Here is a 72,089-nt window from a genome sequence, read left to right as displayed (position 1 = left end):
AGGGGGTGTTGTTGTGATGGACTGTTGTCTGGTTGAGGGGGTGTTGTTGTGATGGACTGTTGTCTGGGTCTGGTTGAGGGGGTGTTGTTGTGCTGGGTTTGGTTGAGGGGGTGGTGTTGTGCTGGACTGTTGTCTGGGTCTGGTTGAGGGGGTGTTGTTGTGCTGGACTGTTGGCTGGGTCTGGTTGAGGGGGTGTTGTTGTGCTGGGTCTGGTTGAGGGGGTGTTGTTGTGATGGACTGTTGTCTGGGTCTGGTTGAGGGGGTGTTGTTGTGCTGGACTGTTGCCTGGTTGAGGGGGTGGTGTTGTGCTGGACTGTTGTCTGGTTGAGGGGGTGTTGTTGTGATGGACTGTTGTCTGGGTCTGGTTGTGGGGGTGTTGTTGTGCTGGACTGTTGTCTGGGTCTGGTTGAGGGGGTGTTGTTGTGATGGACTGTTGTCTGGTTGAGGGGGTGTTGTTGTGCTGGACTGTTGTCTGGTTGAGGGGGTGTTGTTGTGATGGACTGTTGTCTGGGTCTGGTTGAGGGGGTGTTGTTGTGCTGGACTGTTGTCTGGGTCTGGTTGAGGGGGTGTTGTTGTGATGGACTGTTGTCTGGTTGAGGGGGTGTTGTTGTGATGGACTGTTGTCTGGGTCTGGTTGAGGGGGTGTTGTTGTGATGGACTGTTGTCTGGGTCTGCTTGAGGGGGTGTTGTTGTGCTGGACTGTTGTCTCGGTCTGTTGACTGGAGTAAGGTGACCTGTTGTTCGAGCTCCACCTACCTTACTTCCACCTGGGTGACCCTCTGCTTGGGGTTGCTCGTCTGTGGGGCTGTTTATGGATCTGGTCTGACACCCTCTGGCTGGGGGAGTCGTCACCAGGAGAGAGCTCCTCTTTGATTCTGTGATAGTTCAGCTGAACAGTTTGGGGTTGCCCTGTACACCAATACTGTTCCAGACCATCCACTGGCATGGCGCAGTACAGGTTGACATTGGCTGTCTCAGTCCTCAGTCTCAGTTGTCTAGTATCTTGAATTTCCACCCATCGTTAACACCCCCCCTCTTAACAGAGGGGTAGTGTGTTAATATAGCACTGTGCCATGCCAGGGGATGGTCTGGTTAATATAGCACTGTGCCATGTCAGGGGATGGTCTGGTTAATATAGCACTGTGCCATGCCAGGGGATGGTCTGGTTAATATAGCACTGTACCAGGGTATGGTCTGGTTAATATAGCACTGTACCAGGGGATGATCTGGTTAATATAGCACTGTGCCAGGGGATGGTCTGGTTAATATAGAACTGTGCCATGCCAGGGGATGGTCTGGTTAATATAGCACTGTGCCAGGGGATGATCTGGTTAATATAGCACTATGCCAGGGGATGGTCTGGTTAATTTAGCACTGTGCCAGGGGATGGTCTGGTTAATATAGCACTGTGCCAGGGGATGGTCTGGTTAATATAGCACTGTGCCAGGGGATGGTCTGGTTAATCTAGCTGTTAAGTCTATAGGGGCGCTATTTCATTATTGGATTGTTGGATAAAAAAACGTGCCCGTTTTAAGCGCAATATTTTGTCACGAAAAGATGCTCGACTATGCATAGAATTGACAGCTTTGGAAAGAACACAGTCTAACGTTTCCAAAACTGCAAAGATATTATCTGTGAGTGCCACAGAACTCATTCTACAGGCGAAACCAAGATGAAACGTCAAACAGGAAATGAGCAGAATCTCTGAAGCTCTGTTTTCAAATGTCTCCTTATATGGCTGTGAATGCAGCAGGAACGACCCTGCGCTTTCTGTCGTTTCTTCAAGATGTCGGCAGCATTGTGACGTATTTGTAGGCATATCATTGGAAGATTGGCCATAAGAGACTACATTTTCCAGGGGTCCGCCCGGTGTCCTTTGCCTAAATTCGTGCGTAATCTCCAGTTGCGGTCATTTTGTCCTGGGATTCAGAACGGAACGCACACTTCCACGAAGGATATATCATCGAAGAGATATGTGAAAAACACCTTGAGGATTGGTTCTAAACAACGTTTGCCATGTTTCAGTCGATATTATGGAGTTAATTTGGAAAAAAGTTCGCCGTAATTGATGACTGGATTTTCTGTTTTTTTTGGTAGCCAAACGTGACGCACCAAACGGAGCGATTTCTCCTAAACAAATAATCTTTCAGGAAAAACTGAACATTTGCTATCTAACAGAGTCTCCTCATTGAAAACATCTGAAGTTCTTCAAAGGTAAATTATTTTATTTGAATGCTTTTCTGGTTTTTGTGAAAGTGTTGCCTGCTAAATGCTAACGATAATGCTAACGCTAAATGCTACGCTAGCTAGCTACTGTTACACAAATGATTGTTTTCCTATGGTTGAGAAGCATATTTTGAAAATCTGAGATGACCGTGTTGTTAACAAAAGGCTAAGCTTGAGAGCTAGCATATTTATTTCATTTCATTTGCAATTTTCATGAATAGTTAATGTTGCGTAATGGTAATGAGCTTGAGTCTGTATTCACGATCCCGGATCCGGGATGGGTAGATCAGAGAGGTTAAGAATAATAAACAGAAATACCTTATTTACATAAATATTCAGACACTTTGCTATGAGAATCGAAATTGAACTCAGGTGCATCCTGTTTCCATGTTTCTCCAACTTGGAGTCCACCTGTGGTAATTCAATTGATTTGATGTGATTTGGTAAGGCATATATATAAGATCCCACAGTTGAAAGTGCATAACTGAGCAAAAACCAAGCCATGAGGTTGAAGGAATTGTCCATAGAGCTCAGAGACAGCATTGTGTCGATGCACAGATCTGAGGAAGGGTACCAAAACATTTCTGCAGCATTAAAGGTCCCCAAGAACACAGTGGCCTCCACCATTCCTAAATGATAGAAGTTAGGTACCACCAAGACTCTTCCTAGAGCTGGCCGCCCTGCCAAACTGAGCAATCGGGGGAGAAGGGCCTTGGTCAGGGAGGGTGGTGACCAAGATCCCGATGGTCAATCTGACAGAGCTCCAGAGTTCCTCTGTGGAGATGGGAGAATTTTCCAGAAGGACAACCATCTCTGCACCACTCCAACAATCAGGCATTTATGGTAGAGTGGCCAGACGGAAGCGACTCCTCAGTAAAATGCACATGACAGCCTGCTTGGAGTTTGCCAAAAGGCACCTAAGGACTCTCAGACCATGAGAAACAAGATTCTCTCAAACAAGATTGAACAATTTAGCCTGAATGCCAAGCGTCACGTCTGGAGGAAACCAGGCACTATCCCTACAGTGAAGAATGGTGGTGGCAGCATCATGCTGGGAGGGATGTCTTTCAGTGGCAGGGACTGGGAGACTAGTCAGGATCGAGGGAAAGATGAACGGAACAAAGTACAGAGAGATCCTTGGTGAAAACCTGCTCCAGAGCACTCAGGACCTCAGACTGAGGCAAAGGTTCACCCTTCAACAGGACAACGACCGTAAGCACACAGCCAAGACAACGCAGGAGTAGCTTCGGGACAAGTCTCAATGTCCTTGAGTGGCCAAGCCAGAGCCCGGATTTGAACCCGATCAAACATCTCTGGAGACCTGAAAATAGCTGTGCAGCGAAGCTCTCCATCCAACAGAGAGGATCTGCAGAGAGGAAAAGGAGACACCTAAATACAGGTGTACCAAGCTTGTAGCATCATACCCAAGAAGACTTGAGGCTGTAATCACTGCCAAAGGTGCTTCAGCAAAGTAATGAGCAAAGGGTATGAATACTCATGTAAATGTGATTTTCCTTTATATATTTCCTTTATATATTTTTTTTGAAAGAAAAAGAAAAGCACATTTTTGTCCATTGAAATAACATCAAATTGATCAGAAATACAGTGTAGACATTGTTAATGTTGTAAATGACTATTGTAGCTGGAAACGGCTGATTATTTTAATGGAATATCTACAGAGGCGTACAGAGGCTCATTATCAACAACCATCACTCCTGTGTTCCAATGGCACATTGTGTTAGCTAATCCAAGTTGATCATTTTAAAAGGCTAATTGATCATTAGAAAACCCTTTTGCAATTATGTTAGCACAGCTGAAAACTGTTGGGCTAATTAAAGAAGTAATAAAACTGTCCTTCTTTAGACTAGTTGAGTATCTGGAGTATCAGCAGTTGCGGGTTCGATTACAGGCTCAAAATGGCCAGAAACAACAGATTTTCTTCTGAAACTCGTCAGTATATTCTTCTTCTGAGCAAGTAAGGCTATTCCATGTGAGAAATTGTCAAGAAACTGAAGATCTCGTACACAGCTGTGAACTACTCCTTTCACAGAACAGAGCAAACTGGCCCTAACCAGAATAGAAAGAGGAGGGGGAGGCCCCGGTGCACAACTGAGCAAGAGGAAAAGTACATTAGAGTTTCTAGCTTGAGAAACAGACGCCTCACAAGTCCTCAACTAGCAGCTTCATTAAATAGTACCCGCAAAACACCAGCCTCAAGGTCAACAGTGAAGAGACGACTCCGGGATGCTGGCCTTCTAGGCAGAGTTGCAAAGAAAAAGCCATATCTCAGACTGGCCAATAAAAATAAAATATTAAGATGGGCAAAATAACACAGACACTGGAGAGAGGAAGATTGGAAAAAAGTGTTACGGACAGACAAATCTAGGTTTGAGGTGTTTGGATCACAAAGAAGAACATTCGTGAGAAACAGAAAAAAATGAAAAGATGCTGGAGGAGTGCTTGACGCCATCTGTCAAGCATGGTGGAGGCAATGTGATGGTCTCGGGGTGCTTTGGTGGTGGTAAAGTGGGAGATTTGTACAGGGTAAAAGGGATCTTGAAGAAGGAAGGCTGTCACTCCATTTTGCAACGCCATGCCATACCCTGTGGACAACGCTTAATTGGAGCCAATTTCCTCCTACAACAGGACAATGACCCAAAGCACATCTCCAAACTCTGGAAGAACAATTTAGGGAATAATTATTGAGCTGTTGTGGCAGCAGCTTGACCAGAAGTGCCCATCAAGCGAATCCAACTTGTGGGAGGTGCTTCAGGAAGCATTTGGTGAAATCTCTTCAGATTACCTAGAATGCCAAAGGTCTGTAATTGCTACAAATGGAGGATTCTTTGACGAAAGCAAAGTTTGAAGCACACAATTATTTTTTCAATTTAAAAAAACATTACTTATAACCTTGTAAACTGTCTTGACTATAATTCCTAATCATTTTTCAACTCATTTCATGGAAAACAAGGACATTTATAAGTGACTTCAAACATTTGAACTGTAATGTATACATTTGCAAATAATGCAAATAATTCTAAAACCCCTGTTTTTGCGTTGTCATTATGGGGAAACATATGTAACAAAATGTGGAAAAAGTCAAGGGGTCTGAATAGTTTCTGAAAGCATTATGTATAGTTTTTGTGTGTGCTCTAGGGCAACGGTGTCTAAATAGAATTTGTATTAGCGGTCATGGCAACTGGACCTTTTTTGGAACACTGTCTTACTGAGATTTACTGTCAGGGCCCAGGTCTGACAGAATCTGTCCTGAATATCTAGGTGCTGCTGTAGGCCTTCCTTGGTTGGTGACAGAAGCACCAGATCATCGGCAAACAGTAGACATTTGACTTCAGATTCTAGTAGGGTGAGGCCGGGTGCTGCAGACTGTTCTAGTGCCCTCGCCAATTCGTTGATATATTTGTTGAAGAATATCCCTCTCCCTTTTTCTCTATTCCCTGTCCTCCCTCCCTCCCTCATCCTGCTAACTGTCACACACACACACACACACACACACACACACACACACACACCGTTCTATATACGTCAGTGCTGTCTTAGTGCTGTCCATTAGCACTTGGTGGCTTGATCTCTCTCTCTCTCTCTCTCTCTCTCTATCTCTACCTCTCTCTCTCTCTCTCTCTCTCTCTCTCTCTCTCTCTCTCTCTCTCTCTCTCTCTCTCTCTCTCTCTCTCTCTCTCATCAACAACAGTTCTTACCAAACTGAGTGTATTTTTTTGTGTTCCAGACCATATTGAGTGTGTTCCTTTCAATCAATGTTTTATCAACTCAGACTGTATTTCTTTATAAAGCCATAAATTCCAAAAAACAGAAAGCAACGTTTTATGACATTACAATATGGAGTCAGCATCTGTGTCTTAATCAAAACTATTTAAATTCTTCACAGAGAAGGTTCTTATAGTTTAACATTCACCCGTTATTATTATTATTATTATTATTAATCAAATAGCACTGACGTTAGCACTTTAAATAGGATGAGATCACATTTGTAGGGGATACCTTAAGGATATTAGTCTGGTTGGATGCTACATAAAAAGTTAAAACAGACAGACAGACAGACAGACAGACAGACAGACAGACAGACCGACACACAGACACACAGACAGACAGACAGAAAGACAGACAGACAGACAGACAGACAGACAGACAGACAGACAGACAGACAGACCGACACACAGACACACAGACAGACAGAAAGACAGACAGACAGACAGACAGACAGACAGACAGACAGACAGACAGAGAGACAGACCGACACACAGACGGACGTAACACTTACCCTGTTGCCTTCTTTAGCTGATGATGATGATGACGTGTCTGAAAGAAGAAGATGAAACAAGCTGTTACACTGCAGTGGAGAAGGAGACAAGGCAACAAGACAAAGGAAACAAGGAGACTAGCTAGGAGACATGATCCCAGAATTCATGTGCTCATTACAACAAAACTCAGCAAAAAAAGAAACGTCCCTTTTTCAGGACCCTGTCTTTCAAAGAAAAATCGTAACAATCCAAATAACTTCACAGATCTTCATTGTTAAAGGTTTAAAATCCAAATAACTTCACAGATCTTCATTGTAAAAGGTTTAAAATCCAAATAACTTCACAGATCTTCATTGTAAAAGGTTTAAAATCCAAATAACTTCACAGATCTTCATTGTAAAAGGTTTAAAATCCAAATAACTTCACAGATCTTCATTGTAAAAGGTTTAAAATCCAAATAACTTCACAGATCTTCATTGTAAAAGGTTTAAAATCCAAATAACTTCACAGATCTTCATTGTTAAAGGTTTAAAATCCAAAATAACTTCACAGATCTTCATTGTAAAAGGTTTAAAATCCAAATAACTTCACAGATCTTCATTGTTAAAGGTTTAAAATCCAAATAACTTCACAGATCTTCATTGTAAAAGGTTTAAAATCCAAATAACTTCACAGATCTTCATTGTAAAAGGTTTAAAATCCAAATAACTTCACAGATCTTCATTGTAAAAGGTTTAAAATCCAAATAACTTCACAGATCTTCATTGTTAAAGGTTTAAAATCCAAATAACTTCACAGATCTTCATTGTAAAAGGTTTAAAATCCAAATAACTTCACAGATCTTCATTGTTAAAGGTTTAAAATCCAAATAACTTCACAGATCTTCATTGTTAAAGGTTTAAAATCCAAAATAACTTCACAGATCTTCATTGTAAAAGGTTTAAAATCCAAATAACTTCACAGATCTTCATTGTTAAAGGTTTAAAATCCAAAATAACTTCACAGATCTTCATTGTAAAAGGTTTAAAATCCAAATAACTTCACAGATCTTCATTGTTAAAGGTTTAAAATCCAAAATAACTTCACAGATCTTCATTGTAAAAGGTTTAAAATCCAAATAACTTCACAGATCTTCATTGTTAAAGGTTTAAAATCCAAAATAACTTCACAGATCTTCATTGTAAAAGGTTTAAAATCCAAATAACTTCACAGATCTTCATTGTTAAAGGTTTAAAATCCAAATAACTTCACAGATCTTCATTGTAAAAGGTTTAAAATCCAAATAACTTCACAGATCTTCATTGTAAAAGGTTTAAACACTGTTTCCCATGGTTTTCAATGAACCATAAACAATTAATGAACATGCACCTGTGGAACGGTCGTTAAGACACTAACAGCTTACAGACGGTAGGCAATTAAGGTCACAGTTATGAAAACTTAGGACACTAAAGAGGCCTTTCTACTGACTCTGAAAAACACCAAAAGAAAGATGCCCAGGGTCACTACTCATCTGCGTGAATGTGCCTTAGGCATGCTGCAAGGAGGCATGAGGACTGCAGATGTGGCCAGGGCAATAAATTGCAATGTCCGTACTGTGAGACACCTAAGACAGCGCTACAGGGAGACAGGACGGACAGCTGATCGTCCTCGCAGTGGCAGACCACGTGTAACAACACCTGCACAGGATCGGTACATCTGAACATCCCACCTGCGGGACAGGCAACAACAACTGCCCGAGTTACACCAGGAACGCACAATCCCTCCATCAGTACCCAGACAGTCCGCAATAGGCTGAGAGAGGCTGGACTGAGGGCTTGTAGGCCTGTTGTAAGGCAGGTCCTCACCAGCCATCACCGACAACAACGTCACTTATGGGCACAAACCTACCATTGCTGGACCAGACAGGACTGGCAAAAAGTGCTCTTTACTGACGAGTTGCGGTTTTGTCTCACCAGGGGTGATGGTCGGATTCGCGTTTATCATTGAAGAAATGAGCGTTACACTGAGGCCTGTACTCTGGGGTGGGATTGATTTGGAGGTGGATGGTCTGTCATGGTCTGGGGCGGTGTGTCACAGCATCATCGGACTGAGCTTGTTGTCATTGCAGGCAATCTAAACGCTGTGCGTTACAGGGAAGACATCCTCCTCCCTCATGTGGTACCCTTCCTGCAGGCTCATCCTGACATGACCCTCCAGCATGACAATGCCATCAGCCATACTGCTCGTTCTGTGCGTGATTTTTCCTGCAAGACAGGAATGTCAGTGTTCTGCCATTGAGCACGTCTGGGACCTGTTGGAACAGAGGGTGAGGGCTAGGGCCATTCCCCTCACAAATGTCCAGGAACTTGAAGGTGTCTCGGTGGAAGAGTGGGGGTAACATCTCACAGCAAGAACTGGCAAATCTGGTGCAGTCCATGAGGAGAAGATGTACTGCAGTACTTAATGCAGCTGGTGGCCACACCAGATACTGACCCCCCCCCCCCCCCCCCCTTTGTTCAGGGACACATTATTCCATTTCTGTTAGTCACATGTCTGGCGTACCCACAACGCTGGCGAATCAAACGCCATGCTTTACCAACTGAGCTACACGGGGGGGGACCTTAATTTGAGCCAGTTTGCTACAGCAGGAAAATAGTCAGTAAATGTGAATTATTATGTGGATTAATAATAATAATAATAATTCATGGACATTTTGATACATATTTATTATATTATTGATACTATTATGACCAACAGCTTGTGAATTCACTGTCTGGTCTGATAATCAATCAATGTGATTTAGTTTCACTCAATCTCTGTCTGTATAGGCTATTTGGTTAAATGGTTTCTGGCTGGTAAAAGTGGAGGTGGTTTGGCTAATCTATTTCTTTGTTCATCTATCACTGATCAGAAACATTTAGCATGCTATACTGTAGCCTAAATCCCCGCTATAATGTAGCCTAAATCACTGATCAGAAACATGTAGCGTGCTACAATGTAGCGTAAATCACTGATCAGAAACATGTAGCATGCTATAATGTAGCCTAAATCACTGATCAGAAACATGTAGCGTGCTATAATGTAGCCTAAATCACTGATCAGAAACATGTAGCATGCTATAATGTAGCCTAAATCACTGATCAGAAACATGTAGCATGCTATAATGTTGCGTGCTTTTTTAAAATAGGGTTAATGGGTGTCATGATGAAGATAAGTATCTACGCTCCCTAACAAAGTGGAGTTGGAATGAAACATGGATCAAAAAAGCATCTGGTCTGTTTAAAAATATCACCCCCCCCCCGAATTTTGTGATATCCAATTGGTAGTTCCGATTTTTGTCTCATCGCTGCAACTCCCCAACAGACTCGGGAGAGGCAAAGGTTGAGAGCAATGTTGCAAGTTCACTAGCGCAAGCTTTGGGCTGGACCCTTTGGACTGGACCCAAGCTAATAGTTGATACAATGTTTCAAGTTCACTAGCGCAAGCTTTGGGCTGGACTCTTTGGACTGGACCCAAGCTAATAGTTGATACAATGTTTCAAGTTCACTAGCGCAAGCTTTGGGCTGGACCCTTTGGACTGGACCCAAGCTAATAGTTGATACAATGTTTCAAGTTCGTTGCAGACAGGCCATGTGTAGCCAATGTGATTTATAGGATATTTATTTTTATCAGGATATTGGAGGCTGCAATGTTTTTATTTGCTGGCTTTATATAGCCTATTTTTTTTACATAATTGGCAATAGAAGTTACTTTTTAAGTTTGCATCATTTTCATTTAGAATTGGATAGAATTTTGATTACTACAAACTACATGACAATGATTTTGAGATATGACGGCATTATTATAAATTAAATTAAACTGTTTCACGAAAATGTGCATATGAAAACCATAACTGGCATGCAGATTGGTAGAAATGGTAAGATAAACTAGCATTCGACATGAGAAAGGTTGCCGACTACTCGTGTCGCATCTTACCGGGCAACTTCAGGAGAGTAACGTCAGAATCTGTGACAGCCAGCAGGAGCGGGAGAAGTTGGGTCAGCTGAAGTTTTTTTAAATTCCGACTATCTAGATCTCTGACACCCTCTTGAGGCGTTTGACTTAAAGCATTAGACAAGCTCAATACATATACAGTAGTTGATTTTATTAAAACACATGGGGTGTGTCTATCTATGGATAAAACAAGTTTAAAAATGTAGACCCAAACGATTGGTGGAAAGAACAGATGTCTTTCGGTCGACCAAGATTTTGTTTGTTTGTCGGGGACAGCCCTACTGATCGGGTCGATGTGTCTTGTCTGTGTTTTGAACAAAAAAACTAATTCATTGTTTAATTTTCATGCCGCAGCCATGGTTACACAAACCTTTAACAATTAAACAATTAAACAATTAAACTCTATGTATGCTGTTTTTATTAGTCTGTTGTTTCTTCTTATGTATGTGTCTAAACCAATAACAATTTTATAATTATTTATTTATTTTTTATGATCTTTAAAAAAAAAAAAATTTTTACAGACAAAATACCATAAATCCTATGTGAAAGCAGCATTTGTAACATGTGAAGGGGGCTGTATTGTGTGTCTCGAAGGAAGACGGAGCTGTCGTGTGTTTGTTGTTTTAAACATTCCTTCAGAGAGCACTGGCTTTCCAAACCTAGCCCAGGGAGCTATTTTAGACTGAAGCACAGCAGTAAGTCCTCACAATGACGTCAATGCAGAAGCACGATGCTATAGGCCCAATCCCAACGTATGTGTGTGTGTGTGGGGGGGGGGACCTAAATCATAAAACAAGGAACATTCTCCCTCGAGGTGACATTTCCCAAAAGCTTTAGGGTTGTATTTACAATTAGGGTTAGTGCTATAATTAGGGTAAGGGGTTAGTGGTTAGGTTTAGGCTTTGGGTTATGGGTTAGGCTTATGGGTTAAGGTTAGGGTTACAGTTAGGTTTAGGGTTAGTGGTTATGTTTTGGGTTAAGGGTTACGGGTTAAGCTTAGGGTTAGGTTTAGGGTTAGTGGTTAGGTTTAGGGTTAGTGGTTAGTGGTTAGGTTAAGGGGTTAAGGTTAGGGTTAAGTTTAGGGCTAGGGTTAGGTTTTGGGTTAAGGGTTACGTTTAGGTTAAGGGTTACGGTTAGGTTTAGATTGGGTTAAGGGTTAGGGTTAGGGGTTAGGGTTAAGGTTAGGGTAAGGTATACTGCTATAGGCCCAACCCCAACAGCAGACCAAGACTGAATTACAACTGTAAACTTACTATATGATACCACACACATCCTGCATACTACCACACACATCCTGCATACTACCACACACATCCTGCATACTACGACACACACACATACTGCATACTACCACACGCACACACATACTGCATACTACCTCACACACACACACACACACACACACACACACACACACACACACACACACACACACACACACACACACACACACACACACACACACACACACACACATACACACACACATACCACCACACACACACATACTGCATACTACCACACACACACACATACTACCACACACATACTGCATACTACCACACACACACACACACTACCACACACACACACACACATACTACCACACACACACACACACACACATACTGCATACTACCACACACACACACACACATACTGCATACTACCACACACACACACATACTACCACACACACACACATACTACCACACACACACACACACACATACTACCACACACACACACATACTACCACACACACACACATACTACCACACACACACACACACACACATACTACCACACACACACACACACATACTGCATACTACCACACACACACACATACTGCATACTACCACACACACACACATACTACCACACACACGCACATACTACCACACACACACATACTGCATACTACCACACACACACACACATACTACCACACACACACACATACTGCATACTACCACACACACACACACACACACACACACACATACTACCACACACACACACACATACTACCACACACACACACATACTACCACACACACACACACACACATACTACCACACACACACACATACTACCACACACACACACACACATACTACCACACACACACACACACACACTACCACACACACACATACTACCACACACACACACACATATTACCACACACACATACTGCATACTACCACATACATTTTACCACACACACCCATACTGCATACTATCACACACACATACTACCACACACCCTCCCTCCTCCTATCCTCTACTACTCCATACTACCACACACCCTCCCTCCTCCTATCCTCTACTGCTCCATACTACCACACACCCTCCCTCCTCCTATCCTCTACTGCTCCATACTACCACACACCCTCCCTCCTCCTATCCTCTACTGCTCCATACTACCACACACCCTCCCTCCTCCTATCCTCTACTGCTCCATACTACCACACACCCTCCCTCCTCCTATCCTCTACTGCTCCATACTACCACACACCCTCCCTCCTCCTATCCTCTACTGCTCCATACTACCACACACCCTCCCTCCTCCTATCCTCTACTGCTCCATACTACCACACACCCTCCCTCCTCCTATCCTCTACTGCTCCATACTACCACACACCCTCCCTCCTCCTATCCTCTACTGCTCCATACTACCACACACCCTCCCTCCTCCTATCCTCTACTGCTCCATACTACCACACACCCTCCCTCCTCCTATCCTCTACTACGCCATACTACCACACACCCTCCCTCCTCCTATCCTCTACTACGCCATACTACCACACACCCTCCCTGAAGAACCTCTAATAATAACACATATTATTCATTTATTTTTCCAGAAAGAAATTCAGTTGTGCCACGTCGGATAAAAGATAAAAAATAAAGATAAATAAATATACATATAAATAAATATATAAAATTCACACATGACCAAACCAAATCAAACTCTAACACGGTGTCATAACACCTTTGTCAGCTAACAAGCCTGCGGATTAATGACTGTTGTATCGTGACACTTTAAAGGAAATAATACCACACAGTGTAAGTGTGAGTGTGAACAAGCTTCCTCATTGGTCAGTCAGCATTAACACTGTCACAGAGACATAGTCCAGTAGCCCCTCTGATAGTCACATATATTAAGAGACAGTGAGAGGCCCACAGTGCTCTGAGAGAGACAGAGAGAGAGAGAGAGAGAGAGAGAGAGGCCCACCTTGCTCTGAGAGAGACAGATAGAGAGAGAGAGAGCGAGAGAGAGAGAGAGACAGAGAGAGGCCCACGGTGCCATGAGAGAAACAAAGAGAGAAAGAGAGAGAGAGAGACAGAGAGAGAGAGACAGAGAGGGGGCCACAGTGCTCTGAGGGACAGAGAGGCCCACAGGGAGAGAGAGAGAGAGAGAGAGAGAGAGAGAGAGGCCCACGGTGCTCTGAGAGAGAGAGGCCCACATTGCTCTGAGAGAGAGAGAGAGAGAGAGAGAGAGAGAGAGAGAGAGAGAGAGAGAGAGAGAGAGAGAGAGAGAGAGAGAGAGAGAGAGAGAGAGAGAGAGAGAGAGAGAGAGAGAGAGAGAGAGAGAGAGAGAGGCCCACAATGCTTTGAGAGAGAGACAGAGGGAGGCCCACAATGCTTTGAGAGAGAAAGAGGTACACGGTGCCTTCACTATGGTGAATCACTAAAACAATACAGAAATACACTACGGAAAAGGAAGGAACAGCAGTCAGAAATCAGGTCAATGTAATTGAAGAATCCATAGACAAACACAAAGAGTTATCTATCCAAAATAGAGATGTATGGGTAAACCACTTCTCCAATCTCTTTTGGCTCTATAACAAAGAACAAACAGCAAAAACATAGACATGATCAAATACAGATCTTGTAATCAGCTATTAAAGACTACCAGAACCCACTGGATTCTCCAATTACATAGAATGAGCTACAGGACAAAATAAAAACCTTCCAACCCAAAAAGGCCTGTGGTGTTGATGGTATCCTTAATGAAATGATAAAATATACAGACAACAAATTCCAATTGGCTATACTAAAACTCTTTAACATCATCCTCAGCTCTGGCACCTTCCCCAATATTTGGAACCAAGCACTGATCACCCCAATCCACAAAAGTGGAGACAAATTTGACTCCAATAACTACTGTGGGACATGCGTCAACAGCAACCTTGGGAAAATCCTCTAAATTATCATTAACAGCAGATTTCCTCAGTGAAAACAATGTACTTTCCTCAATGAAAACAATGTACTGAGCAAATGTCAAATTGGCTTTTTACCAAATTACCGTACAACAGACCATGTATTCACCCTGCACATCCTAATTGACAACCAAACAAACCAAAACAAAGGCAAAGTCTTCTCATGCTTTGTTGATTTAAAAAAAAGAAGCTTTCGACTCAATTTGGCATGTGGGTCTGCTCTACAAATGTATAGAACGTGGTGTTGGGGGAAAAACATACAACATTATAAAATCCATGTAGACAAACAACAAGTATGTGGTTAAAATTGGCAAAGTAACACACAAATTTCTTCCCACAGGGTCGTGGGGTGAGACAGGCGTGAGACAGGGGTGCAGCTTAAGCCCCACTCTCTTCAACATATATATCAATGAATTGGCGAGGGCACTAGAAAAGTCTGCAGCACCCGGCCTCACCCTACTAGAATCTGAAGTCAAATGTCTACTGTTTGCTGATGATCTGGTGCTTCTGTCACCAACCAAGGAGGGCCTAGATCACCTAGATCTTCTGCACAGATTCTGTCAGACCTGGGCCCTGACAGACCTGGGCCCTGACAGACCTGGGCCCTGTCAGACCTGGGCCCTGACAGACCTGGGCCCTGACAGACCTGGGCCCTGACAGACCTGGGCCCTGTCAGACCTGGGCCCTTACAGACCTGGGCCCTGACAGACCTGGGCCCTGACAGACCTGGGCCCTGTCAGACCTGGGCCCTGACAGACCTGGGCCCTGACAGACCTGAGCCCTGACAGACCTGGGCCCTGACAGACCTGGGCCCTGACAGACCTGGGCCCTGACAGACCTGGGCCCTGTCAGACCTGGGCCCTGACAGACCTGGGCCCTGACAGACCTGGGCCCTTACAGACCTGGGCCCTGACAGACCTGGGCCCTGACAGACCTGGGCCCTGACAGACCTGGGCCCTGTCAGACCTGGGCCCTTACAGACCTGGGCCCTGACAGACCTGGGCCCTGACAGACCTGGGCCCTGACAGACCTGGGCCCTGTCAGACCTGGGCCCTGACAGACCTGGGCCCTGACAGACCTGGGCCCTGACAGACCTGGGCCCTGACAGACCTGAGCCCTGACAGACCTGGGCCCTGACAGACCTGGGCCCTGTCAGACCTGGGCCCTGACAGACCTGGGCCCTGACAGACCTGGCCCCTGTCAGACCTGGGCCCTGACAGACCTGGGCCCTGACAGACCTGGGCCCTGACAGACCTGGGCCCTTACAGACCTGGGCCCTGACAGACCTGGGCCCTGTCAGACCTGGGCCCTTACAGACCTGGGCCCTGACAGACCTGGGCCCTGACAGACCTGGGCCCTGACAGACCTGGGCCCTGTCAGACCTGGCCCCTGACAGACCTGGGCCCTGACAGACCTGGGCCCTGACAGACCTGGCCCCTGACAGACCTGGGCCCTGACAGACCTGGGCCCTGACAGACCTGGGCCCTTACAGACCTGGGCCCTGACAGACCTGGGCCCTGTCAGACCTGGGCCCTTACAGACCTGGGCCCTGACAGACCTGGGCCCTGACAGACCTGGGCCCTTACAGACCTGGGCCCTGACAGACCTGGGCCCTGACAGACCTGGGCCCTGACAGACCTGGGCCCTGACAGACCTGGGCCCTGACAGACCTGGGCCCTGACAGACCTGGGCCCTGACAGTAAATCTCAGTAACACAAAAATATTTGTGTTCCAAAAAAGGTCCAGTTGCCATGACCACGGATACAAATATCATCTGGAAATCGTTGTCCTAGAGCACACAAAAAACTATACATACCTCGGCCTAAACATCAGCGCCACAGGTAACTTTCACAAAGCCGTGAACGATCTGAGACGATGCCATGAAAAGGAACATAAAATTCAACATACCAATTAGGATCTGGCTAAAAATACTTGAATCAGTTATAGAACCCATTGTCCTTTATGGTCCTGAGGCTCTGTTCACAAACACAAACAGACCCCACAGAGCCCCAGGACAGCAACACAATTAGACCAAACCAAACAGCCCTAAACAGAGAGTACACAGTGGCAGAATACCTGACCACTGTGACTGACCAACAATTAAGGAAAGCTTTGACTATGTACAGACTCTGTGAGCATAGCCTTGCTAATGAGAGAGGCTGCCATAGGCAGACATGGCTCTCAAGAGAAGACAGTCTATTTGCACACTGCCCACAAAATGAGGTGGAAACTGAGCTGCACTTCCTAACCTCCTGCCTAATGTATGACCATATTAGAGACACATATGTCCCTCAGATTACACAGGCCCACAAAGAATTAGAAAAAACAAATCAAATTTTGATACAACAGTGTGTCATCACAGCAACAAGATGTGTGACCTGTTGCCACAAGAAAAGGGTAACCAGTGAAGAACAAACACCATTGTAAATACAACTCATATTTATGCTTATTTATTTTCCTTTTTGTACTTTAACTATTTGCACATCATTACAACACTGTATAAATACATAATATGACATTTTAAATGTCTCTATTCCTTTGGAACCTTTGTAAGTGTAATGTTTTCTGTTCACTAGCTTTATTGGCAATGTGAACATACTGTATGTTTCCCATGCCAATGAAGCCCATTGAATTAGGAGAGGCCCACAGTGTTTTGAGAGAGAGAGAGAGAGAGAGAGAGAGAGAGAGAGAGAGAGAGAGAGAGAGAGAGAGAGAGAGAGAGAGAGAGAGAGAGAGAGAGAGAGAGAGAGAGAGAGAGAGAGAGAGAGAGAGAGATAGGGAAAAAAGGCCCACAGTGTTTTGAGAGCGAGAGAGAGAGAGAGAGAGAGAGAGAGAGAGAGAGAGAGAGAGAGAGAGAGAGAGAGAGAGAGAGAGAGAGAGAGAGAGAGAGAGAGAGAGAGAGAGAGAGAGAGAGAGAGAGGGAAAAAAGGCCCACAGTGTTTTGAGAGCGAGAGCGAGAGAGAGAGAGAGAGAGAGAGAGAGAGAGAGAGAGAGAGAGAGAGAGATAGGGAAAAAAAGGCCCACAGTGTTTTGAGAGGGAGTGAGGCCCACAGCACTTAGAGAGAGAAACCTTAACATTAAACAAAAATATATATTAGAGAAAAACTCAGCTCCCTAAAACACCCAAATGACACGGGCGGACCTTTCAAAGAAAATACAAAACCTTAAACCTGGAAAGGCCTGTGGCATCAACATCTACAGCATCAATAATGAAATGCTTTGAAACACTGTGCTCCTGCAGGATGCCATAGTAAAACTACTCAACCTGGTTTAGGAGAACTGCTGCTTCCTGGGGCGGCAGGGTAGCCTAGTGGTTAGAGTGTAGAGGTGGCAGCGTAGCCTAGTGGTTAGAGTGTAGAGGTGGCAGCGTAGCCTAGTGGTTAGAGTGTAGAGGTGGCAGCGTAGCCTAGTGGTTAGAGTGTAGAGGTGGCAGCGTAGCCTAGTGGTTAGAGTGTAGAGGTGGCAGCGTAGCCTAGTGGTTAGAGTGTAGAGGTGGCAGCGTAGCCTAGTGGTTAGAGTGTGGAGGTGGAAGCGTAGCCTAGTGGTTAGAGTGTAGAGGTGTCAGCGTAGCCTAGTGGTTAGAGTGTAGAGGTGTCAGCGTAGCCTAGTGGTTAGAGTGTAGAGGTGTCAGCGTAGCCTAGTGGTTAGAGTGTAGAGGTGTCAGCGTAGCCTAGTGGTTAGAGTGTAGAGGTGGCAGCGTAGCCAAGTGGTTAGAGTGTAGAGGTGTCAGCGTAGCCTAGTGGTTAGAGTGTAGAGGTGTCAGCGTAGCCTAGTGGTTAGAGTGTAGAGGTGTCAGCGTAGCCTAGTGGTTAGAGTGTAGAGGTGTCAGCGTAGCCTAGTGGTTAGAGTGTAGAGGTGTCAGCGTAGCCTAGTGGTTAGAGTGTAGAGGTGTCAGCATAGCCTAGTGGTTAGAGCATTGAACTAGTAACCGAAAGGTTGCAAGTTCAAATCCCCGATCTGACAAGGTACAAAATCTGTCGTTCTGCCCCTGAACAGGCAGTTAACCCACTGTTCCCAGGCCGTCATTGAAAATAAGAATTTGTTCTTAACTGATTGGCCTAGTTAAATAAAGGTACATTTTTTTTATTTTTTTTATAAAAAATATTTGGAACCAGAGGCTCATAACCCCCATACATAAAAGGTGACAAATTAGACCCTAATAACTAATAATACGTTAGAGAAATGTGGGGAATATGTGTCACCAGTAACACAAGGAAAGGTATATGCATGTTTTGTTGATTTTAAGAATGCTTTTGATTCCACATGACATGATGGATTATATTACAAAACCCTCCAAAGCTTGTTGGGGGCATAGTATGAGACATCTTAAATTCAATTTACTCAAACAACACATGTAGTATTAAACTGAACAATAAAATACGATGTTTTCTTTTTTCTTTTTTTATTTTTTTTATTTCACCTTTATTTAACCAGGTAGGCTAGTTGAGAACAAGTTCTCATTTGCAACTGCGACCTGGCCAAGATAAAGCATAGCAGTATGACACAGACAACACAGAGTTACACATGGAGTAAACAATTAACAAGTCAATAACACAGTAGAAAACAAAGGGGGAGTCTATATACAATGTGTGCAAAAAGCATGAGGAGGTAGGTGAATAATTACAATTTTGCAGATTAACACTGGAGTGATAAATGATCAGATGGTCATGTACAGGTAGAGATATTGGTGTGCAAAAGAGCAGAAAAGTAAATAAATAAGAGCAGTATGGGGATGAGGTAGGTGAAAATGGGTGGGCTATTTACCAATAGACTATGTACAGCTGCAGCGATCGGTTAGCTGCTCAGATAGCAGATGTTTGAAATTGGTGAGGGAGATAAAAGTCTCCAACTTCAGCGATTTTTGCAATTCGTTCCAGTCACAGGCAGCAGAGTACTGGAACGAAAGGCGGCCAAATGAGGTGTTGGCTTTAGGGATGATCAGTGAGATACACCTGCTGGAGCGCGTGCTACGGATGGGTGTTGCCATCGTGACCAGTGAGCTGAGATAAGGCGGAGCTTTACCTAGCATGGACTTGTAGATGACCTGGAGCCAGTGGGTCTGGCGACGAATATGTAGCGAGGGCCAGCCGACTAGAGCATACAAGTCGCAGTGGTGGGTGGTATAAGGTGCTTTAGTGACAAAACGGATGGCACTGTGATAGACTGCATCCAGTTTGCTGAGTAGAGTGTTGGGAGCCATTTTGTAGATGACATCGCCGAAGTCGAGGATCGGTCGGATAGTCAGTTTTACTAGGGTAAGCTTGGCGGCGTGAGTGAAGGAGGCTTTGTTGCGGAATAGAAAGCCGACTCTTGATTTGATTTTCGATTGGAGATGTTTGATATGAGTCTGGAAGGAGAGTTTGCAGTCTAGCCAGACACCTAGGTACTTATAGATGTCCACATATTCTAGGTCGGAACCATCCAGGGTGGTGATGCTAGGCGGGCATGCGGGTGCAGGCAGCGATCGGTTGAAAAGCATGCATTTGGTTTTACTAGCGTTTAAGAGCAGTTGGAGGCCACGGAAGGAGTGTTGTATGGCATTGAAGCTTGTTTGGAGGTTAGATAGCACAGTGTCCAATGACGGGCCGAAAGTATATAGAATGGTGTCGTCTGCGTAGAGGTGGATAAGGGAATCGCCCGCAGCAAGAGCAACATCATTGATGTATACAGAGAAAAGAGTCGGCCCGAGAATTGAACCCTGTGGCACCCCCATTAGAGACTGCCAGAGGACCGGACAGCATGCCCTCCGATTTGACACACTGAACTCTGTCTGCAAAGTAATTGGTGAACCAGGCAAGGCAGTCATCCGAAAAACCGAGGCTACTGAGTCTGCCGATAAGAATATGGTGATTGACAGAGTCGAAAGCCTTGGCAAGGTCGATGAAGACGGCTGCACAGTACTGTCTTTTATCGATGGCGGTTATGATATCGTTTAGTACCTTGAGTGTGGCTGAGGTGCACCTGTGACCGGCTCGGAAACCAGATTGCACAGCGGAGAAGGTACAGTGGGATTCGAGATGGTCAGTGACCTGTTTGTTGACTTGGCTTTCGAAGACCTTAGATAGGCAGGGCAGGATGGATATAGGTCTGTAACAGTTTGGGTCCAGGGTGTCTCCCCCTTTGAAGAGGGGGATGACTGCGGCAGCTTTCCAATCCTTGGGGATCTCAGACGATATGAAAGAGAGGTTGAACAGGCTGGTAATAGGGGTTGCGACAATGGTGGCGGATAGTTTCAGAAATAGAGGGTCCAGATTGTCAAGCCCAGCTGATTTGTACGGGTCCAGGTTTTGCAGCTCTTTCTGAACATCTGCTATCTGGATTTGGGTAAAGGAGAACCTGGAGAGGCTTGGGCGAGGAGCAGCGGGGGGGGCGGGGCTGTTGGCCGAGGTTGAAGTAGCCAGGCGGAAGGCATGGCCAGCCGTTGAGAAATGCTTATTGAAGTTTTCGATAATCATGGATTTATCGGTGGTGACCGTGTTACCTAGCCTCAGTGCAGTGGGCAGCTGGGAGGAGGTGCTCTTGTTCTCCATTGACTTCACAGTGTCCCAGAACTTTTTGGAGTTGGAGCTACAGGATGCAAACTTCTGCCTGAAGAAGCTGGCCTTAGCTTTCCTGACTGACTGTGTGTATTGGTTCCGGACTTCCCTGAACAGTTGCATATCACGGGGACTATTCGATGCTATTGCAGTCCGCCACAGGATGTTTTTGTGCTGGTCGAGGGCAGTCAGGTCTGGGGTGAACCAAGGGCTGTATCTGTTCTTAGTTCTGCATTTTTTTTTTTTGAACGGAGCATGCTTATCTAAAATGGTGAGGAAGTTACTTTTAAAGAATGACCAGGCATCCTCAACTGACGGGATGAGGTCAATGTCCTTCCAGGATACCCGGGCCAGGTCGATTAGAAAGGCCTGCTCACAGAAGTGTTTTAGGGAGCGTTTGACAGTGATGAGGGGTGGTCGTTTGACTGCGGCTCCGTAGCGGATACAGGCAATGAGGCAGTGATCGCTGAGATCCTGGTTGAAGACAGCGGAGGTGTATTTGGAGGGCCAGTTGGTCAGGATGACGTCTATGAGGGTGCCCTTGTTTACAGAGTTAGGGTTGTACCTGGTGGGTTCCTTGATGATTTGTGTGAGATTGAGGGCATCTAGCTTAGATTGTAGGACTGCCGGGGTGTTAAGCATATCCCAGTTTAGGTCACCTAACAGAACAAACTCTGAAGCTAGATGGGGGGCGATCAATTCACAAATGGTGTCCAGGGCACAGCTGGGAGCTGAGGGGGGTTGGTAGCAGGCGGCAACAGTGAGAGACTTATTTCTGGAGAGAGTCATTTTCAAAATTAGTAGTTCGAACTGTTTGGGTATGGACCTGGAAAGTATGACATTACTTTGCAGGCTATCTCTGCAGTAGACTGCAACTCCTCCCCCTTTGGCAGTTCTATCTTGACGGAAAATGTTATAGTTGGGTATGGAAATCTCTGAATTTTTGGTGGCCTTCCTGAGCCAGGATTCAGACACAGCAAGGACATCATGGTTAGCAGAGTGTGCTAAAGCAGTGAGTAAAACAAACTTAGGGAGGAGGCTTCTGATGTTGACATGCATGAAACCAAGGCTTTTTCGATCACAGAAGTCAACAAATGAGGGTGCCTGGGGACATGCAGGGCCTGGGTTTACCTCCACATCACCCGCGGAACAGAGAAGGAGTAGTATGAGAGTGCGGCTAAAGGCTATCAAAACTGGTCGCCTAGAGCGTTGGGGACAGAGAATAAGAGGAGCAGGTTTCTGGGCATGGTAGAATATATTCAGGGCATAATGCGCAGACAGGGGTATGGTGGGGTGCGGGTACAGCGGAGGTAAGCCCAGGCACTGGGTGATGATGAGAGAGGTTGTATCTCTGGACATGCTGGTTGTAATGGGTGAGGTCACCGCATGTGTGGGAGGTGGGACAAAGGAGTTATCAGGGGTTTGAAGAGTGGAACTAGGGGCTCCATTGTGAACTAAAACAATGATAACTAACCTGAACAACAGTATACAAGGCATATTGACATTTGAGAGAGACATACAGCGAGGCATACAGTAATCACAGGTGTTGAGTTGGGAAAGCTAGCTAAAACAGTAGGTGAGAAAACAGCTAATCAGCTAGCACAACAACAGCAGGTAAAATGGCGTTGACTAAGCAACGGGGCCAACAGATAAAACAAACAAGCAGAATGGAGTACCGTGATTAATGGACAGTCCAGCGTGCATCAGCTATGTAGCCAAGAGATCAGTGTCCAGGGGGCAGCGGTGGATGGGGCAGGGAAGCTGGGCTGGCGAGTGTTATCCAGGTTAAAAAAACTAACAATGACTAAATAGCTTGTAGCTAGTTAGCTGGTTAGCTTCTGGGGGTTCTTGAGTGTGTACTAAAAATTAAAAATAATAGCGATTCCGTATCACATTGGGTGAGGCAGGTTTCCGGAAGGTATAAACAAGTTAAAAATCAAAAAGAGATAGAAAGTAAATATGGATCCAGTGAGTGTTTGGGACGCGGAGATTCAGACGGTTAGCAGGCCTGTGCTAACAAGCTAACAGTTTGTGGGCCCGGGATAAACAAGGTAGCAGTTAGCGGACCGGAGCTGGACAAGCTAGCAGTTAGCAGGCCGAATTAGCAAGCAGGGAGATAGCGAGGGCTAGAGAGTTAGCCTTTGGGGGACGTCGCGATGGGATGAGTCTGTTTATTCCTCTTCATGCGGTGACATCGATAGACCGGTCGTGGGCCCGGGTATTGTAGCCCAGGAGTATGCTACGGTGGTAGCACAGGTGCGCTGGCCGGGCTAGCTTCAAGCTAAGTGGGTGGAAACGCTAGCCAGGAGTAATCATCCGGGGTTGCGGTTTAGCTAGATAGCTAGTTGTGAAGATCCAGCTGAGAAATGTTCCGTTTGCGGTGGGAATCCGGGGATGAATCCGGGGATGAAAAATAAATAGGTCCGTTATGCTCTGGTTAGAGTCGCGTTGTTCGAACTGGCGAGAGCTTTCCGAGCTAAAGGTTAGCTGATGACCGGTTAGCTGAAGACCGCTAGCACAGCTGGTGGTTAGCTGGCTAGCTTCAGTTGAGGGGTTCCGGTTCCGAAGTAAATATAAATACTTTAGGAAAAATAGCTACATTGGGTGAGGCGGGTTGCAGGAGAGTATTGGAAGCTTAGGTTTAGCAAAATGTTTTTAAAGAGATATGCGAAGAAAAATATGTAAAAAAACGAAAAAGAAACGATATATACAAGGGACACGACACGACAGGACGACTTACTGCTACGCCATCTTGGAAAAAAAAAAAAAAAAGGCGAGGGGTGAGACAAGGGTGCCGTTTAAGTCCAACCCTGTTCAAGGTCTACATCAACAAACTAGTAGTGTTGTTGGACCGATCTGCAGGCCCTGGACTGATGAGGAGATCAGAGTCCTGCTCTACCCAGAGGACCTACTGTCCACAACAGATCAAGGTCTACCCAGATGACCTTGTCCCTACTGTCCCCAACAGATCAAGGTCTACCCAGATGACCTTGTCCCTACTGTCCCCAACAGATCTAGGTCTACCCAGATGACAGCACTTTGAGATATCAGCTGATGTACGAAGGGCTATATAAAAATAAATTTGATTTGATTTGATGACCTACTGTCCCCAACAGATCTAGGTCTACCCAGATGAGCTACTGTCCCCAACAGATCTAGGTCTACCCAGATGACCTACTGTCCCCAACAGATCTAGGTCTACCCAGATGACCTACTGTCCCCAACAGATCTAGGTCTACCCAGATGACCTACTGTCCCCAACAGATCGAGGTCTACCCAGATGACCTTGTCCCCAACAGATCTAGGTCTACCCAGATGACCTACTGTCCCCAACAGATCTAGGTCTACCCAGATGACCTACTGTCCCCAACAGATCTAGGTCTACCCAGATGACCTTGTCCCCAACAGATCTAGGTCTACCCAGTTGACCTACTGTCCCCAACAGATCTAGGTCTACCCAGAGGACCTACTGTCCCCAACAGATCAAGGCCTACCCAGATGACCTACTGTCCCCAACAGATCTAGGTCTACCCAGATGACCTACTGTCCCCAACAGATGTAGGTCTACCCAGATGACCTACTGTCCCCAACAGATCTAGGTCTACCCAGAGGACCTTGTCCCTACTGTCCCCAACAGATATAGGTCTACAGGAACAAGTTAACATTCTTTAGGAATACAGCATCAACGGGGAAATCAACCTCAACCTTCAGAAAACCAAAGTTATGATTTCCCCCCCAAAAAATAGGCCATGAATCAAAGCAACAGACAGTGGTACCTGGGATTAACAACCGGTAGATTTGATCTGGCGGTGAATGCACTAAAATAAATAGCTCACAAAAGTATTTTCATCCATAAAAAGACAAAACAAAATATTCCTATCCACATCTGGTGCAATATATTCAATAGTGTAATTTTACCAATTGCACTCTATGGAAGTGAGGTTTGGGCTCTAACCTGCAATTACGATTATAAGCATTGGGAGAAACCTAATAGACAATCTACAAACAGAAGTCTGCAGTTATATCCAAAATATCCAACAGAAAGTACGCAGAGCGGAACTCCCTTTAATTGTACATATAAAAAAAAATTCCTTACAATTCAAAGCACTGAAAACACAAGAGCTGAACCCTGAAAAGAGTCCCTTATATCAGCTGAACAACACCCTCAAACACTAAACAACACTATTATCCAAACATGCAGAGAAATCACAATCACATTTTTATTTTTTTTACAGAAATGAAAACCTCCCATTTGACAAATTGGGAAAATGAAACAAAAACACAAAATAAACTCAATAGCTATTTGGCCCTCAAAAGAGAATACAAATGAGCAGAATATCTCTACTCTGTCAGAGATACATAACAGAGACAGATCCTGACCAAATAGATGCTCAGCGACCACCAACTGGCTATAAAAAAAAAGGGAGACACAAAAAGACATGGCTACCCAAAGATCTATGTGGTCACTCTCTGGAGAGACCTGAAAATAGCTGTGCAGCGACGCTCCCCATCCAACATGACAGAGCTTGAGAGGATCTGCAGAGAAGAGTGGGAGAAACTCCCCAAATACAGGTGTGCCAAGCTTGTAGCATCATACCCAAGAAGACTCAAAGCTGTAATCACTGCCAAAGGTACTTCAACAAAGTACTGAGTAAAAGGGTCTGACTACTTATGTAAATGTATTTTTTGTTTTCATTAATTTGCTAAAATTACTAAAAAAGCTGTTTTTGCTTTGTCATTATGAGGTATGGTGTGTAGATTGATGAGGGAAAAAAACAATTTAACACATTTTAGAATAAGGTTGTAACGTAACAAAATCAAGGGGTCTGAATACTTTTTGAATGCACTGTGTTTAATGTGTGATTTCACCTTAAAATGCCTGTCTGGTAACCCCAGGCCAATCTAGCTGTACTCAATGTACTCCACACACACACACACACACACACACACACACACACACTGTGCATTCAGTGGGCCATGTGATAATGCACTGTAGTGGATGATTGGGACAAAACACTACGCAACATCAACAAAACTCTCTGTCACACACACACACAGAGAGAGCCTTTTCACAGCCAGCAAAGTGTGTGTGTGTGTTTTCACAGTGAGAAAAGCAGTCAGCTGGCCCTAAAGTGCATAATACATGCCAGGCCTCTCTATCGGCAGGGTAGCCTAGTGGTTGGAGCGTTGGACTAGGAACCGGAAGGTAGGTTGCAAGATCAAATCCCCGAGGTGACAAGGTACAAATCTGTCATTCTGCCCCTGAACAGGCAGTTAACCCACTGTTCCTAGACCGTCATTGAAAATAAGAATTTGTTCTTAACTGACTTGCCTGGTTAAATAAAGGTAAAAAAATAAATACAAAAAAAAATAAATCTAGAGAGACACCACACACTAAGCTTGGACGATATACCGTTTATACTTGGGCCATGTACCGGTTATACTTGGGCCATATGTCGGTTAAACTTGGGCCATATTGTCACGGTCATCATAAAGAGGAGACCAAGGCGCAGCGTGGTAAGCGAACATACTTATTTAATAGAAGAACGGAACACTGAACAAAACTAACAAAACGTGAAGCAATATGGCTAGTGCAGAATAACAACCCACAAAATACCCAAGGAATATGGCTACCTAAATATGGTCCCCAATCAGAGACAACGATAAACAGCTGCCTCTGATTGAGAACCAATCTAGGCAACCATAGACATATAAACACCTCGACTAGAAAAACCCCTAGACAATACAAAACTACACATACCACCCTCGTCACACCCTGACCTAACCAAAATAATAAAGAAAACAAAGATAACTAAGGTCAGGATGTGACAGATTTCATATTCCTTTGCGTGACACACCTTTTATACTAATATACAGGTTAATCTTGGGGCATATACAGGTTAATCTTGGGGCATATACAGGTTAATCTTGGGGCATATACAGGTTAATCTTGGGGCATGTACAGGTTAATCTTGGGGCATATACAGGTTAATCTTGGGGCATATACAGGTTAATCTTGGGGCATATACAGGTTAATCTTGGGGCATATACAGGTTAATCTTGGGGCATATACAGGTTAATCTTGGGTGATAAACCATTAATATATCATGGTATTTATAATAATAATATAGATGGTATGATTTTGAATACCATTTACATATAAATATTAACAAAAAAAGAAACGTCACTGTCAACTGCATTTAATTTCAGCAAACTTGACATGTGTAAATATTTGTATGAATATAACAAGATTCAACAACTGAGACAAGAACTGAACAAGTTCCACAGACATGTGACTAACAGAAATGGAATAATGTGTCCCTGAACAAAGGGGGGGGGGGTCAAAATCAAAAGTAACAGTCAGTATCTGGTGTGGCCACCAGCTGCATTAAGCACTGCAGTGCATCTCCTCATGGACTGCACCAGATTTGCCAGGTCTTGCTGTGAGATGTTACCCCCACTCTTCCACCAAGGCACCTGCAAGTTCCTGGACATTTCTGGGGGGAATGGCCCTAGCCCTCACCCTCTGATCCAACACTTTTTCCCAGTCCTTTCTGGTCCAGCAACGGTGGGTTTGTGCCCATAGGCAACGTTGTTGCCTGTGATGTCTGGTGAGGACCTGCCTTACAATAGTCCTACAAGCCCTCAGTCCAGCCTCTCTCAGCCTATTGCGGACAGGCTGAGCACTGATGGAGGGATTGTGCATTACTGGTGTAACTCGGGGAGTTGTTGTTGCCATCCTGTACCTGTCCTGCAGGTGTGATGTTCAGATGTACCGATCCTGTGCAGGTGTTGTTACACGTGGTCTGCCACTGTGAGGACGATCAGCTGTCCGTCCTGTCTCCCTGTAGCGCTGTCTTAGGCGTTTCACAGTACGGACATTGCAATTTATTGCCCTGGCCACATCTGCAGTCCTCATGCCTCCTTGCAGCATGCCTAAGGCACGTTCACACAGATGAGCAGGGACCCTGGGCATCTTTCTTTTAGTGTTTTTCAGAGTCAGTAAAAATGCCTCTTTAGTGTCCTACGTTTTCATAACTGACCTTAATAGCCTACCGTCTGTAAGCTGTTAGTGTCTTAACGACCATTCCACAGGTGCATGTTCATTAATTGTTTATGGTCCATTGATCAAGCATGGGAAACAGTGTTTAAACCCTTTACAATGAAGATCTGTGAAGTTATTTGGATTGTTACGATTTATCTTTGAAAGACAGGGTCCTGAAAAAGGGACGTTTCTTTTTTTGCTGAGTTTATAATATATCTATATATACACAGTACCTGTCAACAGTTTGGACACACCTACTCGTTAAAGGGTTTTCTTTATCTTAACTATTTTCTACATTGTAGAAAAGTAGTGAAGACATCAAAACTATGAAATAACACATGTGGAATCATGTAGTAACCAAAAAAAGTGTTAAAGAAATCAAAATATGTTTTATATTTGAGATTCTTCAGCCTTTGAAGAACAATCAACAGCCTGATAAACTCTATGTGAAGAAGATGTGTCCCACTGCATAAGGCAAATGGTGGAACCAGATACTGACTGGTTTGATCTATGCCCCTATTCTTTTTTTAGGAATCTGTTACCAACAGATGTATATCAGAGGAAAAGATCATGATCATTAGAAAGCAAATTACGGACTCCTCTTTAAATCTGCGTATTCCTCCAAAGCTCAGTTGTCCTGAGTCTGCACAACTCTGCTAGGACCTAGGATCAAGGGAGACACTCAAGTTTTTTAGTACTATATCTCTTGACACATTGATGAAAATAATCATGGGCTCTAAACCTTCAAGCTGCATACTGGACCCTATTCCAACTAAACTACTGAAAGAGCTGCTTCCTGTGCATGGCCATTCTATGTTGAACATAATAAACAGCTCTCTATCCACCGGATGTGTACCAAACTCACTAAAAGTGGCAGTAATAAAGCCTCTCTTGAAAAAGCCAAAACTTAACCCGGGAAAATATAAAAAACTACCGGTCTATATCGAATCACCCATTCCTCTCAAAAATGTTTGAAAAAGCTGTTGCACTGCAACTCACTGCCTTCCTGAAGACAAACAATGTATACGAAATGCTTCAGTCTGGTTTTAGACCCCATCATAGCACTGAGACTGCACTTGTGAAGTTGGAAAATTACCTTTTAATGGCGTCAGACCGAGGCTCTGCATCTGTCGTCATGCTCCTAGACCTTAGTGCTGCTTTTGATGCCATCGATCATTGGAAACCCAAATTGGTCTACACAGACACGTTTTGGCCTGGTTTAGATCTTATCTGTCGGAAATATATCAATTTGTCTCTGTGGATGGTTTGTCCTCTGACAAGTCAAATGTAAATTTCGGTGTTCCTCAAGGCTCCGTTTTAGGACCACTATTGTTTTCACTATATATTTTACCTCTTGGTGATGTCATTCGGAAACATAATGTTAACTTTCACTGCTATGCAGACGACACACAGTTGTACATTTCAATGAAACACGGTGAAGCCCCAAAATTGCCTGAAGGCCTGTGTTTCTTTCTATTTTTTCTTTTAAACTCAGACAAAACAGAGATGCTTATTCTAGGTCCCAAGAAACAAAGAGATCTTCTGTTGAATCTGACAATTAATCTTGATGGTTGTACAGTCATCTCAAATAAAACTGTGAAGGACCTCAGCGTTACTCTGGACCCTGATCTCTCTTTTGACGAACATATCAAGACTGTTTCAAAGGACAGCTTTTTTCCATCTACGTAACATTGCAAAAATCAGAAACTTTCTGTCCAAAAATGACGCAGAAAAATTAATCCATGCTTTTGTCACTTCTAGGTTAGACTACTGCAATGCTCTACTTTCCGGCTACCCGGATAAAGCACTAAATAAACTTCAGTTAGTATTAAACACGGCTGCTAGAATCCTGACTAGAACCAAAAATGTGATCATATTACTCCAGTGCCAGCCTCCCTACACTGGCTTCCTGTTAAGGTAAGGGCTGATTTCAAGGTTTTACTGCTAACCTACAAAGCATTCATTACATGGGCTTGCTCCTACCTATCTTTCCGATTTGGTCCTGCCGTACATACCTACATGTACGCTACGGTCACAAGACGCAGGCCTCCTTACTGTCCCTAGAATGTCTAAGCAAACAGCTGGAAGCAGGGCTTTCTCCTATAGAGCTCCATTTTTATGGAATGGTCTGCCTATCCATGTGAGAGATGCAGACTCGGTCTCAACATTTAAGTCTTTATTGAAGAATCATCTCTTCAGTAGGTCCTATGATTGAGTGTAGTCTCTGCCTGGCCGGTTCCCCTCTCTCCACTGGGATTCTTTGCCTCTAACCCTATTACAGCGGCTGGGTCACTGGTTTACTGGTGCTCTTCCATGCTGTCCCTAGGAGGGGTGCGTCACTTGAGTGGGTTGAGTCACTGACGTGATCTTCCTGTCCGGGTTGGCGCCCCCCCCCCCCCTCCCCTTGGGTTGTGCCGAGGCGGAGATGTTTGTGGGCTATACTCGGACTTGTCTCAGGATGGTAAGTTGGTGGCTGAAGATATCCCTCTAGTGGTGTGGGGGCTGTGCTGTGGCAAAGTGGGTGGGGTTATATCCTGCCTGTTTGGTCCTGTCCGGGGGTATCGTCGGACGGGGCCACAGTGTCTCCCGACCCATCCTGTCTCAGCCTCCAGTATTTATGCTGCAGTAGTTTATGTGTCGGGGGGGCTAGGGTCAGTCTGCTTTATCTGGAGTATTTCTCCTGTCTTATCCGGTGTCCTGTATGCTCTCTCTCTTTTTCTCTCTGAGGAGCTGAACCCATGGCTCAGGACTACCTGGCATGATGACTCCTTGCTCTGGGGCCTTTCAGAACAGGTGTATATATACTGAGATCATGTGACAGATCATGTGACACTTAGATTGCACACAGGTGGACTTTATTTAACTTATTATGTGACTTCTGAAGGTAATTGGTTGCACCAGATCTTATTTACGAGCTTCATAGCAAAGGGGGTGAATATATACACTTTTCAATTGTTTTATTATTATTTTATTTTTTCTAAACAAGTTATTATTATAAATAAGATATGCTAAGTTATTATATCCATTACATGAAATCCAAATAAAAATATATTTAAATTACAGGTTGTAATGCAACAAAACAGGAAAAATGCTAAGGGGGATGAATACTTTTGTAAGTCGAATGTTTACATACCAATCCTGATTTAATCTTGTCTTTACACACACACACAATATAGTGTAGACAGTTGAAGTCTGAAGTTCACATCCACCTTAACCAAATACATTTAAACTCAAGTCTTTCACAATTCCTGACATTTAATCATAGTAAAAAGTCCCTGTTTTAGGTCAGTTAGGATCACCACTTTATTTTAAGAATGTGAAATGTCAGAATAATAGTAGAGAGAACGATTTATTTAAGCTTTTATTTGGGTCAGAAGTTTACATACACTCATTTAGTATTTGATAACATTGCCTTTAAATTGTTTAACTTGGGTCAAACGTTTCAGGTAGCCTTCCACAAGCTTCCCACAATACGTTGGGAGAATTTTGGCCCATTCCTCTTGACAGAGCTGGTGTACCTGAGTCAAGTTTGTAGGCCTCCTTGCTCGCACACGCTTTTTCAGTTCTGCCCACAAGTTTTCTATAGGATTTGAGGTCAGAGTTTTGTGATGGCCACTCCAATACCTTGATTTTGTTGTCCTTAAGCCATTTGGTGTGGTCCCATGGTGTTTATACTTGCGTACTATTGTTGGTACTATTGTTGGTACAGACGAACGCGTGTACCTGTTTCCTCCAGCATCTTCACAAGGTCCTTTGCTGTTGTTCTGGGATTGATTTGCACTTTTCAAACCAAAGTACATTCATCTCGTCTACTTCCTGAGCCGTATGATGGCTGGGTGGTCCCATGGTTTTTATACTTGCATACTATTGTTTGTACAGATGAACGTGGTACCTTTAGGCGTTTGGAAATTGCTGCCACGGATAAACCAGATTTGTGGAGGTCTACAATTATTTTTCTGAGGTATTGGCTGATTTCTTTTGATTTCCTCATGATGTCAAGCAAAGAGGCACTGAGTTTGAAGGTAGTCCTTGAAATACATCCACAGGTACACCTCCAATTGACTCAAATGATGTCAATTAGCCTATCAGAAGCTTCTAAAGCCATGACATAATTTTCTGGAATTTTCCAAGCTGTTTAAAGGCACAGTCAATGTAGTGTATGTAAACTTCTGGCCCACTGGAATTGTGATACAGTGAATTATAAGTGAAATAATCTGTAAACAATTGTTGGAAAAATGACTTGTGTAATGCACCAAGTAGATGTCCTAACTGACTTGCCAAAACTATAGTTTGTTAACAAGACATTTGTGGAGTGGTTGAAAAATGAGTTTTAATGACTCCAACCTAAGTGGTTGTAAACTTCAGACTTCAACTGTATATATATATATATATATATATATATATATATATAAAGTTTTGTAAATAGTGCCCCTTGTGTGCATTTCTGGTAATACCATGTACGGTATAGAAACGGTATGAACATCTGTATACCGCCCTACCCACACACCAGATTATGTGAGCAGAGCGAGCCCAATTTGACTGGACTGTGGAGCGAGTTTCCCTGGAGCCTCGGCCTTCTCGCCAGCTCCAATTTCGCTCCGGTAGCACTGACTCCATCCGCCCGGCCCAGCGTGCATATATAGTCTACTTGTGTGCTGTTTTAGCTCCTGGCTTTAGCTACTGTCGTCAAAGTGTGCTAAATATTTTCATAAAGAAACTGATGAAACACACAGGTGCTAAATCAAGGTGACTTACAAAAAAAAATGAGGAGGACCAAAAGGAGCAAAAGAGGGAGTGATGTAGTGTCCACAACTAAAGAATCACCGACTGAACAGACACGTATCCTGAAAGCATGATGGGATACTTACTATGCGCACATGCTAACATAAATGAATGAGGTAGTAGCTAGTTTTAAGTGTGTCATTGTAGCAAAGTATTTATAAACTAAAAATCAGATCTCTTAAAAGTTTCATTCATTTTAGTTATATTATCTATACAATAGGCCATCATTGATTTGGCACAATAGGCCTGGCATATTACGTCTTTCAATGAGCTTTCCGTTTTGATAAGGTTATTTTACCTCAAATCTTGCATCCTGCCCAGCCTGACAATAGTGGCCCAAAGGGTGTTCAGCATCCCCAGTGATTCTCCACTGCTGGCCTGCTCTCCAGGCCCCATCACAGAGCCTGCTCTCCAGGCCCCATCACAGAGCCTGCTCTCCAGGCCCCATCACATGAGTCTGAAGACACAGAGCCTGCTCTCCAGGCCCCATCACAGAGCCTGCTCTCCAGGCCCCATCACAGAGCCTGCTCTCCAGGCCCCATCACATGAGTCTGAAGACACAGAGCCTGCTCCCCAGGCCCCATCACATGAGTCTGAAGAGACAGAGCCTGCTCCCCAGGCCCCATCACATGAGTCTGACTACACAGAGCCTGCTCCCCAGGCCCCATCACATGAGTCTGAAGAGACAGAGCCTGCTCCCCAGGCCCCATCACATGAGTCTGAAGACACAGAGCCTGCTCCCCAGGCCCCATCACATGAGTCTGAAGACACAGAGCCTGCTCCCCAGGCCCCATCACATGAGTCTGACTACACAGAGCCTGCTCCCCAGGCCCATCACATGAGTCTGAAGAGACAGGCCCCATCACATGAGTCTGAAGACACAGAGCCTGCTCCCCAGGCCCCATCACATGAGTCTACAGTCTCTGACAAAACTCGTGTTTCTGAACATGAATTCAAAGGCACCGTAGACTGAGCATAATAAGGCTATTACTAAATACAACTAAATGTTGTTTAAATGCTGAGCGCGTAATGTCCCTGCCAGCCTAGTGTGTCTGACTCGCTAATGCTTCACAATTGTATTTATTTTAATTTATGTATTTAATGTATATAGACTATTTTTTTCTACTGTGTTATTGACTTGTTAATTGTTTACTCCATGTGTAACTCTGTGTTGTCTGTTGACACTGCTATGCTTTATCTTGGCCAGGTCGCAGTTGCAAATGAGACCTTGTTCTAAACTAGCCTACCTGGTTAAATAAAGGTGAAATAAAAATAAATAAATAAATATTTGTAGGCTATACTCTTGAAATAATTTAAAATAATATAGCCTAAATCATTGATGTTTGTTCCTTCTTGACATACTCCTGACATATTTAGAGTGTTTATCTGCTGTTTAATACGCCTCATGTAGCCTTTCTGAAATGACGAAGCGCTTCTTACAGTCACCTTTTCCTGTTGTTTATTAAAACACTTTTCATTCAATACATACGGTTTGGTTTCAATACTTCAAAACCAAATGGTAAGTCCCGGTGGTCACAACGATAGATGGGTGTTGGTTAAATGGTAGGTCCCGGTAGTCACAACGATAGATGGGTGTTGGTTAAATGGTAGGTCCCGGTAGTCACAACGATAGATGGGTGTTGGTTAAATGGTAGGTCCCGGTGGTCACAACGATAGATGGGTGTTGGTTAAATGGTAGGTCCCGGTAGTCACAACGATAGATGGGGGTTGGTTAAATGGTAAGTCCCGGTGGTCACAACAATAGATGGGTGTTGGTTAAAAGGTAGATCCCGGTAGTCACAACAATAGATGGGTGTTGGTTAAAAGGTAGATCCCGGTAGTCACAACAATAGATGGGGGTTGGTTAAATGGTAGGTCCCGGTAGTCACAACGATAGATGGGGGTTGGTTAAATGGTAGGTCCCGGTAGTCACAACAATAGATGGGTGTTGGTTAAAAGGTAGATCCCGGTAGTCACAACAATAGATGGGGGTTGGTTAAATGGTAGGTCCCGGTAGTCACAACGATAGATGGGGGTTGGTTAAATGGTAGGTCCCGGTAGTCACAACAATAGATGGGGGTTGGTTAAAAGGTAGATCCCGGTAGTCACAACAATAGATGGGGGTTGGTTAAATGGTAGGTCCCGGTAGTCACAACAATAGATGGGGGTTGGTTAAATGGTAGGTCCCGGTAGTCACAATGATAGATGGGTGTTGGTTAAATGGTAGGTCTCGGTAGTCACAATAATAGATGGGTGTTGGTTAAATGGTAGGTCCCGGTAGTCACAACGATAGATGGGTGTTGGTTAAATGGTAGGTCCCGGTAGTCACAACAATAGATGGGGGTTGGTTAAATGGTAGGTCCCGGTAGTCACAACGATAGATGGGTGTTGGTTAAATGGTAGGTCCCGGTAGTCACAACGATAGATGGGTGTTGGTTAAATGGTAGGTCCCGTTAGTCACAACGATAGATGGGTGTTGGTTAAATGGTAGGTCCCGGTAGTCACAACGATAGATGGGTGTTGGTTAAATGGTAGGTCCCGGTAGACACAACGATAGATGGGTGTTGGTTAAAAGGTAGGTCCCGGTAGTCACAACGAAAAATGGGTGTTGGTTAAATGGTAGGTCCCGGTGGTCACAACGATAGATGGGTGTTGGTTAAATGGTAGGTCCCGGTAGTCACAACAATAGATGGGGGTTGGTTAAATGGTAGGTCCCGGTAGTCACAACAATAGATGGGGGTTGGTTAAAAGGTAGATCCCGGTAGTCACAACAATAGATGGGGGTTGGTTAAATGGTAGGTCCCGGTAGTCACAACAATAGATGGGTGTTGGTTAAATGGTAGGTCCCGGTAGTCACAACGATAGATGGGTGTTGGTTAAAAGGTAGATCCCGGTAGTCACAACAATAGATGGGTGTTGGTTAAAAGGTAGATCCCGGTAGTCACAACAATAGATGGGTGTTGGTTAAAAGGTAGATCCCGGTAGTCACAACAATAGATGGGTGTTGGTTAAATGGTAGGTCCCGGTAGTCACAATAATAGATGGGTGTTGGTTAAATGGTAGGTCCCGGTAGTCACAACAATAGATGGGTGTTGGTTAAAAGGTAGATCCCGGTAGTCACAACAATAGATGGGTGTTGGTTAAATGGTAGGTCCCGGTAGTCACAACAATAGATGGGTGTTGGTTAAATGGTAGTGCCCGGTAGTCACAACGATAGATGGGTGTTGGTTAAATGGTAGGTCCCGGTAGTCACAACAATAGATGGGTGTTGGTTAAAAGGTAGGTCCCGGTAGTCACAATAATAGATGGGTGTTGGTTAAATGGTAGGTCCCGGTAGTCACAACAATAGATGGGTGTTGGTTAAATGGTAGGTCCCGGTAGTCACAATAATAGATGGTTGTTGGTTAAATGGTAGGTCCCGGAAGTCACAATAATTAATGGGTGTTGGTTAAATGGTAGGTCCCGGTAGTCACAACAATAGTGTGTATGTGTCTCTGAGTGTGTTTGTGTCTCTGAGTGTGTATGTGTCTCTGAGTGTGTTTGTGTCTCTGAGTGTGTTTGTGTCTCTGAGTGTGTATGTGTCTCTGAGTGTGTAAGTGTCTCTGAGTGTGTTTGTGTCTCTGAGTGTGTTTGTGTCTCTGAGTGTGTATGTGTCTCCGAGTGTGTATGTGTCTCTGAGTGTGTTTGTGTCTCTGAGTGTGTAAGTGTCTCTGAGTGTGTATGTGTCTCTGAGTGTGTGTTGTGTCTCTGAGTGTGTTTGTGTCTCTGAGTGTGTTTGTGTCTCTGAGTGTGCATGTGTTTGTGTCGACCCACGTGGATGTGGTCAGCCTGACTCCTGAATCCTTTCTGATGGAGGCCCTGCAGTAGAAAATACAGGGCCCTTATGACAGCACAGTAGGGGATTCTGTTCTGCTTCACAAGCACATCATTGTCTGTCTGTCTGTCTGTGCGTGCTGCTGGCATCCACATAGAGCTGATAAACAACAACATCAGCTGCCTAGTGGTTACCAGGTCTACCAGTCTACCTAGTGGGTACCAGTCTACCAGTCTACCAGTATACCTAGTGGGTACCAGTCTACCAGTCTACCAGCATACCAATCTACCAGTCTACCAGCCTACCAGTCTACCAGTCTACCAGTTTACCAGCCTACCAGTCTGCCAGTCTACCAGTCTACAAGTCCACCAGTTTACCAGTTTACCAGTCTACCAGTCTACCAGTCTACCAGTCTACCAGTCTGCCTAGTGGGTACCAGTCTGCCAGTCTACCAGTCTACCAGTCTACCAGTCTACCAGTCTACCAGTCTACCTAGTGGGTACCAATCTACCAGTCTACCTAGTGGGTGCCAGTCTACCAGTCTACCTAGTGGGTACCAGTCTACCAGTCTACCTAGTGGGTACCAGTCTACCAGTCTACCTAGTGAGTACCAGTCTACCAGTCTACCTAGTGGGTACCAGTCTAACAGTCTACCTAGTGGGTACCAGTCTACCAGTCTACCTAGTGGGTACCAGTCTACCAGTCTACCTAGTGAGTACCAGTCTACCAGTCTACCTAGTGGGTACCAGTCTACCAGTCTACCAGTCTATCTAGTGGGTACCAGTCTACCAGTCTACCTAGTGGGTACCAGTCTACCAGTCTACCTAGTGGGTACCAGTCTACCAGTCTACCTAGTGGGTACCAGTCTACCAGTCTACCTAGTGGGTACCAGTCTACAAGTCTACCTAGTGGGTACCAGTCTACCAGTCTACCTAGTGGGTACCAGTCTACCAGTCTACCTAGTGGGTACAGGTCTACCAGTCTACCAGTCTACCTAGTGGGTACCAGTCTACCAGTCTACCTAGTGGGTACCAGTCTACCAGTCTACCTATTGGGTATCAGTCTACCAATCTACCAGTCTACCTATTGGGTATCAGTCTACCAATCTACCAGTTTACCTATTGGGTATCAGTCTACCAATCTACCAGTCTACCTAGTGGGTATCAGTCTACCAGTCTACCAGTCTACCTATTGGGTATCAGTCTACCAGTCTACCAGTCTACCAGTCTACCAGTCTACCTAGTGGGTACCAGTCTACCAGTCTACCTAGTGGGTACAGGTCTACCAGTCTACCAGTCTACCTAGTGGGTACCAGTCTACCAGTCTACCTAGTGGGTACCAGTCTACCAGTCTATCTAGTGGGTATCAGTCTACCAGTCTACCAGTCTACCTATTGGGTATCAGTCAACCAATCTACCAGTCTACCTATTGGGTATCAGTCTACCAATCTACCAGTCTACCTAGTGGGTACCAATCTACCAGTCTACCTATTGGGTATCAGTCTACCAGTCTACAAGTCTACCTAGTGGGTACCAGTCTACCAGTCTACCTAGTGGGTACCAGTCTACCAGTCTACCAGTCTACCTAGTGGGTACCAGTCTACCAGTCTACCTAGTGGGTACAAGTCTACCAGTCTACCAGTCTACCAATTGGGTATCAGTCTACCAATCTACCAGTCTACCTAGTGGGTACCAGTCTACCAATCTACCAGTCTACCTAGTGGGTACCAGTCTACTAGTCTACCTAGTGGTACCAATCTACCAGTCTACCTATTGGGTATCAGTCTACCAATCTACCAGTCTACCTAGTGGGTACCAATCTACCAGTCTACCTAGTGGGTACCAGTCTACCAGTCTACCTAGTGGGTACCAGTCTACCAATCTACCTAGTGGGTACCAGTCTACCAGTCTACAAGTCTACCAATCTACCAGTCTACCAATCTACCAGTCTACCAATCTAACTGCCTACCAGTCTACCAGTCTACCAGTCTGCCAGCCTACCAGTCTACAAGTCTACCTAGTGGGTACCAGTCTACCGGCCTACCAGTCTACCTAGTGGGTACCAGTCTACCAGTCTACCAGTTTACCAGTCAACCAGTCTACCAATCTACCAGTCTACAAGTCTACCAGTCTGCCAGTCTACCAGTCTACCAGTCAACCAGTCAACCAGTCTACCAGTCTACAAGTCTACCAGTCTACCAGTCTACCAATCTACCAGTCTACCAGTCTAACAGTCAACCAGTCTACCTAGTGGGTAACAGTCTACCAGTCTACCTAGTGGGTACCAGTCTACCAGTCAACCAGTCTACCAATCTACCAGTCTACCTAGTGGGTACCAGTCTACCAGTCTACCTAGTGGGTACCAGTCTACCAGTCTACCTAGTGGGTACCAGTCTACCAGTCTACCAGTCTACCTAGTGGGTACCAGTCTACCAGTCTACCTAGTGGGTACCAGTCTACCAGTCTCCCTAGTGGGTACCAGTATACCAGTCTACCTAGTGAGTACCAGTCTACCAGTCTACCTAGTGGGTACCAGTCTACCAGTCTACCAGTTTACCAGTCTACCAGTCTGCCTAGTGGGTACCAGTCTACAAGTCTATAAGTCTACCAATCTACCAGTCTACCAATCTAACTGCCTACCAGTCTACCAGTCTGCCAGTCTACCAGTCTACCAGTCTACCAGTCTACCTAGTGGGTACCAATCTACCAGTCTACCTAGTGGGTACCAGTCTACCAGTCTACCTAGTGGGTACCAGTCTACCAGTCTACCTAGTGGGTACCAGTCTACCAGTCTACCTAGTGAGTACCAGTCTACCAGTCTACCTAGTGGGTACCAGTCTACCAGTCTACCTAGTGGGTACCAGTCTACCAGTCTACCTAGTGGGTACCAGTCTACCAGTCTACCTAGTGAGTACAAGTCTACCAGTCTACCTAGTGGGTACCAGTCTACCAGTCTACCAGTCTATCTAGTGGGTACCAGTCTACCAGTCTACCTAGTGGGTACCAGTCTACCAGTCTACCTAGTGGGTACCAGTCTACCAGTCTACCTAGTGGGTACCAGTCTACCAGTCTACCTAGTGGGTACCAGTCTACAAGTCTACCTAGTGGGTACCAGTCTACCAGTCTACCTAGTGGGTACCAGTCTACCAGTCTACCTAGTGGGTACAGGTCTACCAGTCTACCAGTCTACCTAGTGGGTACCAGTCTACCAGTCTACCTAGTGGGTACCAGTCTACCAGTCTACCTATTGGGTATCAGTCTACCAATCTACCAGTCGACCTATTGGGTATCAGTCTACCAATCTACCAGTCTACCTATTGGGTATCAGTCTACCAATCTACCAGTCTACCTAGTGGGTATCAGTCTACCAGTCTACCAGTCTACCTATTGGGTATCAGTCTACCAGTCTACCAGTCTACCAGTCTACCAGTCTACCTAGTGGGTACCAGTCTACCAGTCTACCTAGTGGGTACAGGTCTACCAGTCTACCAGTCTACCTAGTGGGTACCAGTCTACCAGTCTACCTAGTGGGTACCAGTCTACCAGTCTACCAGTCTATCTAGTGGGTATCAGTCTACCAGTCTACCAGTCTACCTATTGGGTATCAGTCTACCAATCTACCAGTCTACCTATTGTGTATCAGTCTACCAATCTACCAGTCTACCTAGTGGGTACCAATCTACCAGTCTACCTATTGGGTATCAGTCTACCAGTCTACAAGTCTACCTAGTGGGTACCAGTCTACCAGTCTACCTAGTGGGTACCAGTCTACCAGTCTACCAGTCTACCTAGTGGGTACCAGTCTACCAGTTTACCTAGTGGGTACCAGTCTACCAGTCTACCAGTCTACCAATTGGGTATCAGTCTACCAATCTACCAGTCTACCTAGTGGGTACCAGTCTATCAATCTACCAGTCTACCTAGTGGGTACCAATCTACCAGTCTACCTATTGGGTATCAGTCTAGCAATCTACCAGTCTACCTAGTGGGTACCAATCTACCAGTCTACCTAGTGGGTACCAGTCTACCAGTCTACCTAGTGGGTACCAGTCTACCAATCTACCTAGTGGGTACCAGTCTACCAGTCTACAAGTCTACCAATCTACCAGTCTACCAATCTACCAGTCTACCAATCTAACTGCCTACCAGTCTACCAGTCTACCAGTCTGCCAGCCTACCAGTCTACAAGTCTACCTAGTGGGTACCAGTCTACCGGCCTACCAGTCTACCTAGTGGGTACCAGTCTACCAGTCTACAAGTTTACCAGCCTACCAATCTATCAGTCTACAAGTCTACAAGTCTACCAGTCTACCAGTCAACCAGTCTACCAATCTACCAGTCTACAAGTCTACCAGTCTGCCAGTCTACCAGTCTAGCAGTCAACCAGTCAACCAGTCTACCAGTCTACAAGTCTACCAGTCTACCAGTCTACCAATCTACCAGTCTACCAGTCTAACAGTCAACCAGTCTACCAGTCTACCTAGTGGGTACCAGTCTACCAGTCAACCAGTCTACCAATCTACCAGTCTACCTAGTGGGTACCAGTCTACCAGTCTACCTAGTGGGTACCAGTCTACCTAGTGGGTACCAGTCTACCAGTCTACCAGTCTACCTAATGGGTACCAGTCTACCAGTCTACCTAGTGGGTACCAGTCTACCAGTCTACCTAGTGGGTACCAGTCTACCAGTCTACCTAGTGGGTACCAGTCTAACAGACATATGCAGCAAAATATTTAGCTGTGAGACCATGAGTTTTATTTTAGGAGCACTGTGCAAATAGGGAAAACCTCTCCTCCCTCTAAGTTCTATGTGGTGCTCCTAACTTTAATGTGGTGTTCCTAAGTTTAATGTGGTGCTCCTACATTTAATGTGGTGCTCCTAGGTTTAATGTGGTGCTCTTAAGTTTAATGTGGTGCTCCTAAATTTAATGTGGTGCTCCTAAATGTAATGTGGTGCTCCTAAATGTAATGTGGTGCTCCTAACTTTAATGTGGTGCTCCTAAATGTTATGTGGTGCTCCTAACTTTAATGTGGTGCTCCCAACTTTAATGTGGTGCTTCTAAGTTTAATGTGGTGCTCCTAAATGTAATGTGGTGCTCCTAAATGTAATGTGGTGCTCCTAAATGTAATGTGGTGCTCCTAACTTTAATGTGGTGCTCCTAAATGTAATGTGGTGCTCCTAAATTGAAAAAAAATTCGGGACTACCAGTACTACCAATGAAAAATGTTATTTTAGAGCCCTGCACACAAACACACACACAAAGAGTGTGATTCATATTCCAGGCAGCCAGCTCTGTGGCCCTAAAGACCCCAGCTATAAACAGACAGAGAGAGACAGAGAGAAACAGAGAGGGACAGAGAGAGAGACAGAGAGAGAGAGAGAGAGAGACAGAACTCATCACTCCGACAAGCATAATAACCAGCCCTGGCCCTGCATCCTCTGATCAACTCCCTGTTCTACCTGACTACACTTCCCAGAATGCACCACAATAAGGAGGAGGACACAATGACCTACTTGTTTTCCTGGGGAGTGTGTGTGTGTGTGTGTGTGTGTGTGTGTGTGTGTGTGTGTGTGTGTGTGTGTGTGTGTGTGTGTATTGGCCTGGATTACAGACTTGCTGACGTCACTAACATTCTCTCAATGGAGAACAGCTGGAGGTAATCAAACCCATACTCATAGTCTCAGAGTAGAACAAATCTAATACAAAAAATGCAGTGCTGATCTAGGATCAGATTCGCCTTTTAGATCATAATGAATGAGATAATATGGACAGATCCTAGATCATAATGAATGAGATCGTATGGACAGATCCTAGATCATAATGAATGAGATAATATGGACAGATCCTAGATCATAATGAATGAGATAATATGGACAGATCCTAGATCATAATGAATGAGATCGTATGGACAGATCCTAGATCATAATGAATGAGATAATATGGACAGATCCTAGATCATAATGAATGAGATAATATGGACAGATCCTAGATCATAATGAATGAGATCGTATGGACAGATCCTAGATCATAATGAATGAGATAATATGGACAGATCCTAGATCATAATGAATGAGATCGTATGGACAGATCCTAGATCATAATGAATAAGATCGTATGGACAGATCCTAGATCATAATGAATGAGATCGTATGGACAGATCCTAGATCATAATGAATGAGATCGTATGGACAGATCCTAGATCATAATGAATGAGATCGTATGGACAGATACTAGATCATAATGAATGAGATCGTATGGACAATACAATTGGGAACTGATCCTAGATCAGCACTCCAATTATAATTGTTTATGTAAAGTGTATTGAGGTGTACATTTAAATGCACTTTAAATAGGGGTTTCCGAGCGGCACAGCTGTCTAAGGCACTGCATCTCAGTGCTAGCGGCGTCACTACAGACCCTGGTTTGATTCCAGGCTGTATCACAACCGGCCGTGATTGGGCGGCGCATATTTGGTCCAGTGTCGTTATTGTTTGGCCGGGGTAGGACGTCATTGTAAATAATAATTTGTTCTTAAATGACTTGCCTGGTTAAATAAAAGAAATACAAATAATTGTGATTGGATTTGTGGCCTTCACTCTTCAATCTTTAAATAGCATCTGATCAGCAATCTAATGATGATTTTTCCCAACCCACTTTGCCAAAGCATAGCCCCCACATCACTAGACGGATATTTCCCCCTTTCCTCATCCTCTCCTCTTTTTTCCGACGCCATTTCCGGTCACAACTTGTAGACATGTTTACGTGTTGCTGTGCGTTTTGTTGCCAACCTTACTTTCCTACCTGACAGCTTTACGGTTTTTACTTTTTAATTACCGTTTATATTTTTTGTTTTTCCCTCACTCAACTTTTTTTCATTCAACTTCTTCACTCCGGACGCTTTTTCTGGACGTGGTTCGTCAGGACCTCCAACAGCCGAAGCTAAGTAGTAACATTAACATGATGCCTTCTAATTGCAGTCGCTGTACTCATAATATACAGGAGAACGATCGCCTTACGGCGAGGATAGCTGTGCTGCAAGCCCAGCTTCAGAAGCAATCGTTAGGCAAGGGTAATTTCAGTGTAGGAAAGGATGAAACAGCGTCTGTGCCACCAGTAAGTACAGATAGTAACGTTAGTATAAATCCCCTGGCACGGTTCCCGCAGCCGGACAACTTTCTCATGGCTTCTGGAGGGAAATGCTGTAGGAATGCTCAACCGGTGTCGCTCATTCAGCCGACAGAAACTTTCAACCGGTTTTCCCCATTAAGCAGCAAGTTGGAGTCAGAGGCCGAGCCTTCTCTGGTCTCTCCTCCACCCGTTACGGGGTCTGAGATGCTGAAGCTTCTGTAATGGTTTTCCTCCTCTTCATCTGAAGAGGAGAGGCGAGAAGGATCGGAGGACCAATATACGGCGTGGTAAGTGTCCATGGTTGTTTATTAAACACATAAACTGAACACTCTATACAAAACAATAAACGTACCGTGAATACCGAAAACAGTACTGTGTGGTGTAAAACACAGACACGGAAACAATCACCCACAAACAAACAGTTAAACCCAGGCTACCTAAGTATGATTCTCAATCAGAGACAACTAACGACACCTGCCTCTGATTGAGAACCATACTAGGCCGAACACAGAAAAACAACCTAGACACACAAAACATAGAATGCCCACCCAACTCACGTCCTGACCCACTAAAACAAACAATTAACACAATAACTAGGGTCAGAACGTGACAGCTTCCCACCATTAGCTCTGACAAATTGAAAACCCTAGTCATTGGCGACTCCATTACCCGCAGTATTAGACTTAAAACGAATCATCTAGCGATCATACACTGTTTACCAGGGGGCAGGGCTACCGACGTTAAGGCTAATCTGAAGATGGTGCTGGCTAAAGCTAAAACTGGCGAGTGTAGAAAGTATAGAGATATTGTTATCCACGTCGGCACCAACAATGTTAGGATGAAACAGTCGGAGGTCACCAAGTGCAGCATAGCTTCAGCGTGTAAATCAGCTAGAAAGATGTGTCGGCATCGAGTAATTGTCTCTGGCCCAGTTAGGGGGAGTGATGAGCTCTACAGCAGAGTCTCACAACTCAATCACTGGTTGAAAACTGTTTTTTGCCCCTCCCAAAAGATAGAATTTGTAGATAATTGGCCCTCTTTCTGGGACTCACCCACAAAAATGACCAAGTCTGAACTAAACTTCTTTGAGGAAAAGATCATGATTATTAGAAAGCAAATTACGGACTCCTCTTTAAATCTGCGTATTCCTTCAAAGCTCAGTTGTCCTGAGTCTGCACAACTCTGCTAGGACCTAGGATCAAGAGAGACACTCAAGTGTTTTAGTACAATATCTCTTGACACAATGATGAAAACAACCATGGCCTCTAAACCTTCAAGCTGTATACTGGACCCTATTCCAACTAAACTACTGAAAGAGTTGCTTCCTGTGCTTGGCCCTCCAATGTTGAACATAATAAACAGCTCTCTATCCACCAGATGTGTACCAAACTCACTAAAAGTGGCAGTAATAAAGCCTCTCTTGAAAAAGCCAAACCGTGACCCAGAAAATATAAAATATACTATCGGCCTCTAGAAAAAGCTGTTGCGCAGCAACTCACTGCCTTCCTGAAGAAAAACAATGTATACGAAATGCTTCAGTCTGGTTTTAGACCCCATCATAGTACTGAGACTGCACTTGTGAAGGTGGTAAATTACCTTTTTATGGTATTAGACCGAGGCTTTGCATCTGTCCTTGTGCTCCTAGACCTTAGTGCTGCTTTTGATAGCATCGATCATCACATTCTTTTGGAGAGATTGGAAACCCAAATTGGTCTACACAGACAAGTTCTGGCCTGGTTTAGATCTTAAATTTCGGTGTTCCTCAAGGTTCCGTTTTAGGACCACTATTGTTTTCACTATATATTTTACCGCTTGGGGATGTCATTCGAAAACATAATGTTAACTTTCACTGCTATGCGGATGACACACAGCTGTACATTTCAATGAAACATGGTGAAGCCCCAAAATTGCCATCGCTAGAAGCCTGCGTTTCAGACATAAGGAAGTGGATGGCTGCAAACAGATATGCTTATTCTAGGTCCCAAGAAACAAAGAGATCTTCTGTTGAATCTGACAATTAATCTTAATGGTTGTACAGTCGTCTCTGTTACGTTCCCCAGTTTATGTGTTGTAGTTTGTGTATTTGCATGTGTTTTATTTCAGGAAATGGCTTCCTGAAATCCCTCAAGCAGCTGATTGGTCGACTCCAGGGCTAATTGGAGAGCTGACCCCGCCCCCTCGTCAAGACACAGCTGTCTCCAATTACACATTCATTCTGAAGCTATATAACAGCCAGTGTTCTGTTCAGGAGAGAGAGATTTTTGGAGGTAGGGATTGCTGAGAGAGATTTTGCTGAGCTCATTGCTGAGCGATTGTTTGTGATAGAGAGTTTTTGCTAGAGGTTGATTTTGCTGGGAGTTCATTGCTGAGAGTGGGTATGTTCTGTGAGTTTGTTGCTCAGGTAGAGCTTAGTTGATGTCCTCTGTTTCTTAGTTTGTTTGTAAAATTGTGTAATATTCTGTTTCATTTGTTCCCAGGGGGGAAGGGGAAGGCACCTTGGGAGTGCTTAGGCAAGAGGCCCGCGGGCATACATATACCCGTAGTATATTCACTGTCTAGGCACACTAGGTAAGACCTGGGCGGACCACTCCCTGTATTTTGGTTAGGGCACCAGGTGGTGCTAAATTAGGTAAGTAGTGGGTAGGCAGGTAAGATAGGAGAGGGGGGGGCTTTGAGATTTACTTTCTTTGCTTTGGTTTCGTCCAGCCCCTTTTCCCCATATTACCGTGTACAGGAATAAAGTCCTTGTAAAACGGTACCACATTCTGCCTGTTGTCATCCTTACTCGCACCTACAGTCCATACCTTTTTCACTTCACAGAGAGTTTAGTTGTAGCAGGGTGTTGCGTTCCCTCTTCATAGAGGCGTGCGTAACAGTCTCAAATAAAACTGTGAAGGACCTCGGCGTTACTCTGGAACCTGATCTCTCTTTTGACGAACATATCAAGACTGTTTCAAGCACATCTACGTAACATTCAAGCACATCTACGTACGTAGCAAAAATCAGAAACTTTCTGTCCAAAAATTATGCAGAAAAAATAATCCATGCTCTACTTTCCGGCTACCCGGATAAAGCACAAAATAAACATCAGTTAGTGCTAAATACGGCTACTAGAATCCTGACTAGAACAAAATAATTTGACCATATTACTCCAGTGCTAGCCTCCCTACACTGGCTTCCTGTTAAGGCAAGGGCTGATTTCAAGGTTTTACTGCTCACCTACAAAGCATTACATGGGCTTGCTCCTACCTATCTCTCTGATTTGGTCCTGCCTTACATACCTACACGTACGCTACGGTCACAAGACGCAGGCCTCCTAATTGTCCCTAGAATTTCTAAGCAAACAGCTGGAGGCAGGGCTTTCTCCTATAGAGCTCCATTTTTATGGAATGGTCTGCCTACCCATGTGAGAGACGCAGACTCAGTCTCAACCTTTAAGTATTTTCTGAAGACTCATCTCTTCAGTGGGTCATATGATTGAGTGTAGTCTGGTCCAGGGGTTTGAAGGTGAACGGAAAGGCACTGGAGCAACGAACCGCCCTTGCTGTCTCTGCCTGGCCGGTTCCCCTCTCTCCACTGGGATTCTCTGCCTCTAACCCTATTACAGGGGCTGTGTCACTGGCTTACTGGTGCTCTTTCATGCCGTCCCTAGGAGGCGTCACTTGAGTGGGTTGAGTCACTGATGTGATCTTCCTGTCTGGGTTGGCGCCCCCCCTTGGGTTGTGCCGTGGTGGAGATCTTTGTGGGCTCGGCCTTGTCTCAGGATGGTAAGTTGGTGGTTGAAGATATCCGTCTATTGGTGTGGGGGCTATGCTTTGGCAAAGTGGGTTGGGTTACATCCTTCCAATTAGGCCCTGTCTGGGGGTATCATCGGATGGGGCCACAGTGTCTCCTGACCCCTCTTGTCTCAGCCTCCAGTATTTATGCTGCAGTAGTTTATGCGTCGGGGGGCTAGGGTCAGTTTGTTATATCTGGAGTACTTCTCCTGTCTTATCCGGTGTCCTGTGTGAATTTAAGTATGCTCTCTCTAATTCTCTCTTTCTCTCTTTCTTTCTCTCTCCTGGAGGACCTGAGGCTTAGGACCATGCCTCAGGACTACCTGGCATGATGACTCCTTGCTGTCCCCAGTCCACCTGGCCGTGCTGCTGCTCCAGTTTCAACTGTTCTGCCTGTGGCTATGGAATCCTGACCTGTTCACCGGACGTGCTACCTGTCCCAGACCTGCTGTTTTCAATACTCTAGAGACAGCATGAGTGGTAGAGATACTCTTAATGATCGGCTATGAAAAGCCAACTGACATTTACTCCTGAGGTGCTGACTTGCTGCACCCTCGACAAATACTGTGATTATTATTATTTGACCATGCTGGTCATTTATGAACATTTGAACATATTGGCCATTTTCTGTTATAATCTCTGGCACAGCCAGAAGAGGACTGGCCACCCCTCATAGCCTGGTTCCTCTCTAGGTTTCTTCCTAGGTTTTGGCCTTTCTAGGGAGTTTTTCCTAGCCACCGTGCTTCTACACCTGCACCTGCATTGCTTGCTGTTTGGGGGTTTTAGGGGTTTCTGTACAGCACTTTGAGACATCAGCTGATGTACGAACGGCTATATATATACAGGCTATGAGGGCTGGCCAGTCCTCTTCCTGCATAGCTATATAATCTGACTGTAAAATGGTGGTTATTGAGACAACAATGATGGGTGCTGCACACTTATGCAGACCGGGATCCAATTGGTCATCCCTATGGATTTCTTGTTGTATACTGCTAGGATAGCATCCAGGACTTATTTTTCTTTAAATAGCCTAAAAGGAAAGCTTTGACTATCCTTCCTCTGATCATTCAGTAAGATCCCTCCCCTATCAGCATCCAACCCAGTATCATTATGAATAGGCTTAAAAGCTTTCAAAGAGATAGCCTGCTGAAATAAAATGGTGATTAAATGCATCAATGATAGCATTTTTCTCCTGTAATGAGGCCAGTGTCTGAATTAATTTGTTGTGGCAGAGAGGAGGAAGTAGAACCATTCAGGGATTTGACAGATTTCCATAAATGTAACAATGTTTTAATTACAATCCGGAAAGAGCAGTTACACAACAATTAGATTTAGATTATTTATTTTATTTATTATTATTTTTTATTTATTTTATTTTGATTCCTAAGTTGCTTAATAAAAACTTGCCAGTCCAAGTTTAAGCCTGTGTTCCTGGCCTTGACCCAAGCATCATCTCTTATATGAATGACTTCTGATAATTCCAGAGTGTACCAGGCATTCAATCTACCTTTTACCCTTAATTTTATAAAGGGAGCATGACTATCTACAATAGTATTGAAGACATCTGCAAAGAGGCTCAAAGCTGAATCAGGTTCAGGGAACGCTGAACTACAATCAAGATCACTAAAAATATAGATTGTGTAAACTGAAGTTTTTAAAGTTCCTCGTTGTGATGACACAAGGCTTAGATTTTTTTTTGTATTTTCACATCTCTAACACAAACAACTGGGTAACGTTCACTAATATCTTGGGCGAAGACACCAGTAGGAACATATTTCTCTGGTGTATTCGTTAGAATAAGATCAGTCAGAGTTGACTTTAAAGGATCTCTAGGGTTGGGCCGTGTAGGTTTTAGTCACCAGCTGGGTTTAGGTTTAGATCATTACACGTCTTTTAGATTGTCTGAAGCCTGCGTTTCCCCAATCATAATTGAGGTCACCCAAGATAATAACTTCTGATTTAACAAAAGAGAACAACAAACTAGTTAACTCCTAAATGCACAAAGATTAGCCGAGGGAGGACGGTAAACGACCCCCCTATAACAGTTATGGAGATATGTTTCCCCAGACAAAAGCTTAAAGATAGTAGCTTAAAATGTTAGCAAGGGAAATGGATTTCAGTAAAGATACATTCTTTTTTTTTTATAAGAATGACCCCTCCACCACCTCTGCCCTGTCTGTCAACTCTGAACACATTATAACATTCAATATTAATATCAGAGTCCACACTATCCCCAGAGATCCACGTTTCAGTCAATACCAGATCTTGATCCAGTTCAGGAAGTACCCTCCTAATGTTCGGATGCATCAAAACCCCAAAGTCCTTTACGAATTGTAAGTCACATGCGGAGTCTTCAACATCAAACAAGCTACGTTCAATAGGCGGCGCTTGATATAGTTGGTATGGCTATTGGCAGGGTAGCCTAGTGGTTAGAGTGTTGGACTAGTAACCGAAAGGTTGCCAGTTCAAATCCCCGAGCTGACAAGGTACAAATCTGTCATTCTGCCCCTGAACAGGCAGTTGTTCCTAGGCCAGTTAATCCACTGTTCCTAGGCCGTCATTGAAATTAAGAATTTGTTCTTAACTGGTTAAATAAAGGTCAAATAAATAAAAAATATTTTTAGAATTGATCTTATTTGTAACAGAGGAAGGAGTAGAAATGTGAATTACTTTTCCAAGGTTAACACCATTAGGGCCTGAGGCCGCAGCCAATGTCCAGTATGAGGAACTCTCAGAGTAACTAATGATGGAATGTTATAAACTGACTAACATGGGCTGTGGTTGTTATAGTGCAACAGCCCAAAAGCTATTAAAGAATATGGAATTCACATTTTCACTAATAGTTCTGGGTGGAGCAGACCACAGTGGGCTTCTCTTTTTGAGCTAACAAGCGCAGTTCTATTCAATCGAACGGGTACGAGATGACAACGGGCAGCTCTCCGTGGCACTATAGACAATAGTACGACGACAACGGTTCGAGAAGGATGGGAGGCATTCCCTGAGCGGGGCTTGGTAGCATGTAAATATGACCAGAGGGTTCAGGCTCCTAGATGGTTTGGGTGGAGTCCTTCATCCCTGTAGTAGAGCGTGTGATCAACATCACACTCATGGAATCAGTGAAAGGATACCTTTTGACAATAAGCAAAGCAAGCATTTCATTGTACTGAGTTAAACTTCGCTGTATCCTGTACATACAGCACAAATACACTTTGATTGGATAAATCTACCTACAAAAGCCAAACAAAGCATTTGTAATAGGAAAAACAAAACCATTTATATTAAAATATGTGATTTTTATGATTACCCTGTTACTGTAGGATGTGAATACAGAGACAAACAACCCTTTCTTTAACTAACGGGTGATATGCAGAGACAAACAACCCTGTCTCTAACTAACAGGTGATATGCAGAGACAAACAACCCTGTATCTAACTAATGGGTGACTAGTGCAGAGACAAACAACCCTGTATCTAACTAATGGGTGATATGGAGAGACAAACAACCCTGTCTCTAACTAACGGGTGACTAGTGCAGAGACAAACAACCCTGTATCTAACTAACGGGTGATTAGTGCAGAGACAAACAACCCGGTCTCTAACTAACGGGTGATTAGTGCTCTAACAGACTCTGTACAAACCAGCAATGAACTTTAGAGTCATCATGGACTGAATCCAGACGGAAGAAGAGTGACCCGTTCTGGTTTTAAATGTCTATAATACACTGAGCTAACAAAACATTAAGAACACCTTCCTAACATTGAATTGCAAGGCTCTAGTGAACAGTAGTGTACTATATAGGGCTCTGGTCAACAGTAGTGTACTATATAGGACTCTGGTCAACAGTAGTGTACTATATAGGACTCTGGTCAACAGTAGTGCACTATATAGGGCTCTGGTCAACAGTAGTGTACTCTATAGGGCTCTGGTCAACAGTAGTGTACTATATAGGACTCTGGTCAACAGTAGTGTACTATATAGGGCTCTGGTCAACAGTAGTGTACTATATAGGACTCTGGTCAACAGTAGTGCACTATATAGGGCTCTGGTCAACAGTAGTGTACTATATAGGGCTCTGGTCAACAGTAGTGTACTATATTGGGCTCTGGTCAACAGTAGTGTACTATATAGGACTCTGGTCAACAGTAGTGTACTATATTGGGCTCTGGTCAACAGTAGTGTACTATATAGGACTCTGGTCAACAGTAGTGTACTATATAGGGCTCTGGTCAACAATAGTGTACTATATAGGACTCTGGTCAACAGTAGTGCACTATATAGGGCTCTGGTCAACAGTAGTGTACTCTATAGGGCTCTGGTCAACAGTAGTGTACTATATAGGGCTCTGGTCAACAGTAGTGTATTATTTAGGGCTCTGGTCAACAGCAGTGTACTATATAGGGCTCTGGTCAACAGTAGTGTACTATATAGGACTCTGGTCAACAGTAGTGTACTATATAGGGCTCTAGTCAACAGAGAGTCTTGTCTGTGACCCAGAGTGAACACACAGTCACAGAGAGTCTTGTCTGTGACCCAGAGTGACCACACAGTCACAGAGAGTCTTGTCTGTGATCCAGAGTGACCACACAGTCACAGAGAGTCTTGTCTGTGACCCAGAGTGACCACACGGTCACAGAGAGTGTTGTCTGTGACCCAGAGTGACCACACAGTCACAGAGAGTCTTGTCTGTGACCCAGAGTGACCACACAGTCACAGAGAGTCTTGTCTGTGACCCAGAGTGTCTGTGACCCAGAGTACCATACCTTATTTTACCTTATCCTACCCTACCTCACCCTACCTCACCCTACCCCACCCTACCCTACCTTATCCTACCATACCTTATTTTACCTTATCCTACCCTACCTTACCCTACCCTACATTATTTTACTTAACCCTACCCTACCTTATCCTACCCTACCCTACCCTACCCCACCCTACCCTACCTTATCCTACCCTACCTTATCCTACCATACCTTATTTTACCTTATCCTACCATACCTTATTTTACCTTATCCTACCCTACCTTATCCTACCCTACCTTATTTTACCTTATCCTACCCTACCCTACCCTACCCCACCCTACCCTACCTTACCCTACCCTACCTTATCCTACCCTACCCTACCCTACCCCACCCTACCCTACCTTACCCTACCCTACCTTATTTTACCTTACCCTACCCTACCTTACCCTACCCTACCCTATCCTACCCTACCTTATTCTACCCTACCTTATCCTACCATACCTTATTTTACCTTATCCTACCCTACCCTACCCCACCCTACCCTACCTAACCCTAACCCACCCTACCCTACCTTATCCTACCATACCCTATCCTACCCTACCTTATCCTACCCTACCCTACCTTACCCTACCCTACCCTACCCTATTTCACCCTACTCTACCTTGTTTAACCCTACCTTATTTGACCTTATCCTACCCAACCCAATCCACCCTACCTTACCTTTTCCTACCCAACCTGGTCTTACTCTATCCAACCTTATTCTATCCAACCTTATTTTACCCTATCCTGTTCCACCCTATCCTGTCCCTACCTACCATACACTACCCTACCCCACCTTACATTATTCTACCCTACCTTATTCCACCCTATCCTGTCCCTACCTACCTACCATACACTACCCTACCCCACCTTACATTATTCTACCCTACCTTATTCCACCCTATCCTGTCCCTACCTACCTACCATACACTACCCTACCCCACCTTACATTATTCTACCCTACCTTATTCCACCCTATCCTGTTCCACCCTATCCTGTCCCTACCTACCATACACTACCCCACCCCACCTTACCCCACCCTAACCTACCCTGCTCTACCCTGCAATACTCTATCCGCATGGCTGGCAACATGACTCTGGACTGTAGCCCTCATGTAGAAAAATAGAAACCCGCTCCAAAATGCGACAAATCTACCAGCTCTCCTACCCCTTCCCTAACTCACACCCACACCCTTGGCTACCCCACTCCACACACACACACACACACACACACACACACACACACACACACACGCACACACACACACACACACACACACACACACACACACACACAGCCTGCCCCCATTCAGGCCGGCGCTGGTCCCAGGAGGTTGTTTCTGACGTCAGTAGGAGAGCTGGGCGGCGGGCCAGCCAAGCCTGTGGGCCATTGATGGATGTGCTTGGTCTGTGAGGCAAGCCGCTCTCTCTCTCTCTCTCTGTGTGTGTGTGTGTGTGTGTGTGTGTGTGTGTGTGTGTGTGTGTGTGTGTGTGTGTGTGTGTGTCGGGCAGCGTAGACTCAACTTGCCCGTTCCAAACACGTCTAATGACCCATAGAGACCCAGCAGACCCTCTCCTTCTCTCTCTCTTTTAATTAATCCTGTCGATCACACTTTCTCTCTCTCTCTTCTCTTTCTCTCTCTCTCCCTTTCTCTCTCTCGCTCCTCTTTCTCTGTCTCTCTCTTTCTCTCTCTCCTCTTTCTCTGTCTCTCCTCTTTCTCTCTATCCCTTTCTCTCTCCTCTTTCTCTTTCTCTCTCTTTCTCTCTCTCCTGTCTCTCCCTTTCTCTCTCTCCCTGTCTCTCTCCTCTTTCTCTTTCTCTCTCTTTCTCTGTCTCTCCCTTTCTCTCTCTCCTGCCTCTCCCTTTCTCTCTCCCCTGCCTCTCCCTTTCTCTCTCTCCTGTCTCTCCTGTCTCTCCCTTTCTCTCTCTCCTGTCTCTCTCTCTCCTGTCTCTCCTCTCTCCCTTTCTCTCCCTCCTGTCTCTCCCTTTCTCTCCCTCCTGTCTCTCCCTTTCTCTCCCTTTCTCTCCCTCCTGTCTCTCCCTTCTCTCCCTCCTGTCTCTCCCTTTCTCTACCTCATGTCTCTCCCTTTCTCTCCTGTCTCTCCCTTTCTCTCTCTCCTGTCTCTCCCTTTCTCTCTCTCCTGCCTCTCCCTTTCGCTCTCTCCTGTCTCTCCCTTTCTCTCTCTCCTGTCTCTCCCTTTCTTTCTCTCCTGTCTCTCCCTTTCTCTCTCTCATGTCTCTCCCTTTCTCTCTCTCCTGTCTCTCCCTTTCTCTCTCTCCTGTCTCTCTCTCCTGCCTCTCCATTTCTCTCTCTCCTGTCTCTCCCTTTCTCTCTCTCCTGTCTCTCCTTTTCTCTCTCTCCTGCCTCTCCTGTCTCTCCCTTTCTCTCTCTCCTGCCTCTCCTGTCTCTCCCATTCTCTATCTCCTGCCTCTCCCTTTCTCTCTCTCCTGTCGCTCCCTTTCTCTCTCTCCTGCCTCTCCCTTTCTCCATCTCCTGTCTCTCCCTTTCTCTCTCTCCTGTCTCTCCCTTTCTCTCCCTCCTGTCTCTCCCTTTCTCTCTCCCCTGTCTCTCCTGCCTCTCCCTTTCTCTCCCTCCTGTCTCTCCCTTTCTCTCCCTTTCTCTCTCCTGTCTCTCCCTTTCTCTCTCTCCTGTCTCTCTCTCTCCTGTCTCTCCCTTTCTCTCCCTCCTGTCTCTCCCTTTCTCTCCCATTCTCTTTCCTGTCTCTCCTCCCTTTCTCTCTCTCCTGTCTCTCTCTCTCCTGTCTCTCCCTTTCTCTCTCTCCTGTCTCTCCCTTTCTCTCTCTCCTGTCTCTCCTGTCTCTCCCTTTCTCTCTCTCCTGCCTCTCCCTTACTCTCTCTCCTGTCTCTCCTGCCTCTCCCTTTCTCTCTCTCCTGTCTCTCCCTTTCTCTCTCTCCTGTCTCTCCCTTTCTCTCTCTCCTGTCTCTCTCTCTCCTGTCTCTCCCTTTCTCTCTCTCCTGTCTCTCCCTTTCTCTCTCTCCTGTCTCTCTCTCTCCCGTCTCTCCCTTTCTCTCTCTACTCTTTCTCTGTCTTCCTTTCTTTCTGTCTACTATTCTGTCTATCACAGAAGTGATTAAAGGAGAAAACCCACGAGGCTGAATAAAATGAATGCATTGAAATGGGGGTGGAAATGTGGTTGTCTCGTCGACCTACCTTAACGTGCACTAACTGTAAGTTGCTCTGCATAAGGCAATGTGCTAAATAACGCATCCTTACAGAACAATGGATGTTTGTACCCAACGAGGTTATAGGTCCTGTGCTAACAATGGACAGCTGCAAGCTGACGGTGAGAGTATGATAGGAACGATGCTTGTTCCCTGGTCCTGTAAGGCACAGCTGGTGGAGCAGGGTGCTTGTAACACCAGGGTTTTGGGTTCAATTCCCGGGGCCACCAGTACGTAAAAAGTCGCTTTTGTATAAAAAATAAAACATAAAAATAAACTTCTGCTAAATGGCAATTCCCAAATCACTTCTAAACAACGATGGAGACGGGATGTGTGAGATTGGTGTTCACCTGCAGCTCTAATAAAGGCTTTATAGAGCATCCATTACATCTTCATTAGCACTTTATACACTCTCTGGTGCTCAATAGAGGCAGATGTAACAGGGAGTAGTGGTGTTGTGGGTTACCAGGGTATCGTGAGTAGTAGTGGTGTTGTGGGTTACCAGGGTATCGTGAGTAGTAGTGGTGTTGTGGGTTACCTGGGTATCGTGAGTAGTAGTGGTGTTGTGGGTTACCTGGGTATAGTGAGTAGTAGTGGTGTGTGTGTGTGTTACCAGGGTATCATGAGTAGTAGTGGTGTTGTGGGTTACCAGGGTATCGTGAGTAGTAGTGGTGTGTGTGTGTGTGTGTGTGTGTGTGTGTGTTACCTGGGTATCATGAGTAGTAGTGGTGTTGTGGGTTACCTGGGTATCGTGAGTAGTAGTGGTGTGTGTGTGTGTTACCAGGGTATCATGAGTAGTAGTGGTGTTGTGGGTTACCTGGGTATCGTGAGTAGTAGTGGTGTGTGTGTGTGTTGTTACCTGGGTATCATGAGTAGTAGTGGTGTTGTGGGTTACCTGGGTATCGTGAGTAGTAGTGGTGTGTGTGTGTGTTACCAGGGTATCATGAGTAGTAGTGGTGTTGTGGGTTACCTGGGTATCGTGAGTAGTAGTGGTGTGTGTGTGTGTGTGTGTTACCTGGGTATCATGAGTAGTAGTGGTGTTGTGGGTTACCTGGGTATCGTGAGTAGTGGTGTGTGTGTGTGTGTTACCAGGGTATCGTGAGTAGTGGTGTTGTGTGTGGGTGTGTTACCTGGGTATCATGAGTAGTGGTGTTGTGGGTAACCTGGGTATCATGAGTAGTGGTGTTGTGTGTGTGTGTTACCAGGGTATCGTGAGTAGTAGTGGTGTGTGTGTGTGTTACCAGGGTATCGTGAGTAGTAGTGGTGTTGTGTGTGGGTAACCTGGGTATCGTGAGTAGTGGTGTTGTGTGTGGGTAACCTGGGTATCATGAGTAGTAGTGGTGTTGTGTGTGTGTGTGTGTGTTACCTGGGTATCATGAGTAGTAGTGGTGTTGTGGGTTACCTGGGTATCGTGAGTAGTGGTGTTGTATGTGTGTGGGTGTGTTACCAGGGTATCGTGAGTAGTAGTGGTGTGTTTGTGTGTTACCAGGGTATCATGAGTAGTGGTGTGTGTGTGTGTTACCAGGGTATCATGAGTAGTGGTGTGTGTGTGTGTTACCAGGGTATCATGAGTAGTGGTGTTTGTGTGTGTTACCAGGGTATCATGAGTAGTGGTGTGTGTGTGTGTTACCAGGGTATCATGAGTAGTGGTGTGTGTGTGTGTGTTACCAGGGTATCGTGAGTAGTGGTGTTGTGTGTGGGTGTGTGTTACCAGGGTATCATGAGTAGTGGTGTTGTGTGTGTGTGTGTGTTATCAGGGTATCATGAGTAGTAGTGTGTGTGTGTGTGTTACCAGGGTATCGTGAGTAGTGGTGTGTGTGTGTGTGTGTGTGTGTGTTAACAGGGTATCATGAGTAGTGGTGTTGTATGTGTGTGTTACCAGGGTATCGTGAGTAGTGGTGTGTGTGTGTGTGTGTGTTACCAGGGTATCATGAGTAGTGGTGTTGTGTGTGTGTGTTACCAGGGTATCGTGAGTAGTGGTGTGTGTGTGTGTGTGTGTGTGTGTGTGTGTGTGTGTGTGTGTGTGTGTGTGTGTGTGTGTGTGTGTGTTACCAGGGTATCGTGAGTAGTGGTGTTGTGTGTGTGTGTGTTACCAGGGTATCGTGAGTAGTAGTGGTGTGTGTGTGTGTTACCAGGGTATCGTGAGTAGTAGTGGTGTGTGTGTGTGTTACCAGGGTATCGTGAGTAGTGGTGTTGTGTGTGTGTGTGTGTGTGTGTTACCTGGGTATCATGAGTAGTGGTGTTGTGTGTGTGTGTGTGTTACCTGGGTATCGTGAGTAGTGGTGTTGTGTGTGTGTGTGTGTGTGTGTTACCTGGGTATCATGAGTAGTGGTGTTGAGTGTGTGTGTTACCAGGGTATCGTGAGTAGTAGTGGTGTGTGTGTGTGTTACCAGGGTATTGTGAGTAGTGGTGTGTGTGTGTGTTACCAGGGTATCATGAGTAGTGGTGTGTGTGTGTGTTACCTGCAGGCAGGCTACCGCAGCTCTTCCTCTTGTGCCATCTGTCCAGCGTCTCTGAACTCACGCTCTCCGATACAAACTCATCCAGCATCTGAGGGTGAAGGGTTAAATAATCCTTCACTTGGTCATCCGTCAGACCTGCACAACAACAACAACAACAACAACAACAAAATACAGAGGAGGACATTAGCTCTTTCATTCATTCAATACATATATTATTATATCGTATATTTAATTCATTCATTACATCATTCATTCATTATACATTTCATTGGTTCATTACATCAATCATTCATTACATATGTCATTCATTATATATTTAATTCATTCATTACATCAATCATTCATTACATCAATAATTAATTGCATATTTCATTCATTATATATTTCATTCATTCATTACATCATTCATTTACTATATTATTTATTTACTCATTACATCATTAATTTGTTAAATCACTCATTCAATACCTATTTCATTTATTAATTCATTGTATATTTAAATCATCAATTCTTTTAAAAGAGAACACAAAGACAGAAAAATAGCATGATTTCAGTTGTTTGACCGAGAGGGATACAGCTTCATGTAAACACATAACACAACGTCCCAGGTGACATCACTGATTAATATCATGACGTCATGACAACCAGCTTTTGTCCGCGGGGATGGTGGTGACCAAGGCAGTGGAGGTAGCGTCTCCGGGGAGAGGAGGCCCAACAGAGGGACCTAGATGAAGGAGGGGAAGAGGACTAAAGTGTTGCTTCATGGGTAATTAGGTTGTTGAGAGCTGCTGTTTATTATGTGTGTTGTCGGGGACGACGGGGAGAACAACCATTTGCCAGGACATCACTGAACCATCACTGACTGTCTGTACTGTCCTGTGTTTTGTAAGCATTGAGACTAGCGATTCTGAGCCAAGTTTTCTGAATAACCCACCCATTTTTACACCACCCAGTTTTACACCACCCGGGTTTTACACCACCCGGTTTCACACCAAACAGTTTCACACCACCCCGTTTTACACCACCTCGTTTCACACCACCCAGTTTTTGTACAACACCCGGTTTACACCACCCGGTTTCATACCACCCAGTTTGACACCACCCGTTTTTTACACCACCCGGTTTCCCATCACCCAGTTTTTTACACCACCCAGTTTCACACCACCCAATTTTTTACACCACCCAGTTTGACACCACCCGGTTTCACCACCCGGTTTCACACCACCTGTTTTGTAGACAGAACAAATAAATGCTGACTGTGTTCTATGCCCATGCCCCACATTCGTCCATCAGCAACCGACTGTGTCATTGGAAGGGACTGGATGTGTGACATCCATAGAGATAGTTATAGGACTCACACTTGTGTCTGTGATCAATCAAAAGGGATTTTATTTGATGCTGTGTAAATGGCTTTAAGCTATATCACCGCCATCTAGTTGACACAATAAATGATTAGAGCAGGTAGCCTAGTGGTTAGAGCAGGTAGCCTAGTGTAGCCTAGTGGTTAGAGTAGGTAGCCTAGCGTAGTCTAGTGGTTAGAGCAGGTAGCCTAGTGTAGCCTAGTGGTTAGAGCAGGTAGCCTAGTGTAGCCTAGTGGTTAGAGTAGGTAGCCTAGCGTAGTCTAGTGGTTAGAGCAGGTAGCCTAGTGTAGCCTAGTGGTTAGAGCAGGTAGCCTAGTGTAGCCTAGTGGTTAGAGCAGGTAGCCTAGTGTAGCCTAGTGGTTAGAGCAGGTAGCCTAGTGTAGCCTAGTGGTTAGAGTAGGTAGCCTAGTGTAGCCTAGTGGTTAGAGTAGGTAGCCTAGCGTAGTCTAGTGGTTAGAGCAGGTAGCCTAGTGTATCCTAGTGGTTAGAGTAGGTAGCCTAGTGTAGCCTAGTGGTTAGAGTAGGTAGCCTAGCGTAGTCTAGTGGTTAGAGCAGGTAGCCTAGTGTAGCCTAGTGGTTAGAGCAGGTAGCCTAGTGTAGCCTAGTGGTTAGAGCATGTAGCCTAGTATTTAGAGCAGGTAGCTTAGTGTAGCCTAGTGGTTAGAGCCAGGTAGACTAGTGATTAGACAGACACAAGTAGCCTAGTGGTTAGAGCAGGTAGCCTAGTGTAGCCTAGTGGTTAGAGCAGGTAGCCTAGTGTAGCCTAGTGGTTAGAGTAGGTAGCCTAGCGTAGTCTAGTGGTTAGAGCAGGTAGCCTAGCGTAGCCTAGTGGTTAGAGCAGGTAGCCTAGTGTAGCCTAGTGGTTAGAGCAGGTAGCCTAGTGTAGCCTAGTGGTTAGAGTAGGTAGCCTAGCGTAGTCTAGTGGTTAGAGCAGGTAGCCTAGTGTAGCCTAGTGGTTAGAGCAGGTAGCCTAGTGTAGCCTAGTGGTTAGAGCATGTAGCCTAGTATTTAGAGCAGGTAGCTTAGTGTAGCCTAGTGGTTAGAGCCAGGTAGACTAGTGATTAGACAGACACAAGTAGCCTAGTGGTTAGAGCAGGTAGCCTAGTGTAGCCTAGTCGTTAGAGCAGGTAGCCTAGTGGTTAGAGCGGGTAGCTTAGTGTAGCCTAGTGGTTAGAGCCAGGTAGTCTAGTGGTTAGAGCAGGTAGCCTAGTGGTTAGAGACAGGTAGCCTAGTGGTTAGGGCAGGTAGCCTAGTGGTTAGAGGCAGGTAGCCTAGTGGTTAAGAGACAGGTAGCCTAGTGGTTAGAGGCAGGTAGCATAGTGGTTAGAGGCAGGTAGCCTAGTGGTTAGAGGCAGGTAGCCTAGTGGTTAGAGCAGGTAGCCTAGTGGTTAGAGCAGGTAGCCTAGTGGTTAGAGACAGGTAGCCTAGTGTAGCCTAGTGGTTAGAGACAGGTAGCCTAGTGGTTAGAGCAGGTAGCCTAGTATTTAGAGCAGGTAGCTTAGTGTAGCCTAGTGGTTAGAGCCAGGTAGACTAGTGATTAGAAGCAAGTAGCCTAGTGGTTAGAGCAGGTAGCCTAGTGTAGCCTAGTCGTTAGAGCAGGTAGCCTAGTGGTTAGAGCGGGTAGCTTAGTGTAGCCTAGTGGTTAGAGCCAGGTAGTCTAGTGGTTAGAGCAGGTAGCCTAGTGGTTAGAGACAGGTAGCCTAGTGGTTAGAGCAGGTAGCCTAGTGGTTAGAGCAGGTAGCCTAGTGGATAGAGCAGGTAGCCTAGTGGTTAGAAACAGGTAGCCTAGTGGTTAGAGGCAGGTAGCCTAGTGGTTAGAGCAGGTAGCCTAGTGGTTAGAGACAGATAACCTAGTGTAGCCTAGTGGTTAGAGCCAGGTAGTCTAGTGGTTAGAGCAGGTAGCCTAATGGTTATTATGTATACAACTTTCCCACAACTTTCTGGGAAGGGTGCAGAATATTTGCTTAGCTTCGGAAACATTCTGAGCAAATTTAACTTCTTTGGGACTGGGGGGCAGTATTGAGTAGCTTGGATGAATAAGGTGCACAGGGTAAACTGCCTGCTACTCAGGCCCAGTAGATTTGGATAGACAACTCTGAAATTTCTAAAACTGTTTGAATGATGTCTGTGAGAATAACAGAACTCATTTGGCAGGCAATAACCTGAGAAAAAAATCCAACCAGGAAGTGGGAAATCTGAGGTTTGTAGTTTTTCAACTCTTTGCCTATCGAAAACACAGTGTCTATGGGGTCATATTGCACTTCCTAAGGCTTCCACTAGATGTCAACAGTCTTTAGAACCTTGTTTGATGCTTCTACAGTAAGGTGGGGGCTCATAAGGGCTGTTTGAGTCAGGTGTCTGGCAGAGTGCCATGAGCTCGTGACACGCGTTCACGTGAGAGTTAGCTTGCTTTCCATTGCATTTCTACAGACAAAGGAATTCTCCGGTTGGAACATTATTGAAGATTTATGATAAAAACATCCTAAAGATTGATTCTATTCTTCGTTTGACATGTTTCTACGAATTGTAATATAACTTTTCGTCTGAACTTTCGAATGGACTTGCCTGCGCGTCGTGATTTTGGATTGTGTACTAAACGAGCGAACAAAAAGGAGGTATTTGGACATAAATGAGGGACTTTATCGAACAAATCAAACATTTATTGAGGAACTGGGATTCCTGGGAGTGCATTCTGATGAAGATCATCAAAGGTAAGTTAATATTTATAATGCTATTTCTGACTTCTGTTGACTGCACAACATGGCGGATATCTGTTTGGCTCTTTTGTTGTCTGAGCGCTGTACTCAGATTATTGCATGGTGTGCTTTTTCAGTTAAGCTTGAACAGAGAAAGTGAAATATTCCTCGATATTAAAAAAGACACAAACCACTAATGACAACTACAAGCCTGTAGATACACTGTCCTACTCATCCTTTACTGCTGCACGGCTTGTTGTAGCTCAGAGTGGAAATGGGAAGAACGTTTTATGTTTTATAGAAGTGCTAAAAAACAAAGAGTTGACAGTAAGAACTTAAACATGAACTCAGTCTGAAAAACAGCTGTTTTTTTGGACGTACTTGTTGACAGTCTCTCTCTAGTCGTGGTTTTAAACGTTTTGAAATCTTACCGTCTCAATTTTGCTGTAGATTTATTTTATGCCTGCTCACGTCACTGCAGACATCTGATTGGCCAGCGGTAGGTTTATAGTGCACTTGATTTGCTCCCTGGGCCCACCAGACACGTTCATCTGAGACATCCGATTGGCCAGCGGTAGGTTTACAGTGCACTTGATTTGCTCTCTGGGCCCACCAGACACGGTCATCTGAGACATCCGATTGGCCAGCGGTAGGTTTATAGTGCACTTGATTTGCTCTCCGGGCCCACCAGACACGGTCATCTGAGACATCCGATTGGCCAGCGGTAGGTTTATAGTGCACTTGATTTGCTCTCTGGGCCCACCAGACACGGTCATCTGAGACATCCGATTGGCCAGCGGTAGGTTTATAGCGCACTTGATTTGCTCTCCGGGCCCACCAGACACGGTCATCTGAGACATCCGATTGGCCAGCGGTAGGTTTATAGTGCACTTGATTTGCTCTCCGGGCCCACCAGACACGGTCATCTGAGACATCCGATTGGCCAGCGGTAGGTTTATAGTGCACTTGATTTGCTCTCTGGGCCCACCAGACACGGTCATCTGAGACATCCGATTGGCCAGCGGTTTATAGTGCACTTGATTTGCTCTCTGGGCCCACCAGACACGGTCATCTGAGACATCCGATTGGCCAGCGGTAGGTTTATAGCGCACTTGATTTGCTCTCCGGGCCTACCAGACACGGTCATCTGAGACATCCGATTGGCCAGCGGTAGGTTTATAGTGCACTTGATTTGCTCTCTGGGCCCACCGGGGAAGGCAGTTATTACCTTCAGACATAAGAAATGTTGAAAATGGCAACAGTTCTCCTAGCCAGCGCGCAGGGCAGCTGAATCAGGTGCACCAAGTACCACCGACAGCACAAGACTAAATAAATAAAAAGGAGTACAAGGCTTTATCATTGTTGTTGTTTTTTACAAACATGTTTGGCGATCGGAGATGGACCAGTCGATCGTGATCAACCGGTTCGTGACCACTGCTCTAGAAAGTTGAGTGAAGTTCAATCTCCTGCTTCTCCCTGTGGGCTGATATATCTTCTGCACGGCAGTCCCGGGGTGGGGACATTGGAGTAGAAGGAGCGAGAGTAGAGAGAGACAGACAGGGGCAGAGAGAGTAGAGAGAGACAGACAGGGGGAGAGAGAGTAGACAGAGAGAGAGTAGAGAGAGACAGACAGGGGGAGAGAGAGACAGGCAGGGGAGAGAGAGTAAAGAGAGACAGACAGGGGGAGAGAGAGTAGAGAGAGACAGACAGGGGGAGAGAGAGACAGACAGGGGGAGAGAGAGTAGAGAGAGACAAACAGGGGGGAGAGAGAGTAGAGAGAGACAGACAGGGGAGAGAGAGTAGAGAGAGAGAGTAGACAGAGACAGACAGGGGGAGAGAGAGTAGACAGAAAGAGAGAGTAGAGAGAGACAGACAGGGGGAGAGAGAGTAGAGAGAGAGAGAGAGAGAGAGAGAGAGAGAGAGAGGGGGGGGGAGTAGAGAGAGAGAGAGAGAGAGAGAGACAGACAGGGGGAGAGAGAGTAGACAGACAGACAGGGGGAGAGAGAGTAGACAGAGAGAGAGAGTAGAGAGAGAGAGAGAGAGTAGAGAGAGAGACAGACAGACAGGGTGAGAGAGAGTAGACAGAGAGTAGAGAGAGTAGAGAGAGAGAGTAGAGAGAGAGCGAGAGAGAGAGAGAGTAGAGAGAGAGAGCGAGAGAGAGTAGAGAGAGAGAGAGTAGAGAGAGAGAGCGAGAGAGAGAGAGACTAGAGAGAGAGAGAATCTTAGAATCAACTATTAAAGACTACCAGAACCCACTGGATTCTCAAATTACTTTGAACGAGTTACAGGACAAAATAAAAACCCTCCAAACCAAAAAGGCCTGTGGTGTTGATGGTATCCTTAATGAAATTATCAAATTTACAGACAACAAATTCCAATTGGCTATACTAAAACTCTTTAACATCATCCTCAGCTCTGGCATCTTCCCCAATATTTGGAACCAAGGACTGATCACCCCAATCCACAAAAGTGGAGACAAATTTGACCCCAATAACTACCGTGGAATATGTGTCAACAGTAACCTTGGGAAAATCCTCTGCATTATCTTTAACAGCAGACTCGTACATTTCCTCAATGAAAACAATGTACTGAGCAAATGTCAAATTGGCTTTTTACCAAATTACCGTACAACAGACCATGTATTCACCCTGCACACCCTAATTGACAACCAAACAAACCAAAACAAAGGCAAAGTCTTCTCATGATTTGTTGATTTCAAAAAAGCCTTCGACTCAATTTGGCATGAGGGTCTGCTATACAAAAAAGATGGAAAGTGGTGTTGGGGGTAAAACATACGACATTATAAAATCCATGTACACAAACAACAAGTGTGCAGTTAAAATTGGCAAAAAAACACACACATTTCTTCACACAGGGTCGTGGGGGTGAGACAGGGATGCAGCTTAAGCCCCACCCTCTTCAACATATATATCAACGAATTGGCGCGGGCACTAGAAAAGTCTGCAGCACCCGGCCTCACCCTACTAGAATCCGAAGTCAAATGTCTACTGTTTGCTGATCATCTGGTGCTTCTGTCACCAACCAAGGAGGGCCTACAGCAGCACCTAGATATTCTGCACAGATTCTGTCAGACCTGGGCCCTGACAGTAAATCTCAGTAAGACCACAATAATGGTGTTCCAAAAAAGGTCCTGTCGCCAGGACCACAAATACAAATTCCATCTAGACACTGTTGCCCTAGAGCACACAAAAAAACTATACATACCTCGGCCTAAATATCAGCGCCACAGGTAACTTCCACAAAGCTGTGAACGATCTGAGAGACAAGGCAAGAAGGGCATTCTATGCCATCAAAAGGAACATAAAATTCAACATACCAATTAGGATCTGGCTAAAAATACTGGGACAAACACCAAATTGAGACTCTGCATACAGAATTCTGCAAAAATATCCTCCGTGTACAACGTAGCACACCAAATGTTGCATGCAGAGCAGAATTAGGCCAATACCCACTAATTATCAAAATCCAGAAAAGAGACGTTAAATTCTACAACCACCTAAAAGGAAGCGATTCCCAAACCTTCCATAACAAAGCCATCAACTACAGAGAGATGAACCTGGAGAAGAGTCCCCTAAGCAAGCTGTTCCTGGGGCTCTGTTCACAAACACAAGTAGACCCTACAGAGCCCCAGAACAGCAGCACAATTAGACACAACCAAATCATGAGAAAACAAAAAGATAATTACTTGACACATTGGAAAGAATTCACAAAAAAACAGAGCAAACTAGAATGCCCTCGCTAGAAGCATGTGTTTCAGACATAAGGAAGTGGATGGCTGCAAACTTTCTACTTTTAAACTCGGACAAAACAGAGATGCTTGTTCTAGGTCCCAAGAAACAAAGAGATGTTCTGTTGAATCTGACAATTAATCTTAAGGGTTGTACAGTCGTCTCAAATAAAACTGTGAAGGACCTCGGCATTACTCTGGACCCTGATCTCTCTTTTGAAGAACATATCAAGACCTTTTCAAGGACAGCTTTTTTCCATCTACGTAACATTGCAAAAATCAGAAACTTTCTGTCCAAAAATGACGCAGAAAAATGAATCCATGCTTTTGTCACTTCTAGGTTAGACTACTGCAATGCTCTACTTTCCGGCTACCCGGATAAAGCACTAAATAAACTTCAGTTAGTGCTAAATACGGCTGCTAGAATCCTGACTAGAACCAAAAAATGTGATCATATTACTCCAGTGCTAGCCTCCCTACACTGGCTTCCTGTCAAGGCAAGGTGCTGATTTCAAGGTTTTACTGCTCACCTACAAAGCATTACATGGGCTTGCTCCTACCTATCTCTCTGATTTGGTCCTGCCGTACATACCTACACGTACGCTACGGTCACAAGACGCAGGCCTCCTAATTGTCCCTAGAATTTCTAAGCAAACAGCTGGAGGCAGGGCTTTCTCCTATAGAGCTCCATTTTTATGGAACGGTCTGCCTAACCATGTCAGAGACGCAAACTCGGTCTCAACCTTTAAGTCTTTACTGCAGACTCATCTCTTCAGTGGGTCATATGATTGAGTGTAGTCTGGCCCAGTGTGAAGGTGAACGGTGAAGGTGAACGGTGAACGTGTGAAGGTGTGTGAAGGTGAACGGAAAGGCTCTGGAGCAACGAACCGCCCTTGCTGTCTCTGCCTGGTCGGTTCCCCTCTTTCCACTGGGATTCTCTGCCTCTAACCCTATTACAGGGGCTGAGTCACTGGCTTACTGGGGCTCTCTCATACCGTCCCTGGGAGGGGTGCGTCACCTGAGTGGGTTGAGTCACTGATGAGATCATCCTGTCTGGGTTGCCCTCCCCCCCCCCCTTGTCTCAGGATGGTAAGTTGGTGGTTGAAGATATCCCTCTAGTGGTGTGGGGGCTGTACTTTGGCAAAGTGGGTGGGATTATATCCTTCCTGTTTGGCCCTGTCCGGGGGTGTCCTCGGATGGGGCCACAGTGTCTCCTGACCCCTCCTGTTTCAGCCTCCAGTATTTATGCTGCAGTAGTTTATGTGTCGGGGGGCTAGGGTCAGTTTGTTATATCTGGAGTACTTCTCCTGTCCTATTCGGTGTCCTGTGTGAATTTAAGTGTGCTCTCTCTAATTCTCTCTTTCTCTCTTTCTTTCTCTCTCTCGGAGGACCTGAGCCCTAGGACCATGCCTCAGGACTACCTGACATGATGACTCCTTGCTGTCCCCAGTCCCCCTGGCCGTGCTGCTGCTCCAGTTTCAACTGTTCTGCCTGCGGCTATGGAACCCTGACCTGTTGACCGGACGTGCTACTTGTCCCAGACCTGCTGTTTTCAACTCTCTAGAGACAGCAGGAGCGGTAGAGATACTCTTAATGATCGGCTATGAAAAACCCACTGGCTTTTACTCCTGAGGTGCTGACTTGATGCACCCTCAACAACTACTGTGATTATTATTATTTGACCCTGCTGGTCATCTATGAACATTTGAACATATTGGCCATGTTCTGTTATAATCTCCACCCGGCACAGCCAGAAGAGGACTGGCCACCCCACATAGCCTGGTTCCTCTCTAGGTTTCTTCCTAGGTTTTGGCCTTTCTAGGGAGTTTTTCCTAGCCACCGTGCTTCTACACCTGCATTGCATGCTGTTTGGGGTTTTAGGCTGGGTTTCTGTACAGCACTTTGAGATATCAGCTGATGTACGAAGGGCTATATAAATACATTTGATTTGATTTAGAGAGAGAGTAGACAGCGAGTAGAGAGAGACAGACAGTGGGAGAGAGTAGAGAGAGAGTAGAGAGAGACAGACAGGGGAGAGTAGACAGAGAGTAGAGAGAGAGTAGAGAGAGAGTAGACAGAGAGTAGACAGAGAGTAGAGAGTGAGTAGACAGAGAGGAGTAGAGAGAGAGTAGACAGAGAGTAGAGAGAGAGTAGAGAGAGAATAGAGAGAGAGAGACAGTGGGAGAGAGTAGAGAGAGAGTAGAGAGAGACAAACAGTGGGAGAGAGTAGAGAGATACAGACAGTGGGAGAGATTAGAGAGACATGTTGGGCGGCAGGTAGCTTAGTAGTGAGAGTGTTGGACAAGTAACTGAAAGGTTGCTAGATCGAATCCCCGAGCTGACAAGGTAAAAATCTGTTGTTCTGCCCCTGAACAAGGCAGTTAACCCACTGTTCCCCTGAACAAGGCAGTTAACCCACTGTTCCCCTGAACAAGGCAGTTAACCCACTGTGCCCTGGTAGGCCGTCATTGTAAATAAGAATTTGTTCTTAATTAACTGACTTGCCTAGTTAAATAAAGGTTAAATACATTTAAAAAAAATGTCCACAGCTTTCGTGAACTCATTTGTGCTAGTCGTCTTCCTTACAACCAGTTACTGGGGCTAAACAGGCAGAAGAAAGCCAACAAATTGGTAGGGAAGTTTGCAAAACTAAATGACCAAACATTTACACACACAACGTCCAGAAGGATGAAAAGGGGGAAAACCTGGAGGACATGAGGGTTGGGGGTGTCATAACCCATTCTGCTTCCTGGTATTCCTACCCTCTCTGCTTCCTGTTACTCCTAACCCTCTCTGGTTCTTGTTATTCCTACCCTCTCTGGTTCCTGTTATTCCTAACCCTCTCTGCTTCCTGTTACTCCTAACCCTCTCTGGTTCTTGTTATTCCCAACCATCTCTGCTTCCTGGTATTCCTACCCTCTCTGGTTCCTGGTATTCCTACCCTCTCTGCTTCCTGGTATTCCTACCCTCTCTGGTTCTTGTTATTCCTACCCTCTCTGCTTCCTGGTATTCCTACCCTCTCTGGTTCCTGGTATTCCTACCCTCTCTGCTTCCTGGTATTCCTACCCTCTCTGGTTCTTGTTATTCCTACCCTCTCTGGTTCCTGGTATTCCTACCCTCTCTGCTTCCTGGTATTCCTACCCTCTCTGGTTCTTGTTATTCCTACCCTCTCTGCTTCCTGGTATTCCTACCCTCTCTGGTTCCTGTTATTCCCAACCATCTCTGGTTCTTGTTATTCCTAACCCTCTCTGCTTCCTGGTATTCCTACCCTCTCTGCTTCCTGGTATTCCTACCCTCTCTGCTTCCTGGTATTCCTACCCTCTCTGGTTCCTGGTATTCCTACCCTCTCTGCTTCCTGGTATTCCTACCCTCTCTGCTTCCTGGTATTCCTACCCTCTCTGCTTCCTGGTATTCCTACCCTCTCTGCTTCCTGGTATTCCTACCCTCTCTGCTTCCTGATATTCCTACCCTCTCTGGTTCCTGGTATTCCTACCCTCTCTGGTTCCTGATATTCCTACCCTCTCTGGTTCCTGGTATTCCTACCCTCTCTGCTTCCTGATATTCCTACCCTCTCTGGTTCCTGGTATTCCTACCCTCTCTGGTTCCTGATATTCCTACCCTCTCTGGTTCTTGTTATTCATAACCCTAAACCCAAGTCATTCCCTCTCTGGTTCCTGTTGGAAATCATTTACAATACAATGCATGAGACCACAGTGACACAGAACTGTGGGATGTGTGTGTGTGTATGTGTGTGTGTGACACTCTGAGCTGTAGGATGTGTGTGTGTGTGTGTGTGTGTGTGTGTGCGTGTTTAACTATACTTGTGGGGACCAGGATAGTCAACAAACATTTGACCAGCTAGGGAAATGCTTTTAGCAAATGCTATATTCTAGGGGGTTTAGGGTTAAGGTTAACATTAGTGTTAGGGTTAAAATTAGGTTTAGAGTTAGGGTTAGGAGCTAGGTTTAGGGTTAGGTTTAAGGTTAGGTTTAAGGTTAGGTTTTGGGGTAAAGGTTAGGGTTAGGAGCTAGGGTTAGATTTAGGGTTAGGTTTTTGGGTAAAGGTTAGGGTTAGGGTTAGGAGCAAGGGTTAGGTTTTGAGGTAAAGGTTAGGGTTAGGGTTAGGGTTAGGAGCTAGGGATAGGTTTAGGGTTAGGTTTTGGGGTGAAGGTTAGGGTTAGGATTAGAATGAGGTTTATAGTTAGGGTTAGGAGCAAAGTTTAGGTTTAGGTTTAAGGTTAGGTTTTGTGGTAAAGTTTAGTGTTTGAGATAGGGTTTTGACTTTGAATGGGGCAGAATTTTGTGTCCCCACATGGGGTTAGGGTTAGGGTTAGGGGTTAGGGTTAGGGTTAGGGTTAGGGTTTTGACTTTGAATGGGGCTGAAATTTGTGTCCCCACATGGTTAGATGTACAAGAATGTGTGGACGTGTCAAATCAAATCAAATGTAAATGTATTTGTCAAATGCTTTATTAAACACTTCCTTACGGGCCCTTCCCGGCAATACAGAGAGAAAGCCCTTTTTTAAACACTTCCTTACGGGCCCTTCCCGGCAATACAGAGAGAAAGCCCTTTTTTAAACACTTCCTTACGGGCCCTTCCCGGCAATACAGAGAGAAAGCCCTTTTTTAAACACTTCCTTACGGGCCCTTCCCAGCAATACAGAGAGAAAGCCCTTTTTTAAACACTTCCTTACGGGCCCTTCCCAGCAATACAGAGAGAAAGCCCTTTTTAAACACTTCCTTACGGGCCCTTCCCAGCAATACAGAGAGAAAGCCCTTTTTTAAACACTTCCTTACGGGCCCTTCCCAGCAATACAGAGAGAAAGCCCTTTTTAAACACTTCCTTACGGGCCCTTATCAGCAATACAGAGAGAAAGCCCTTTTGTAAACACTTCCTTACTGGCCCTTCCCAGCAATACAGAGAGAAAGCCCTTTTTTAAACACTTCCTTACGGGCCCTTCCCGGCAATACAGAGAGAAAGCCCTTTTTTAAACACTTCCTTACGGGCCCTTCCCAGCAATACAGAGAGAAAGCCCTTTTTTAAACACTTCCCTTACTGGCCCTTCCCAGCAATACAGAGAGAAAGCCCTTTTTTAAACACTTCCTTACGGGCCCTTCCCGGCAATACAGAGAGAAAGCCCTTTTTTAAACACTTCCTTACGGGCCCTTCCCGGCAATACAGAGAGAAAGCCCTTTTTTAAACACTTCCTTACGGGCCCTTCCCAGCAATACAGAGAGAAAGCCCTTTTTTAAACACTTCCTTACGGGCCCTTCCCAGCAATACAGAGAGAAAGCCCTTTTTAAACACTTCCTTACGGGCCCTTCCCGGCAATACAGAGAGAAAGCCCTTTTTAAACACTTCCTTACGGGCCCTTCCCAGCAATACAGAGAGAAAGCCCTTTTTTAAACACTTCCTTACAGGCCCTTATCAGCAATACAGAGAGAAAGCCCTTTTTTAAACACTTCCTTACGGGCCCTTCCCGACAATACAGAGAGAAAGCCCTTTTTTAAACACTTCCTTACGGGCCCTTCCCAGCAATACAGAGAGAAAGACCTTTTTTAAACACTTCCTTACGGGCCCTTCCCGGCAATACAGAGAGAAAGCCCTTTTTTAAACACTTCCTTAGTGGCCCTTCCCAGCAATACAGAGAGAAAGCCCTTTTTTAAACACTTCCCTTACTGGCCCTTCCCAGCAATACAGAGAGAAAGCACTTTTTTAAACACTTCCTTACGGGCCCTTCCCGGCAATACAGAGAGAAAGCCCTTTTTTAAACACTTCCTTACGGGCCCTTCCCGGCAATACAGAGAGAAAGCCCTTTTTAAACACTTCCTTACGGGCCCTTCCCGGCAATACAGACAGAAGGCCCTTTTTTAGACACTTCCTTACGGGCCCTTCCCGGCAATACAGAGAGAAAGCCCTTTTTTAAACACTTCCTTACGGGCCCTTCCCAGAAATACAGAGAAAGCCCTTTTTTAAACACTTCCCTTACTGGCCATTCCCAGAAATACAGAGAGAAAGCCCTTTTTTAAACACTTCCTTACGGGCCCTTCCCAGCAATACAGAGAGAAAGCCCTTTT

This window comes from Oncorhynchus clarkii, chromosome 20, assembly GCF_045791955.1.
Source record: "Oncorhynchus clarkii lewisi isolate Uvic-CL-2024 chromosome 20, UVic_Ocla_1.0, whole genome shotgun sequence".
NCBI classification, from domain to species: domain Eukaryota; kingdom Metazoa; phylum Chordata; class Actinopteri; order Salmoniformes; family Salmonidae; genus Oncorhynchus; species Oncorhynchus clarkii.
The sequence above is the reverse complement of the archived record's forward strand: the minus strand, read 5'-3'. Positions refer to the sequence as shown.